The 72,089-nt window shown below is 40.0% G+C and overlaps 1 protein-coding gene across 6 annotated transcripts; it reads right to left on the minus strand.

Annotated features, from left to right (window-relative positions):
- Positions 1-1,841: 1,841 nt before the first annotated feature.
- On the minus strand, positions 1,842-56,719 carry Mysm1 (Myb like, SWIRM and MPN domains 1). 6 transcript variants are annotated; one of them, XM_045150344.1, is made up of 20 exons: positions 56,621-56,719; positions 50,791-50,863; positions 47,015-47,085; positions 44,861-44,935; positions 43,207-43,285; positions 39,581-39,679; positions 35,223-35,968; positions 33,389-33,519; positions 31,686-31,789; positions 28,964-29,041; positions 26,607-26,695; positions 23,801-23,855; positions 23,399-23,449; positions 22,718-22,792; positions 21,842-22,030; positions 20,941-21,073; positions 12,908-13,013; positions 12,683-12,737; positions 10,953-11,121; positions 1,842-3,147 (listed from the first exon to the last, which is right to left on the minus strand). In XM_045150344.1, the coding sequence occupies exons 1-19, from the start codon at positions 56,689-56,691 to the stop codon at positions 10,954-10,956; spliced, it is 2,448 nt and encodes an 815-aa protein (XP_045006279.1). In that variant the 5' UTR covers positions 56,692-56,719; the 3' UTR covers positions 1,842-3,147; position 10,953. The 6 variants fall into 6 exon arrangements, with proteins under 6 accessions (XP_045006279.1, XP_004663235.2, XP_045006280.1 ...); XM_004663178.2 differs by having other exon boundaries at positions 12,683-12,740; XM_045150345.1 differs by having other exon boundaries at positions 12,683-12,740; positions 47,015-47,113; positions 56,621-56,689.
- Between the last annotated feature and the right edge of the window lie 15,370 nt (positions 56,720-72,089).

The raw sequence follows: 72,089 nt of genomic DNA on the forward strand, positions 1-72,089 counted from the left end.
TATGAGACAAAACCAAGCATTTTGGGGCTGGAGAGATGGCTTAGTGGTTGAGGAGCTTGTGTGCAAAGTCAAAGGATCCAGGTTCAGTTCCCCAGTACCCATGTAAAGCCAGATGCACAAGGTGGCACATGTATTTGGAGTTCATTTGCAGTGGCTGGAGGCCCTGGTGTGTCCATTCTCTATTTGCCGTTTTCTCACTCAAATGAATAAAATACTCAAAGAAAAAAACCAAGCATTTTATTTCAATATATCTTTCTGAAAATGCAAGATACTGATGATATACACATAAAAAGACTAGCATTCTATGGGAAGCTAACTGGGAATCAGTGATGATAGGAAGTACAAAGTACAAAGAGGCTTGTGGGGCAATGCTGGCCTCCAAAGCCATGGCTAAGCATAATGCTGGCCAGTCAGAAAATTGAAGCACATGCTTAATTAGTAAACACCTGACAACTCCATGGAGAAATGAACCTCTAACAAAATGCAAGCTTTATGGAATTAAAATTCAAGATTTTATTATACTTGGTCCTTAGGTAATTGAATTCAATTTGTACTATGAAAAATACTGGCTGATAAGAATTAAAAGTTCTTCTCAATAGTAGTGAAATTTAAAGCATACAAAGCTCTTGATTATGCAGCTAATCTTCCAGGAACCTATTCTGGAAATATCCATAGCAGATAAAAAAAATTTATCAGAAAAATGGCCACATCAGCTAGGTGAAATGTGTAGTACAGAATGCAATGTGCCTACTAAAAGAAACTTCATTCTTCAAACAGTAAAATGGAAAGCTGACTCTTTTTTGGGTTATTTTGGGGATCAAACTCAGGGCCTTGTCCTTGCCTAACACTGGGCTACAAGCTCAAGCTGGCAAGGTCTTCCGAATGGGAAAAATATGCAAGTTAAAGATAGGATCTTTTCCCCTCCCAAATTTATAATTTCTTACATGCTAGGAAAAAGATTGGCAAGTTGAAGGTCAGTAAAAAAGTTAATACTGATGTAGGTGAGATTTTCACTTTATACTTTCTATAGCTTGACCTAGCTGGCTGGCTGTGTTGCTTTCATAACAACTCCACACACCCTACACACTCATTAGTTGTTCAGCATCTATTTCTCATGCCTTACTCTACAGTTAAAGTCACTTCTCTCTGCAACAACGTCCCTCAAATGTCATTTAACCAAACCCTACCTGATCTCACAGCTAGCACCCCAGAGAATTTTCTCTAATTACCCACTACCCTGTTTTCATAGGCATTTTATAATCAATTTCAGCTATCTTAGTGCCTGAGCTATTCCAGTTACTAGATAATGGGCTTCTTGTGGAAAGAAACTAAGATTCACTCAATTTTATATCCCTACCCATGCTTAACAGAACACATGTCCAACAAATGGAGGCTGCAATACCGTATCTTTTCACTTTGCAGTCTGTATATTGCTAGTAACTTTAAAGAGAGCAAATGATCATGTTTCATTTTCAAAATTTTATTTACATGGATTCAGCAGCATTTTTCTCTTAACTTTCATAAGATAAAATCCCTAATATTAAAATCCAGTATTTTATAATACCACAATTAAGTATGGAAAGAAGAGCTTAAGTGTATTTTTATAAAAATCTTTCATAATTCTATAAATACCAATATTTATAAGATTCTTTCATATGTGTCTGTGTGTATGTGTGTGTGTATACACACACACACACACACACACACATATATATACATACATATATATATGGCATGGGGTATACCTTTTAATATACAAAATAGTTTTAAATCATTATATTGTGCTATGGAACATTGCAAAATTCAAATTTAGGAAAAAAAAATCATAAACATTGATAACATTTGGGAAAAAGGCTTATTTATCAACAGTTGTGCATTGTCTAGTAAATATATAAACAATATACACTGTACACATCAAATCCTCAAGTTTAAAGATATACAATTGATCTATGTAAATCATGCTAAAATCCAAATACACTTTTTATGACTTATAGGCTACAACAAGCAGTTTTGTAATAACCTGTGAAACCACTTTTATTAACAGACTTCATAATCCCTAAGAAATTATACTAGGAAATCTCAAAGACAACAAATGAGGCATTTCCTCCCAAGCTTAAAGCTATGAATATGTTCACACACACAAAGGAAGAAACCAACCCAGGCTTCATGAGTTAATTTTACCTTCTCCAGTTTAACTGGGAGAGTCTTGCCATAATTGTCGCTTCTCTGGGCCCTGTTTATTTGTGCACGTGCTGATTTGCAAGCTCTGTGAGGAGGTGAGAGGAAGAGGTCGTGTGTTCTCCTCTAATTGCTTTTCTGGTTTATTTCACCCAGACTGTTTCTTCCTGAGTTCTGCAAGGCTGGCTGACCAGAGAGCCCCAGCAATCTTCCTGTTGTCTGCCCCCACAGCGCTGGGGTCTAAGCACATTTTCCACATGGGCACCGGGCTCTGAGTCCTCACCCCTGAACTTGTACAGCAAGCGCTCTTAACACTGAGCCATCTGCCCAGTCCCTGCTCAGCTATTCTTATTTGTTCCTGATTTAGTGGAGACAAGGTATTTATAAACTCCCCTGTTTCAGGAAAGAAGGTAAGGTAGCTGAGAGGAAATGCCACAAAGCACAAATGTATGAAACCAACATGAAACAAAAATAACAGACTGGTAGTGGGGGGATAGCACATATAAAACCTTTTAAGAAAAGGTCGGGAAATAATAAGCTAAAAGTGTATTACATTATTCTCCCAGTGATAGTTCTAGGCCATTACAGAGACATTCATTTGTAAGAACATTATGAAAGTAGTACTAAGCTGGACATATAGATCTGTTCTCTCAACCAATCTCTCAACCAAGAGAAAGCACACATCCATCTGAACTTGTGTTTTTCTCTGGGTTTTTGGGAAAGAAGTTTTTTTTCTGCCATTGTACAATGCTAGATTTCATCTCTAGCTATCATTGTTAGGGCACAGAGTGCGTGAGCAAAACATTTGGGTGCCCTCACTCAGTTCCCACTGAGAAACCAGTGCAAGGGCACATACCAACATCCCACAGATGTGAGGCTACCAATGTGGCAGTCAGGGTTACTGGTTCTTCTGCTGGCACAATGCAGAACCATGCCTTGGCATCCTGCTGCACCAGCTACCGGGTCACCCTGTCGGGACAACAGGCAGAGAGAACTACATTAGTTAGTGGCTCAGGCTCACGATATTTTGAAATGCTTATAAACATGTTAAGTTTTAAAGAAATGTTTTAATGTAAAATAATCTCAGCTTGCAGGGACTGGAGGGATGGCTTAGTGGTTCAGGCATTTGCCTGCAAAGCCAAAGGGACCTAGGTTTGATTCCCCAGGAGCCACATTAGCCAGATGCACAAGGGGGCACACACATTTGGAGTTCATTTGCAGTAGTTGGAGACCCTGGCACTCCTATTCTCTCTCCCTCTCTCCTCTTTCTCTGTCAAATGAATAAATAAAAAAAAATTTTAAAAATAACCTTAGCTTGTACAATGTAAATTTTAACTTTTATAAACGAAGACAGGATCTAAGAAGGAAAAAGTGCTTGAGGCCTAAGAAAGCTCATGAAGCTCTGAATACAAGAACCAACCAACTAGGAATAGAACCTGCAGGTCATTTAAAGGATTCAACAATGGTTCAAGGCTAGTAGTAGAAAGTGTCTCACCTTGCTGATCTTGTTTCACTGAGTTTTTTTCTGTGCATGTGTACAGATTAATGTGTATGTTGGCCAGAAGTTGACATTGTGTAATGTCCTCAATTGTTCTCTTTCTCTCTCTCTTTTTTTTTTTTTTGGTTTTTCGAGGTAGGGTCTCACTCTGGTTCAGGCTGACCTGGAATTAACTCTGTAGTCTCAGGGTGGCCTTGAACTCATGGTGATCCTCCTACCTCTGCCTCCCGAGTGCTGGGATTAAAGGCGTGCGCCACCACGCCTGGCTTTCTGTGTGTGTGTGTGTGTGTGTGTGTTCGAGTAGGGTTTCCTCTGGCATTCACTATGTAGTCCCAGGATAGCTTCAAACTCACAGTGATCTTCTTACCTCTGCCTCTTGAGTTCTGGGATTGAAAGCATGTACCAATCACACCCAGGATCTTTTTTAAAAAGTATTTTTATTTCAGAGAGAGAGAGAGGAAGGAGGAGAGAGAAGAGAGACAAATGGTCTGACTGAACAAATATAGGTGTGCCAGGGTCTCTGTTGCCACTGCAAGTCAACTCCAGACATGTCCTACTTTGCATATCTGGCTTTATTTAGGTCCTAGGGAATTGAACCTGGGTTGGTAGGCTTCACAAGCAAACATTTTTAACCTCTGAGCTATTTCCTTAGCGCCTGAGACACAGTCTCTGACTGAAGCAATCTGACCAGCCTACCCTGACCAGAAAGCCCCAGAGATCTCCCCATCTCTAGTCCCAGTACTGGGATTATGGGCACACACTACTATGCATGGGTGCTGTGAGTCCAAACGCAGCTTATCATGCTTGTGCTTGTCTCCCTAGCCCCTGATTTTTTGTTTTCTCAAGGTTGAGTCTTGCTCTAGCTCAGGCTGACTGGAATTCACTAGGTAGCCTCAGGTTAACCTCAAACTCACTGCAATCCTCCTACCGCAGCCTCCAGAGTGTTGGGATTAGAGGCGTGTGCCACCACTCCCTGATGATTTCTTTAAAATCTCATTTTTATTTATCTGAGGGAGAAGGTTGGGGGGGAACAGGCACCGATGGGTACACTAGGAACTCTTGCTACTGCAAATGAAATCCAGATGCATATGCCACTTTGTGCATCTGACTTCATGTGAATATTGGTGAGTCAAACCAGGGCCATCAGGCTTTGCAAGCGAGTGGCTTTAACAACTGACTCATCTCCCTAGCCTAGGCCCCTGATTTCTGTAATTTTATTTTTGGTGAAAGCTGTCAATATGGAAGGAATATTAGCCAAGCCAGAATTTAAAAAAAAAACAAAACCAAAATAATGTTCATTATTTTATGGTTGTGAGCAATAATAAAAAAATTACAAGACTCGTGAATTCCGAGTCCTTCCTCACGTATATAAACATTACTGGTGGTAGGCAGGCCTGTCTTTGGAAGACCATCTCCTGAAGGTGTGCGTTATTTGCCTTTTCAGTTCCACACTCCTCTGTGCTGCTCTAAGGCCTAGATCCCAACTATCCTCAAGAGGCCAAGGCTGGCAATGCCAAGACAGGAGGCGTCAGCAGTTGCCAATAGGTTTGATAAATATGACAAGAGAAAAAAGGGGTCATGGAAAATGAACAGAGGAGGAGGGGAGACAGACAGTATATCCGAATGTTCTAAAACTATGCTGAACTGTCATTTTCTGGAAGACAACCTCTTATGCTTCTCTCACCTTCCACCATGTTTGAGGCTGCCTGCCTACAAGCTTGGGCAAGGTGGAATTTCCCCACTTTGGCCACCATCGCTTGCTTTGCAGGCACGCTGGGATTATGGAAGCAAGCTAACACATGTGGCTTCATACAGGTCCTGGGGACTGGAACTCCTCATGCTTACAGAGGAGGCACTTTTACCCACTAAGCCATCTCTCTACCCCTGGTTGTATCCTTTATTTTTCTTGGAGAAAACATACAAACAAACAACAAAACAAACCTTGTTTTTGAATTCTGGGTAAGATGATAGACTAGAAACAGCCTCCGTGTGAACAGAAAATTAAAGTAAAAACTATAAGACTCTAGGTCTATCCCAAAGAAGGAAGACCCACCTCAAAAAACCACAAAGACACTACCAAAAATAAAACTTGAATAATAATTTTAAAAAGACACCAGGCAGGAATATGGAGATCTGGGTTTCCAGGCCTAGGATGCTACTCTAGCCTTGCAGAGTGCTACTGCAAACCAAAACGTGGAGTTGAAAGGTCTGCAGGAGAATGCAGGCAGCACTAGAAGTAGTGTTGAGAAACTGAAATTAAGAGACTTCCTACTTACATAATACTGACCCCCCCCCCTCCTGACACACATACTCTGAAGGAGAAGGGGACCATCAGGCAGGAAACAAGCCAAGATTCCCCATACTCCCAGCCAGACTCCACTGAAACCAACAGCTCATACTGCAACAAGAGAACTCTCTAGCAAGGAATAACCAGTAACTACCCACACCCAAGGACTGGTCTGACTTCAGAAGGAAGACGGAACAATCAGGACTGCCCATCCAAGGAGAAAGTCCCAATGGAGGAGTTGACATTCTAGGAACTGAGGAAGTACAGGCAAGAGCCAAATATAAGGCCTGTCAGTTTGCAAATCCCGTATCTCCCCAGGTCTCTCTCTACACTCATCCTGTATCCAATACCTTAGCAGGCCAGCTCAGTCCCTCTCTTGCTTCATTGGAGGGTGTATGTCTGAGTGTGTGTAGGTGGTATTTGTACTTTTTGTTTTGTGTGTGTTGTTAGCTTTTTTTCCTCCTAACTCTTTCCCTCTACATCATCCTCTACCACAGAACACAGTCTGTTCTGGTTTGCAGAAACTCTGAGCCTCAGCCTCCTGGGAGACAAAACTGTTCCACATCAGCTATTAGCACACCCTTGCCTGTATTTCTTCAGTGTACATTTACCCCAAATTCTCCCATCCTTCCCTAATTCCCTTTCTCTTTTGCTTCTATAGTACCACCTCTTGAAGACTCAAAACACATGGAGGACATTTCATCCAAACCACCACAAGGCTATATAAAGCCAACAATCATGCTAAATAAAGAAAACCTCTAAGTACCCCACTAAGATCTGGAACAACTTAGTGCATGAACGCTTAGCCAAAGCAATAAGATGAGAAGGAAATGTAAGTGATACAAACAGGATCAGATCAGATGATCTGATTCCACAAATTAGGGCCCCTAGAACCTCCACTAGAAAACCCCAGGAGCTCATCAAAATTAATATACAAAATTCAGTAGCCTTCTTATTAACTAATGACAAATGCACTAAGAAAGAAGTCAGGGAGCTGGGTGTGGTGGCACACGCCTTTAATCCCAGCACTTGGGAGGCAGAAATAGGAGGATTGCTGTGAGTTCAACATAGTGAAGTCCAGGTCAGCCTGGGCTAGAGTGAGACCCCACCTCAAAAAAATAAAAACAAACAAACAAACAAAAACTGACCATGAAGATTAATGGAGTGGTATAGAGAGCCCAGATATCAGTCCATGGAACTACAACTACCTGATTTATGCCAAAAATACTCAGTGGAGAAAGGATAGCACCTTCAACAAATAGTGCTGGGAAAACTGGATATCCACATAAAGAATGATGACTGATACTTCTCTCTCACCATGCACAAATATCAACTCCAAATGGGTCAAAGACCTCAATGTAAGACCTAAAACTCTGAAACTGCTAAAGGAAAAAGCAGGGAGCAAACTACGAGATATAGACAGAGGTAAGGATTTTTCTGAACAGGATTTCAATCATGCAAGAAATAAGATTAGCAACTGACAAGTGGGACCACATGAAATTAAATAGCTTTTGATAAAAAAATTTTTATTTATTTGAGAGAGAGAGAGAGAGAGAGAGAGAGAGGGGAACACAAGTGTACCAGGGTCTACAGCTACTGCAAATGAACTCCAGATGCATGCACCACCTTTGTTTATCTGGCTTACATGGGTACTGGGTCCTTGGGCTTCACAGGCAGGTTCCTTAACCGCTATATCATGTCTCCAGCTCTTAAACAGCTTTTGTACAGCATAGGAAATGGTCAATCCAGTGCAGAGGTAGCCTACAGACTGGGAGAAAGCCTTTGCCAGCTATGTATCTGATAGAGGATGCATATCTATGATATACAAAGAATTTAAAAAAAAAAATGATCAGGAAAACAAACAACCCAATCCAAAAATGGGCACTGGAACGAAAAGAGAACTCAAAAGAATACAAATGGCCAATAAATATTCTAGGAACTGTTCCACACCCCTGGCCACCAGAGAAATGCAAATTAAAACTATTACAACTACATTGGTATCTCTTTCCCTAGTTTTGGGAAATTTTCATAATATTTTGTTGCAAATACTTACAATGCCTTTAGACTGACAACTCTCTTTCTATACCCAGAGTTCTTAGATTTCATCTCCACAAGGTGTCCCAAATGTCTTGTACCTTACTATCTTTTTCCCTGCTGGGATGTTCCCATTGTTTGGTCTTTAAGCACAGACATTTTGTCCTCTCCCTGATCCATTTTGGTGAGGCTTTCTATCGAGTTTGTTTTCTTCTTTCAGTCCTCTGAACATAATTATTCCTTTGAGTTTGTCTAATTCACTCTCACTGGAGGCCATTATTATGGAACTCAAGTTTTGAGGTAGTCATGTAGCTTTTTGTATTTTGGGTTATTTTGCAGCTGGGATTTTCTATGTGTTTTATTAACTGTATTCTTAGGCATGTAGTTCAGAAGTTACAGCCTAAGTGTCAGAGCTCAGAGTGCCTGGTATGTTCTGTTACTCCCAGGGTAGAATACTGACAGGAGTGAGCAAAGCTGGGGAATGTGCCTGCCATGCAATGTCAGTAGCACAATAACAACAATGGTACAGCTGACTTCAATAACTGTTGGTAAGTGAGCGAGGCAGGTAGGTATGTAATATACCAAGATATGTCACATATTTAGAGGAGAGGGGGAATTAAGGTGGGCTTTGATGGGGACTAATGTTGACTTTGAATAAGATGGAGGTGGGAGAAGTATGTAGGAGAGGAGAGTTGGTATATTGTTAGGATCCACAGATTTTATAAGTTGTTCAGGCTATGGAAGGCTGTAGTTACAGAGTATAAAGAGAAGGAGATAAGAAGAGAATGTGGAAAAGTTATAAAGTATAGGATTGTATGTGGGAAGAGCAGTAGAAAAATAACACTAGCAGACTGGGTGGAGAAAAAGAAATCTAAAATCCAAGTGAGAAGTAGATAAACCACCATGTGAGTGTAGGTGTTTTTAAGAGGCACCGAAAGATACAAAAAATAGCAAAATGTAAGTCAGGTGTGGTGGCACATGCCTTTAATCCCAGCACTTGAGAGGCAGAGGTAGGAGGATTGCCTTGAGTTTGAGGCCACTCTGAGACTCCATAGTGAATTTCAAGTCAGCTTGGGCTAGAGTGAGCCCCTACCTTGGAAAAAAATAGCAAAAATGACAAAAGTTAACTCTAACACATGATTAAAATGACAGTGTACTCAAGGTACATCAAATCTAAAAATGCCAGAACTTCTGCCTTGGAGTGACAGGCTTTAATTTTTTTCCTCTTCCTTGGTATGGAAGGTATGATTAGCATGTCCAGTTTGAATTTATACACCCACACTTGGGGCATGTACTGCCCCAGTGGATGTCAGCTCAGTTAACTTTTGGAATGAGCTGCAATCTCACTGGCAACAAGTTGTGAAGATGGTTCCCTTCTTGGTGCATGCTTGGCTTGGCTTGGCTTGGCTCAGCTGATTTGGCTGAACAGGGCTTCAGCTCAGTTAAGCTCAGTGCTCTGTAGGGGAGGATGAGTGGAAACCTTTGGCTTCCTGTAGTCTCCTTGTTTCAGTGTTGGGGTAAGGGGAAGGAAAGTTGTCGAATGTTGCCTGGTGGTGTTTTCCTGTATCTTGACTTGTCCTTATCATTTCCCGCAGGCCTTCTGGTCTTGTAAGGCTGTGGAGTGTGGGGAGAACCCCTTCCCTGCAGTTCTTAGGGCTCTGCCTGCCATGAGCAGAGTAGGACTTTTTTTTGCAGGCAGGGTCATAATATGAAACTCAGGCCTTCAACTACAGATCCTTCCTGCCTCAGCCACCAGAGTTATGGTATTACTGGCATGTGCCATCACACCCTGTTTATGTGGTGCTGGTATTGGAACCCTGGGCTAAATGCATGCCAGGGAAGCACTATATCAATGGAACATATCTTTAGGTCTGTTTTTTACATTTGTAAAGACTTTAAAACAATATGAAGAAGACTGTCTGACTGAGACATATGGTAAAAATGCTGAAATTATTTACTAACTGATCCGTTACATTAATAACTTTGCTGATCTTCATTTTATATTTAGAAAGCATATGTGGCTGGATTAAAATGTAAAAAAACTAAAAGGCAAATTTTTGTTTCTGGAAATTGAATATCCAATTTATTTTAGTTTTTTTTTTCTTTTCTTTTCAAATTAGGGTCTCGTTCTACCCCAGGGTGACTTGGATTTCACTCTGTAGTCCCAGGCTGGCCTCGAGCTCACAGTAATCATTCTAACTGTGTGTGTCACCACACCCAGATTCATGTTGAAGTTTTATTGTAAATTTGTCTCTTTCTCCTGATAGCAAGGAAAAAAGATAAGTTTGAAGTTTACAATTAGTAGGTCCAGTGAGGTTTGTCACATACTACTGTATCTGGACTATGTTGGAGCTAATTTTATGGTGTAAAAGTCATAATAAAAAGATTTATATAATGGATAAAATGGTCTTTCTTCTAGTAGTGCTGCTATAAAATAAAATGGAAGCAAACATCTATGATTAAAACTTGTAATTTAATTCTCTCTTTCTGACTGTCTCCTCATACCTTTGCTGGCCCCTTATAGCAGATTTATAAGCCAGTAGTTCTCAACCATATTAATATCTTATTTGCAACCCCAAAGAACAAACATACAAATCTTACTGGCAAACAGAAAGGAAGTATTTCTAATGAGATACCAAAATGACTCTTCAGGGAAGAAGTAAAAACTAAGACACATCTATTACTAATCTGAAGACAGCACAGCAAACAATTTTCAGTCTACTATACTGCATAATAAATAGCAGGAATACTAGGCTAGGCAGACACTATTTTCACAGAACACTCTGATGACCACTATGTGAAAACAAGCTTGAATTTCTTCTTTTTCATATGATTTATGTGGGAAAGGTTGAATGTTTTAAATTAAGAGAAAAATACCATTGTAGTATCACTGTAAAATTATAATAATTTAAACTCTGAAAGAAGGATTATCAATTAAGATTTAAAATGTCTTACTTTAAAATAATTGCATACACAACTCCTTTGTACAATTCTCTTCAGCCACTCCATCCTCTTGCTTGCTTTTGTAATTGGAGAGGAACAAATTTTCTATCTGAGTTAAGAATTCCTCAGCAATGAAGCAATTGGTCACTTTGCTCAGTGTTTTCCTCAGACACTCCAAAAGCTAGTTGAAAAGAAAAGTGTTATATTTAAATACAAAGAAGCATTAAGAAAAGGTCATGCATAACTGTTACTATTGCTTTTCAAATCTCACATTAATTTTTTTTTTCCCCAGGTCTGGAGAGATGGCTTCGCTGTCAAGGTGCTTCCCTGCAAAGCCTAAGGATCCCGGGTTGACTCTCCAGAATTCATGTAAGCCAGATGTGCATGGTGAACTTGGAGTTCATCTGCAGTGGCTAGAGGCCCTGGAGCACCCATTCTCTCTCTCTCAAAATAATTTTTTTCAAACTATTTTGCTTATTTGTTTACATGCAGGGTGGGGGGCAGAGAATGGAGAACGGGCACACCAGTGTCTAGTGCCATTGCAAGGGAACTCCAGATGTAGGCATCACTTTGTGCATCTAGCTTTTCATGGGTCCTAGGGAACTGAATCCAGGCTGTCAGGCTTTGCAAAGAAGTGCCTTTAACCACTTAACCACCTCTGCCCACTTATCTCACATTTCTTAATGATCAAAAGAGAAACAATGTCATTAAACATGGGTATAGATTAATGGAGAGCTTAGTTCCCTTACAATTTCACATAACACAACAAAACTGAGACTACATTCTGCAATGTTCTCTACTTTGGACAAATCTGTGACTTCGCTATTTTTTTAAGCAGTTACATACACTACAGAGCCTAATAATTTTGGAAGATTTTAAGACAAGTTATGGATCTGGATTAAGAATGAGTACTGTGGCTGTTGGTTTACCATGTGCAAGGCCTCAGCTTACTCCCTAGCACCAAAGCCACGTAAAACACAACTGCAAAGACTCCTCTCCAGAGAAGATGGATGGAAGGATGCATTAGATATATTAAAACTTAATATAACTTAATATGCTTACATCTCCTATTCCCAAAGTACTAGAGGGGAAAAAAGTCTGCTTGTCTTAACTCATTACAGAAGCAAAACTAGAAGTGAAATGAATTCTAAATCCCTAATTCCACATAGATAACTTAACAAAATGACCATTTAAGCTTGCTTTTACTAACATTTCTAAAAAATGCAACTGTTGAGCTGGCTTAGTGGTTAAGGCACTTGCCTGTAAATTCTAAGAACCCAGGTTCAACTTCCCAGTACCCACGTAAGCCAGATGCACAAGGTGGTACGCGTGCCTGGAGCTCATATGCAGTGGCTAAAGGCTCTGTTATAACCATTCTCTCTCTCTCATAATAAGTAAATAAAATATTTAAATTAAAAAATGGAACTGCTTAAGGCCAAAAGGATACACAGTGCTATTGAATTTAATAAAATGGATAAAAAGTTACCCACTGTACACAATAATCTACTAAGAAATTTATCAGTCAACATTGACAAATTTATCATACTATTTCTATGTGCAAGCTGGGAAAACAAAAAGAAGCCCATTTCCAACTGTTCTTATTATCTTCCAGAAATTAATTTTAGAAAGGACAACCAGCAAAGGGCCATGCAGAAAAGGTATCTACAAGCATTAATGTAGTGCAAAAACACATGGAGTTTGCAGCTTTGGAATCAGTGGGAAGGGAAATGAAGGCAGCTTACTTTCTGCAAACAAGTCAGGTCAGAATCCCGGTGGAAGATTTTATCCATGGGGACACTGCTGCAGGAACAAAGGTGAAAACAAACTGATGAGACAAATACCACGAAGTAACAGGTTTTGTAACAAATCTCCACTGATGCCACCTGTCACAATTCATATTTAATGTGGGCTTCTTCTGAATCATATAAGACTGAAGACGTGCAGCCAGTGCAAGTCACAGCACCCACCTATAGGAGAGCTTGTACTTTTCTATTATCCATCTTGTCTTTTCAAACACTAGGCCCCACTGAGGTTCTTCTAACATCTGTTGTACTTCAAATTTGTAAGGTAAACCTAGAAAAGCAGAAAGAAGCCCATTTTCAATTATTTCTTAAATCTCTATTCTCCATTATTTAATTACTTAAAATTGCCTCCAGCATTTCTACAACCACAGCTTGGCAGACTAGTCAAAAAGCACTTTAAACACATCAAGGATATTAATACCCAGTTATTAATAATAATGAAGAAAAGTAAAAGTGCTCTTTTTCTTACAATTCTGTGCAAGGCAGGATATTACCTCCTTAAACCATCCAAACCAAGAGATTTGTGGAATGAAAAACTGCATGAATAACAATTATGTTGGAACCACAGGTTTTAAAAGAACTGTCCCAGGCAAGCAAGGTGGAGATGCTATCCTGGGATAAACACAACCATTAGCTTCACAGCAATGTCGTAGATGGACAGCAGCCAGCATTCCTACTTTACATGTGAGAAACCTGTGACTGAGACGTATGCAATGACATGCTTGGGCTGGCAAAGTAGGACAGTTTGAATGTTATACCCTTTCAGGTTTGCTCAACTGACAGGGCCACACTCATCCCACCTCTCCACAGGTGCAGCTGACTGAAAACTACATGGGGAATATGATCACCCTTGGGAGAAGGCAAGTGCCCTTGAGTCAAAGCTATCATGTTAAACTGCGGGAAAGGTGCCCAAGGAGAGGACAGATATACGTAGCTAGAAAGAGAAGTACCACAGTGAGTCAACTTGAAAAGTACTCAAAGAAGGGCTGGAGAGGTGGCTTAGCGGTTAAGCGCTTGCCTGTGAAGCCTAAGGACCCCGGTTCGAGGCTCAATTCCCCAGGTCCCACATTAGCCAGATGCACAAGGGGGCGCACGCATCTGGAGTTCGTTTGCAGAGGCTGGAAGCCCTGGCGCGCCCATTCTCTCTCTCTCCCTCTATCTGTCTTTCTGTCTGTGTCTGTCGTTCTCAAATAAATAAATAAAAATTAAAAAAAAAAAGTACTCAAAGAAAAACTTAACAGATATCCAAAGGCTGATGCCATCATAATAGTACTCATTAATGGTTACCATGCACCAGGCTTTTGGTGTGCTACACATGTGAAGTCATTAAAGGGAAATAGGTACATTATTGCCCTATTTAGGACACCGAGCCATGGAAAGGTTATAAATACAGTTGGTGGACATCTACACACAGCAGTATTTGAAGGCCCAGCAATCCTGCTCAAGAATGAATGTTCTCAATGTTTATATTACACTGCCTCGCTACTGAGCTACAATAAGGGTTTTCAAATAAATAAATGCCAGGAAAACAAAAGGCATGAAAAAAACGAGGGGACACAATCCCACGAATATACTTTTTTCTTTAACATTTGGAGTTTATTTAAAACTTTATTTAAAAGATTAATGGGAGCTGGAGAGATGGCTTAGTGGTTAAGCAAAGCCAAAGGACCCAGGTTTGATTCCCCAGAACCCAAGGAAGCCAGATAAATATGGTGGCACATGCATCTAGAGTTCATTTGCATGGCCAGAAGCCCTGGCAAATCCCCTCTTTATCTCTCTTATAAATAAATAAATGAATGAATATTAAAAGATTAATGGGAATAGAAATATAAACACAACTTCCAATGAAAAACAACTACGGTAATAATTTATATTCAAAATGTAATTTCCCCTAGCTGAATTGCTTCATGAATTGCTATCTCTCTCTCTGCAATGTCTCTGTATACCAAGCACAAAAATTCTGAGCTGAGGGTGATCAGAGGTAAAGGCATGAGAGGGTAATGGGAAGGGAACATGATAAAAAGATATAGTGGGGCTGAAGAGATGGCTCAGCAGTTAAGGCCCTTGCCCAAAAAGCCTAATGACCTGAGTTTGATTCCCCAGTACCCACGCAATGCCAGAAGCACAGGGGAGCATGCGTTTGAAGTTCATTTACGGAAGCTGGAGGTTCTGACAAGCCCTTTCTCTCTGCCAGGTGTAGAGGTGCACGCCTTTAATGCCGGAACTTGGGAGGCAGAGGTAGGAGGCTTGGTCTGAGTTTGAGGCCAGCCTGAGACTACGTAATGAATTCCAGGTCATCCTGAGCTAGATCAAGACCCTACCTAGGGGGAAAAAAAAAAGATATAGTAGGTACAGTAGTGCCTGCAAAGCCTAATGACCTGGGTTCAATTCCCCGGTACCTATGTAAGAAGCCAGATGCACAAAGTGGAGGTCTGGTGTGCCCATTCTTAATCTTTCTCTCTCTCTGCCCACAAAATACATACACACACACACAAACCAAAGATATAGTACACCCAAATCACTATATGCCAACTAAAAAAAAAGTACACATGCATGAAAATGCTATGATGAAGCCTATTATTATGCATAAATAACATATACTAATAACAGATTTTAAAACAAATAAACATTTAGTCATCATTATGAGCACATAGCCATTTGCCTCAGTTAGGAAAAGCTGGTGGCCTCACAATGCCTGGATTCATGACCTGACAGATCCCACGAAGCATTTACTATTAGGTACTGCGCGTGCCAGAGCAAAGATGGACAAGGACAAGGTAAGGTAGGAATTTCAGTGACTATAACAATATGGAATCCATCTGGACATGGTGGTGCATGCCTTTAATCCCAGCACTTGGGAGGCAGAGATAGGAGGACTGCTATGAATTTGAGGCCACCCTAAGACTACATAGTGAATTCCAGGTCAGCCTGGACTAGAGTAAGACCTTACCTAAAAAAAAAAAAAAAATTAAGGTTATGGAATCCAATCCCTGCTCTGCATAACTGAGGGTACACTAGCAGAGGAGTCAGAAACTTGGTGCTGGCAGTGCAGCCCTCTCACTTAGCAAACCCATGTCCAGAGACCAAGTTTTCTAGATAGTCCAACCACCTCTCATGGGTTAATGAATTCTTTGCAAACACCTATATCCCATTCTTTGCCCATTTTCACATCTACTTTCCAGCAATAGCAGCTGGTTTGGAAATGAACCGTGAGGAGCCCAGGATGCCCACTAAGGTGGAATCTATTGGCACATTCCTTCAGATCCAGGTTGTCAGACCAACTTGGACATTTCTCAGGTCATCATAAATGATGAGGTGGTTGCAGAGTGTGTCCACAGGCAAGGTCACCATCCACCTGGAACTTTATCCTGGATTTATTTGTAGAGCATCTCTCAGCTGGGGCTGTAGTTCTTTGACCTTGCAAACCAGTCAGTCTCCCCCACTGAAAAGCACACTCGATGGCTTTTTTCTCAGAGACCACAGAGCAATGGGGGACAACAGGCCCTCCACCTGGGGATTCTTTGGTAGTAGTGAGTACATGTGTTGGTGGCAGCAGACATATCCACTTTTTACATAAGGGGTTTTCAAAATAATTTAAACAAGACAGGCATTTACATCTTTAAAGTGTTTAGCCATGGCCCCTGTCTTTCTCTACTTGGCTCTCTTCTGGCCTCAATGTACTTGGTTTACAAGGGAAGAAAGCAGTTTAACTGTCAAAATACTCTAAAAGAGCTCCCCTCTCCCCTTCTCTTTTTTCAGAAATTTGGAAGGGGACAGCAAGCCAGATGATGACTGGTAGTTTTAACACTTCTCAGTTCTCCCTTCCATATTCTTTCTCCACCCTAGAAACTTATGAATGACAAATTTACCAAGTAAACTTCTTTTGGTAAAGACAGTAATTTGCCCAACATGCTTTGATTATCTACAACGTATAAATACCAGCTGCTATGATAACTAGCTACCAAAACCCCTTCACATACCTCACTCATAACCCTTACAACTGCCTGTCCTATAAGCAAGGTGACAATTTTCTCATTGTACAAAAGTGAAGGAGTGAGAGTCTAAATAACCTCCCCAAGAGAAAATAACCAGTTATCGTAAGAGAGGTAGGACCTCAACAGTTAACTTTAAAAAATATTATTTGAGGGCTGGAGAGATGGCTAAGCAGTTAAGGTGTTTGCTTGCAAAGCCAAAGGACCAAGGTTTGATTCTTCAGGACCCATGTTAGCCAGATGCAAGGGGGTGCACATGTCTGGAGTTTGTCTGCAGTGGCTGGAGGCCCTGGCAAGCCATTCTCTCATTCTCTGTCAAATAAATAAATATATAGGGCCGCATGCAGCCCAGACTGACTTCAAACTTGCTATGTAGACCTTGAACTTCAGATCCTCCTGCCTCTACCCCTAGTGTTGGCATTACAAGCATGCGCCATTATGCTAGGTTTTACTTTCTAATTTAAATGAAAGTTGGGAATAGAGCTAAGGCACAAACATTACATTTTTAGGCAGGGTCAATAGGAGAACACACACAAACACGTAGTTATATTTAGTATTAAGAAAAACTTCCAAGTTAAAAAAGGTACAGAAATAAAAAATTTCTTTCATACATTGTATTCTTATGCACTAAGATATCAGAAGAAAACCAATCCTGACTGATACAAATACAGATTAATATTACATTCGATGTTTTAAAGATAGAAACTTGAGGAGGAGGCTAGAGGTATGGCTTAGCAGTTAAAACATTTGCCTGTGAAGCTGAAGGAGCCAGCTTTGATTCCCCAGGATTTACATAAGTCAGATGCACAAAGGGACACATGTGTCTGGTGTTCATTTACAGCAGCTGAAGGCCCTGGAATGCTCATTCTCTCTCTCTCTCTATTTACCTCTTTTTGTCTCTCTCTCTCAAATGAATAAAATACATTTTTAAAAAAGAAGAAGCTTCAAGATAGCTAAGAAGATTGTTTAGTTACTAAAGTCCTCATGTGATAAGGCATGAGGGCATGAATGAAACTGTCAGCAGCCAGTAAAAGAGCCTAAGCAGTGGCACATGCCTGTAATCCCCCAGCAGAGGTGGGGGGTGGGGTGGGGGGATTGTTGGAACTTGAAGGCTAGCTAGTTTAGCCAAATTCATGAGCTCCAGGTTCACTGAGAGATCTTGTCTCAAAAATAAGATGGAAGACACCAGAGGTTGGCATCTATCCTCCACACACATACATACATATGTATAAACTTGCATGCACACCCACACACATATTAATGCATACAGGTATGCATAACACATATAAACACACCCAAAAAAGTATGGTAGCAAGAAGTTATTTTCTAGCTTCTAGACAACTCCAATTCCTGTATCAAAGGGTTTCAAAAAGCAGCAAAGCAAGAGACCCAAAGGCCTAAGGTTATGCTCCACCATGCCATGCTAACAATGGACATGTCACTTACAAGGCAGCTCTATCCAGACCTTTCTGCCATTGTAGGAAACTGAGTATATTGTGCACTATCCAATGGTAGCGTATCATTTCCTGTGGCTCTACCTCCTGCCGGGGCTAGTTTTGCCACACACATGTACTGTGTAATTTTGCTAACTATTGAGGGATTATCTCCCATGAATCTCCGCAGTTTACTTCCAACTTACTGGGCTGTCTGTTCTACCTTGCTTCCTCACCTCACTGTCACTCAAGCTGTCAGGCAGTGGTTGGGTTCTCTACCTTCTTAAGTCAGTAAAGGAGGATAATGTGGGCTCAAGTGATTTGTTTCTCAGTTATTTCAAAGTAAGTTTTTATTTAAGATTTATTTTTATTTATTTATTAGAGACAGAGAGAAAGGGAGAGAAAGAGAGGCAGGGAGAGAGAATGGGCATGCCAGGGCTTCTAGCCACTGCAAACAAACTCCAGACGCATGGGCCACCATGTGCATCTGGCTTACTTGGGACCTGGAGAATTGAACCTTAGGCTTTGTAGGCATGTGCCTTAATTGCTAAGCCATCTCTCCAGCCCTGTTTCTCATCTATTAGTAATCACTTTCCTGCCATGTCTGAAGTTATAACCTAAATAAAATACCATTTCTTAAACAAATATATTTTTGCATGCTGTTTTAGTTGGTTCAGAAAAGTACTTGTAATTTCATTCTGACCAGAACTGGAATTATATAAATGGAATCTTAAATTTCACTTACTTCTAGTGAATTTAAATTTGAACAGTCGGGCTGGAGAGATGGCTTAGCAGTTAAGCGCTTGCCTGTGAAGCCTAAGGACCCCGGTTCAAGGCTCGGTTCCCCAGGTCCCACGTTAGCCAGATGCACAAGGGGACGCACACGTCTGGAGTTCGTTTGCAGAGGCTGGAAGCCCTGGCGTGCCCATTCTCTCTCTCTCCCTCTATCTGTCTTTCTCTCTGTGTCTGTCGCTCTCAAATAAATAAATTAAAAAAAATTTGAACAGTCATATCTACCTACTATCAACTATAAAGCAACATAAAAATAGAGGCTCATGACCAAAATCTAACAGATGGTCAAGTAAGTGATAAAGTGAGAACAAGTTAACTGTGATTCTTCTTTGGGAACTTTTTACAAAATGACAAGTCAAAGAAATGTATATATCATGTGTGCATCATGTGCAGAGTGTTCTGGACCACTACTAATGCGTATTATTCATTAAATAAATACCAGTGTGGGTTGGCTGTCCTGGGCACAGACCCCGCTCTCTGGCACTTAGTTAATCAAGACTTACTACAGTAAGAGAAAAAAGTGACTATGGAGGAAGGAAAAGTGCTGCAGATATATAGGGAATTAACACCTACTAGAGTGTTAGGTTCTCATAAAATAGCAATTAAGAGTATACAATGAGCTAGGTGTGATGACACACGCCTTTAATCTCAGCACTAGGGAGGCTGAGGTAGGAAGATAACCACGAATTGGAGGCCAGTCTGGGACTACAGAGTGAGTTACAGGTAAGCCTGGGCTAGACCTTATTTCAAAAACTAAGAGTATACAGTATAGGAAGTCTTCATCAAGTGCAGGGTATTCAAGAAAGATGGTTGAAAATAGATAAAATATTTATAAAACAAACACTCATTTATTATTCATTTTCTTCCAGGCCCTGTGCTGGAAGCTGGATAGCAACGCGAGCACAGTATAGAACACGGTGGCAGAGTCCATGATTTAATGGGGAAGAATCCAGTGCTGTACCTACAGTTCCCACAGAACCACTGGGCCCAGAGGAAGTTGGTAAGACTAAGAAGAGAGGTCAAGAACCATCCTATGGCTGGAGAGATGGCTAGTGATTAAGAAGCATGCCTGTGAAGCCTAAGGACCCAGGTTTGATTCTCCAGGTCCCACATAAGCCAGATGCACATGGTGGCACATGCATCTGGAGTTCCTTTGCAGTGGCGAGAGGCCCTGGCGTGCCTGTGCCCGCTTTCACTCTCTCTTTCCCTTTCTCTGTCTCTAATAAATAAATAAAAATAAACTCTTAAAAAAAGAAAATCCTAGAATTGCCAAGTGTTCTCCCCACCTACTTCCTTTCCTTCCCTGCTCTCTGCCTTTCCTGGTTGCCATACTAATTCCCTATCTAGACAAAGCTGACTGGTCCAATAGACATACATCCCAGAGGCACCAAACTGATGAGTGGCCAAGCCAATCTTTTTTTTTCTTTTTTTGGTTTTTTGAGGTAGGATATCACTGTAGCCCAGGATAACCTGGAATTCACTTTGTATTCTCAGGGTGGCACTGAACTCATAGCAATCCTCCTATCTCTGCCTTCCAAGTGCTAGGATTAAAAGTGTGTGCCACCATGCCCAGCTGAAGCCAACCTTTCTTGAGACAGAAAGGAAATTAGGAGATGTGAAGAGAGCCAGTCCCTAGGAAGCCTTATACCCCTGGGGAGGTGATGGAAAGCTGGGTCACACTTCATTAGTATTTTTACTTGTATGCCATGGTGGAAAAAAACAATCTGCATTTATGAAAATATTTTCATGAGAATAAGGACTTTATTTTGTGGATTGCAGTGTTCCTGGTGACCAGCATATATACTGCCTGTCAAAACTTTCTCCATATTTTCATCCTTTTGATAAAAAAGAAACTGATTCAATGAGGCACTCACGATGATTCCTTGACAGACAAACTTTTACACCAAATAGCTTTGCACAGTTGTAAATTTTATGATTTGAGGAGTAGAGTAGTAAGAAGCTAGAACTGCTGAAAACTTACGATAGGAGCCATCCGGGCTAATTTCCTCACTTATAACTAAGCAGGTAATCTGGGAGTATGGTAGTGGATTGTTTCGATTATAAGGACTCACAATCATTCCAATGAATTTTGCTCCTCCTCTGGAGAAGTAACTCTACAATAGTAAGGAAAGTATAATCAATTCCTCCTATGAAAATTTAAGTCAGTATGTATGAGAAACAATGTTATACACACCTATGGAGAAAAAAGTAAACAAAAATGTACACTGGAAAATCCATATTCCAACAGCAGTAACTAAATGAAGTGCTTTCTGAATTCCTTGCACAAAGTGGAACTTTCAAGCCCAAATTGTTTAACCCCACTGGAAATGACCCTGAAAGATAAGATACATTAGCTGGGTGAAATAGTACCATGCCTATAATCCCAGCACTTGGAAGACTAAGGCAGGAAGATCATCTGAGTTACATAGTTAGTTCCATTCCAGGTCTTAAAACACACACACACAGTCACGAATGTATTTAGTAACTATACTGACAACCTTTTAACTGTAATCCTTATTAACACAGTAATAATTTACAAGTTAATGTCTATAGAAAAAAATACATATTAAACATAAAATTGCATAAGAAAAAACTTTTTCAAAGGTGCAAAATATATTAATATTTTAATATTTGCTCCTGTCAATTTTTAATTTCTCTACAAATACTTACCACTATTACTTTCAGTTTGTCTAAACAAAACTATTGACTTTACAAATGCATATGTAAACATGTATTACTTATGTAAACAGAAAAATGTTAGCTATTTCAAAGCCCTAGCAATAACAAGCATTAAAAATGTAAACCTACAAACACTGTAAGTATTTTTATTCAGTGGAGAGCAATAGGGGGAAAGGTGCCTAATAACTTACAGAAGCACATACCTGATATTTGGCTTGGGTGTCAATATCACGTAAAGAAGGATTGGGATCAAAGGCAGGATGAGAATGGTACCATCCGATAACACTATAGCCTCTGGCAGCCAAAGTTTCTGAGGCCTGCGTCTGTGACACGGGGTCCATTTCACACTGGAGCCCTGTACTCAGGCTGTTGCATGGCTCTGCTGCATAAACCTGTGGAGAAGTGAGCCTTGTATGCTTATAATGAAAGTTGCCAATTCTACTTCTTGTAAAAGTGTGATTGCACACTAGGAATTTAGCATGCATTTTTCTACTCTATAAGTTTATGATAATGGTTAATTTTCCAGGTTGTACTAAATAATGCCTATGTAAAGGTGTTTTTCATAATTATTATTTATGACAATAATTCCAGGAGAATTACATGTACCATCTTTCAGCTACAAGTATTAGCATACATAACTGGGCTCTTAGTGTAGCTCTGTATTGGTGAAAGTAGTGGGGAGTCCATGCCTGGCAGAATTCTCCCACTTTTGGTAAGGAAAGGAAATAGGTGTTAAGTCACTTCTGGGAATGTACGTCCTTCTTTATGTTTGCAAATTCTTACATATAAGTAAACACCAGTATTGCCTATTTATGGCATTCTAAGTAATTAAATCAACTTTAGATTTTTAAAATATATTTTATTTTTACTTATTTGATAGAGAAAGAGAGAGTGAGAAAAAAGGGACACCAGGGCCTCCAGCCATTGCAAACACCTCCAGACATGTGCGCCCCCTTGTGCATCTGGCTAACATGGGTCCTAGAGAATTGAACCTGGGTTCCTTGGCTTTGCAGGCAAATGTCTTAACCACTAAACCATCCATCCAGTCCAAAATCAACTTTTTATAAGACAGGACTTACTTCAACGATCTTATCAGCTTCTGAGTATCTTCCTCCTAATAAACCGATTACTTCTGCCATCGATATATGAGCATGCTAAAAAGAAACACAGGACAGACTTGGACCAAGTGCACAAACTCACTGAACAAAAACCAGTAAAACTCACTGTCATAAGTCACTATAAGTATGGTAAGTGTGTTTTGTTAAAATAAAGTAGCATGTGGGGGGGGGGGGAAGCTAAGAATATAAACTTAGGGAACAGGGACATAGATTACACTGCTGTTTGAGAATCTTTGTACCATACAAACACTTAAAAGACTTATAACTAAAGATATAATTTGCATTATAAGGACACAGGCCCTTTTGTAAAAACAGCCCCAGTCCAACTACTAGAGGCATGGGCAGCAACAATGCCAACAAGGAGCCTCCAAAGCTCTGGAGCCAGGCTGTTCCAGAAACCCAAAAGGTAGCAGACATAGTATGAGAAATGGTAAAAATGTCTGCCAAACTCACATTAATTTTCTTTCTCTAAAATATGGTAATAATGTCTTGCTTTTCTCCAAAAGAAAAGACTTATTGTTAAGATTCCTTGTAAAAGAAGATAGTGAAGATCCAAAATACTTGCCTTCCACTCTCTCTTACACCTGCAGTAAAATACGTAAGAAGGAAAAACACAGAGTGAACACAACAAAGCATCCTTACCAAATCCATTATTAAAAGTGCTTCTGAAGCTATTTTCACCTGAAATGGCTCCTGAAATACAGAAAAAGGACAAGCAAAAAACAGAGATATTTTGTTCTCTCCCAAATGGAGTATCTACACTCTTCTCCTTTACTCATCCCCCTAGCGCCCACCATCAACCAGGAGCTGGGCGAACTAAACCCTTCCATGCTGGAGCAGGAAACTGCGCAGCCCCCTCTCATTCCTCACTCAAGCCTTAGGATGTACTCCCTGCCATGTCCAAGCCTTTCTCAGACACACACACACACACACACACACACACACACACACACACACACACACAGAGGGGGGGGGGAGAGAATAAATAGTTCCTGTCAGAAGGAGGGGCAATGTTTATGATCAGTCATTGATAAAGCAGAATACCTGCTTTTCTTCATTGAAGAAATTACAAGGTATCAGTTGGAAGGGATCAAATGAGCTGAAAAAGAATTAAAAAATATAATCAACAAGAAGAAACTATCATAAATTTGAAAATATACATCAATATAAATCTCAAATTTTGCCTAAAATGAGAAAAATCTTCAACTAGGAGAATATCTTAGGACAATTTTTTTTTTCAAGGTAGTACCTCACTCTGGCCCAAACTGACCTGGAATTCACTATGTAATCTCAGGGTGGCCTCGAACTCATGGAGATCCTCCTACCTCTGCCTCCTGAGTGCTGGGATTAAAGGCAGGCATCACCATGCCTGGCCATAAAATTCTTTTAAAAGAAGGAATTTTAGATCTGACACAAGCAGGAGCTGTGGGAAATAATCATTTTATAAACAGTAACACATGTGTCCTATACTCAAAAAGTTTTACAACTTTCAATGAAACCTAACTATTTGCCAAACATGAGACCACATAGAAAGTTCAGGAAGAAGTTTCTCTGGTATAGTAATGGGTCCATTACAGAATAGTACTTCAAATATTTTCTATATAAACGAATAACAAACAATTATGCTAAAGAAATTAATATAAACAGAAAGTCCTATGATAAATTCTAATTTCAAAATGTGAAGAGGTGGAAAGAGGGGAATCCAAGCAGGATTAGATATATAAAGCTGAAAGAAATGTCAAGAAAAGTGTTGACCAGTAAAAAAAAAGAGGTTTGAGAAAAATGGTAGGAGCAATACAATTTTTTGAAAAGCTTTGATTACAGAACGAAAACTAACTAGAAATATGTTCATATTAAGACAACTGAAAAAGAATAGGCTGTTCAACCTGTCATGGTGGCGCACGCCTTTAATCCCAGCACTCAGGAGGCAGAGGCAGGAGGGTCGCTGTGAGTTCAAGGCCTAAGACTACAGAGTGAATTCCAGGTCAACCTGAGCTAAAGCAAGACCCTGCCTCAAAAAACCAAAAAGAATAAGATGTCCAAATTCTACTTGACCAAAAAGACTGACAGGATACTTTGTTTTACTTAAAATTCCATCTCAAGAGCCTAAAATATGGGAGAAATTAAAAATATTATCTTGAGGGCTGGAGATGGCTTAGTGGTTAAGGTGCTTGCCTGTGAAGCCTAAGCCCTCAGGTTCAATTCCCCAGTACCCACGTAAGCCAGGTATACATGGTGGTACATGCATCTGGCGTCTGCTTGCAGAGGCCTAAGGCCTTGGTGCACCCATCCTATCTGCCTCTTTCTCTCTCTCTCAAATAAATACTAATAGTTTTTGAATGCATAAGAAGCACCTACAAATCAATTCAGTAAGAAAGAAGGCTAAAGCCGGGCATGGTGGCGCATGCCTTTAATCCCAGCACTCGGGAGGTAGAGGTGGAAGGATCACCGTGAGTTCGAGGCCACCCTGAGACTCCATAGTGAATTCCAGGTCAGCCTGAGCTAGAGTGAAACCCTACCTCAAAACATAAAAAATAAAAATAAAAAAAAAAAAAGGCTAGCATGATAGTCCAGCTATGATTTCCCTTCTAAATATAGAAATATGGACTAGCTACGCTAGTGTGTATTAGCTGATTCAACAATGGTGTCAAGTATATTCCAGTTAAGCATTTCCTTTGGTCATTAACAAAAGGAAAGTAATTTACTAAAAACACTAAAATGAAGAAAGCATGTATGACAAGCCAGAATAATTTAAAAATCAGAATAAACACAGATTTCACATAGCAATTCAGAAAATCAAATGCCTGGGTACACAAGGGAGTCCAGGCTTATGGATGACTATTTTCTACACAGTCCATTCTGAAAACAAGAGTAGGTGAAATTTTTATTTTAGAGAGGCAACAGATAATGCAATGAGTTACATGTTGTCAAGAATAAGAATTCTTGGGCTGGAGAGATAGCTTAGTGGTTATGGCACATACCTGTGAAGCCTAAGGACCTATGTTTGACTCTCCAGATCCCATGTAAGCCAGATACACATGCATACAAGATGGCAAACATATCTGGAGTTCAACTACAGTAGCTTGAGGCCATGTCGTGTCAATTTTCTCTCTTCCTCTCTTGCTAAAATAAAGGCTGCCAAGCACAGTGGCACACACCTTTAATCCCAGCACTTGGGAGGTAGAGGAAGGATTACCATGAGTTCGAGGCCACCCTGAGACTACATAGTGAATTCCAGGTCAGCCTGAGCTAGAGAGAGAACCTACCTCAAAAACAAAACAAACAAACAAACAAACAAAAAAGCCAGTCTGTTAGGCTTGCCTCAAAAAAATAAAAAGAAAAGAATAAGGACTCTTGGAGTTGGAGAAATGGCTTACTTAGCAGTTAAAAAATTTCTAGAGCTGGCAAGATGGCTAAGTGGTTAAAGGTATGTCAGATGCCCTAGAGCCCATGTAAAGCCAGACACATGAAGGGTTACATGCCCCTGGAGCTGGTTTGCAATGACAAGGAGACCCTGGCACACCCATACTCACTCTCAATCTCCCAAATGAAATTATTTATAATGAGACTTTAAAATAAAAATTTAACTGGGCTGGAGGGATGGCTTAATGGTTAAGGCGATTGCCTGCAAAGCCAAAAGACCCTGATTCAATTTCCCAGGACCCAAGCTAGCCACATGCACAACGTGGCGCATGTGTCTGGAGTTCGTTTGCAGTGGCTGGAGGCCTTGGTGCACCCATTCTCTCTCTTTCCCTCTTTCTCTGTCAAATAAATAAATATAAGTATGTCCAATGAGGCTTTCTAACCATGTAGAAGTTAAAATTTATATTTATATAACATAACACTGTACCTTTTTGATTGTTTTGACACTTTGGAAGATTTACTTGGTTTGCATTTTTCCTCTTCTCTTCTTTTTGCTAACTCCTCAGCAGACAGATGCTAAAGTGAAACAATGGTTCAAAGGTTATCTGTTACTTGGAGGCAGAATGAACAAAAACAGTTTGTTAAAACTAAATTTAAAGGTATGTGAGAACAAGAGAGACTAAATTGATACTAGATATTATTTTTGTAAAAATGTCAAGATACATATCCATTTTAGAATGAAAAGTTGTGTCTTCTTTTTGCTTGCCCAATCCAGTCAATGGTTACAAGTCATTAAAGTTTAAACACCTCAGAATCACCAAAATCTTTTAGTTCTCATTTCTAGTTATCAAGACCTATTGTGCTGAATTTTCAATCAAAACCAAGTCATCAGAGTGTAGTGATCAAAAACACAGATTCTAGGGGTTGAGGGTATTGTTGAGGGGGAGAGCCCTTGCTTAACGTGCATGAGGCTGAGTCTGAACCCTAGTACCCGAGGAGATTGCACAACAGCAGTCTCTGGAGCTAGAATGCCTGGCTCTGCTCATTATCAGCCAAGCTACTATAGGCAAGCTCTGAAGCTTCCATGCTTCAGCTTCCTGTCTTGAAATGGCAACAGCAGAGCTGGAGATGGCTTAGTGGTTAAGGCACTTGCCTAAAAGCCAAAGGACTCAGGTTCAATTCCCCAGTACCCATATAAAGACAGATGCACTAGGTGGCACATGCATGTGGAGTTTGTTTGCAGTGCTGGAGGCCCTGGTGCACCCATTCTCTCTCTCTTAAATAAATTTTAAAAATATTTTAAAAATGGTAACAGTAGTAATGACAATGCCATGCTGCTATTGTGAAGCTCAAAAAGGCAATGTTTATAGTCTAGTCATTTTATCTCTACTATCAATTTTATACTCTTCCAGAATATCCTTATTTCCCACATCAGCACCTCTGGTGTGTTCAGCTACATCTGTGTGTGCCCCGCCCTCAGCTTGGAATGTGTTCAGCTACATCTTTAGACTAATTTTTGGATACTTCATCTTCTGTTAAACTTTTCCTCAAAATACTGTTTGGACCGGGCGTGATAGCACACGCCTGTAATCCTAGCACTGGGGAGGCAGAAGTAGGAGGATCACCATGAGTTCAAGGCCACCCTGAGACTCCATAGTGAATTCTAGGTCAGCCTGGGCCAGAGTGAGACCCTACCTTGAAAAGAAAAAAAAAAAAAAAAAAAAAAACCTCTTTGGGGAAACCTCAGATCAACGTTCTGGAACTTAAAGGTTTTATCTTTCCCTAGAAGCTCCAAGTTCCTGATGGGGACATTGCCTATAACTATAACAGTACTCAGGTGTGAGGTTGGAGGTAGGAATAAATGGACAAGAGACAGGTAACATTTGCTGTGCACCTTGTATAGGAGACTTTCTGAATGCCCAGTGCTAGACCTTTATGCCTTTGTATACTGCATCTCATTTGTAACCCAAGTTCTTCTAAGCGAGATATTATCCATACCTCATAAATTTAAAACTTGAAGTTTAGTGGGGTTAAGTAGTTACTCATGGCAACAAAGCTAATAAATATGCATTAATACCTTCTTTCCATTCTACTTTTCATTGCTTAGACTTCCTTTAGGATCCTAGTTTTTATTTGTAGAAATAAAACTTTCCTATTTACAATTCAGTATGTTTGGATCAGTATTAATTGGAGTATCAGAATATCACTTAATAGGTACTGAATGAAATTAGTTGGGCATAGCAACTAGTTTAGCACTCAACTTAGAGAGACTAGAGACAAAGAATCAAAACTCTGAACATGAGTCAGACTCCTAGAATATCCATCACCTTCTTGTTGCTGGGACAAAATACCTGACAAAATCAGTTGAAGGAAGAAAGGGTTTATTTCACTCTATAAGTCACAGACCAGAGGCAGGAAAAGCACAGCAACAGGAACTTGAAATCTCTGGCCACATTCTGTCCACAGTGAGGAAACCGTTAAGTGCTTTTGCTCAGCCAGTTCTCTCCTTTGTATCCAGTCCAGGACCCCACTCTGTACAATGGTGCCATTCACAGTTAAGGTGGGTCTTCCCACCTCTACCTAACAAAATAATCCCTCACAGGCATACCCAGAGGCTAAATTAATCTAGATGATCCCCATAAATCCTATCAAGCTGCTGATCACTTTAAACCAGGAGGCCCAGTACCTTCCACTTGTTGCTTACTAGTAACTTTAAGACAACCTGATTACCATAAGAACAAAGATATACATATGTATGTAACCATGTGAAGTAGGGGTCATATACATGAATTAAAATATGGAGAGAAGTTCTCATGAATAAGCCACCAGAAAGGTCCAAGTTACCTCAAACGTCTGCCCTTCTAAGTCCCTCGGGTCACACCAGTTTCCCCAGGGGTCTCGGACCCTACGTCTCCTTGTGCGCTGTGACAAGAATAAAATAAAAAATAAGGGTAACAAGACTGACATAGTGAAATCTGCAGAAAATTAACATATAAAACCAAAACAATACTTATCTAAAACCATTTCTGATCATCACTTGCTAAACTTTTAAGTATGCCTTATACTCTGCTATGGGACTGCACTGACAACAGGTGGACAGTAAAAGGCTAGTGATGAGCTCATGCATTTTACTTGCATTTCTTTTTTTTTTTTAAATTTAATTTTTAGAGAAAGAGGCAGAGAGAGAGAGTGTGTGTGCATGTGTGTGAATGGGGCCAGGCGTGGTAGCACATGCCTTTAATCCCAGGACTCAGGAGGCAGAGGTAAGGAGGATCACCATGAGTTTGAGGCACCCTGAGACTACATAGTTAAATTCAGTCAGCCTGGGCCAGAGTGAGACCCTACCTAAAAAACAAAAAACAAAACCAAAATGAAACTAAAAGAATGGGCACACCAGAGCCTCTAGCCATTGTAAACAAACTCCAGAGGCATGCACCACCTTGTAAATCTGGCTTTATGTGGGTACCAGGAAATTGAAACTGGGTCCTTTGGCTTTGCACACAACCATATCTCCAGCTATTTGCCTTTCTTCTGTAATTTTCCATTTCCCATTAAGAACTAAAGCCACAGGACAAAAATACTGTTAAGATGAAGAAAAAAAAAATGGCTTTGCAAGAACACAGAGCATAAGGTACAGCACAGAAATCAGAAGCAAAATAATTACATCTCAGCTTTGGGAAGGAGATTGTTAAGTTAATATAAACAATGATATATGTATATATATATATTTACAATTGTTGATTTACTAATTTCTAGTTCTGTAAACCTCAATATTGAGGAATTTAAAATGGACCAGCTACCAAAGAACAATGTATGATCTGTACAATCTCCTGTGTCATTTGAAAATAACTTTTAAGATAACAAATCCAGGGCTGGGAAGACTCAGTGGTTAAAAAGCATTTGCTTACAAAGTTTGCTTGCTGGCCTAGGTTCAATTCCCCAGTACCCAATTAAAGGAGATGGACAAAATGGTGCATGTGCCTGGAGTGTTTTTTTTGTTTTTTTGTTTTTTTTGCAGTAGCAAGTGATCCTGCTGTGCCCATTCTCTCTTTCTCTATCCCTGCTTCCCTCTCTGTGTTTGCAATTAAGTGAAAATGTTCTTTAAAAGCAAATTCAAGCATGGCGGTGCATGCCTTTAATCCCAGCACTTGGGAGGCAGAGGCAGGAGGATCACCATGAGTTCAAGGCCACCCTGAGACTACCTAGTGAATTTCAGGTCAGCCAGGGCAAGAGTGAGACTCTACCATGAAAAACCAAATTAACTGACTAAATAAATAAAATAGCAAATTCAGGTAAAAATTGTTCACAATCTACTCTAAGTTACTATATTATGCATTCTTCTTTTTCCTACTTACCAGTTTGCACAATGTGTGAAACTAATAATCCTTATTTTATAGGAAACTTGATGAATAACTGGCTTTAAAATAAGTCACATATTTTAAAATGTCATAAAAACTCAATTATAAGAATTAAAAAAATGAGTAATTCCAAATAGCTACTTAAAACTTTTCTTATTTATTTGTTTTGTGTGTTTTTTAAAATTTTATTTATTTGACAGAGCAAGAGAGAAAGGACGTGCCAGGGCCTCCAGCCACTGCAAACAAACTCAAGACGCATGTGCCACCATGTTCATCTGGCTTATGTGGATCCTAGGGAATCAGACCGAGGTCCTTTGGTTTTACAGGCAAATGCCTTAACCACTTTGCCATCACTCCAGCCTTTAATTTTTATTTTTATTTGAGAGAGAGAGAGGAAGATGGAGAATGGGCATGTCAGGCCACCAGCTGCTGCAAATGAACTCCAGATGCACGCACCACCTTGTGCATCTGGTTTACATGGGTCCCAGGGAACTGGACCTAGGTCCTTTAGCTTTGAGGGCAAGCACTTTAACCACTCAGCCATCTCTACAGCCCCCAAAAGCTACTTATTAAGAGAAGTATACTTATAATACCAAAACAAAAATGAGAGTTAAAAAGGACTAACATGTAGCATTTAAGATTTTTATTTCTCTGTGTGTGTGTGTGTGTGTACACATATATGCATGCATGCAGAGGTCAGAAAGCAACCTCAAGATGTCTGTGCTCCACCTTCTTTGGACAGGATCTCTTACTGCAAACAAACTACTAGACTGCAAACATGCCAGACTAACTGGCATTCACCTGGCTCCACCTTCCACTGACTAGATAGGTTGGGATTACAAATGTATGCACCACTTCACTATCAGCTTTACACGCATGCTGGGGAATTGAACCTGGACCAGCAGGCTTTGCAAGCAAGAGTCTTTAACCGTTAAGCCATCTCCCCAGCCCCAAACTGTGTTTTAACAGATATACTGGTTTATAAATCAACTCCTAGCAACATGAGACCATTCTAGTAGAACACTTTCTGCATAATCTGTTGCTGTTGTTTTCTGTTTGTCTTGCACACCAGCATGAAAGAGAACACCAACAGAAAAGCATGTTCTTCTACTCAATGGCTACTAGTTAGGTGCTGAAGAGAAAATGGAAACTTACTACAGAGTCATAGCAATGTGGAGAGGTCAGTCAGCAGAAAGACTGCAGCTTACCATGGACAGCAGGCGCTGGGCAAGCTGGTACGCTTCTACTGCATCTTTTCTGTCTCTAATCCGCACTTTATCAACTGGTTGTGGTCTGTTATACACGGCCTGTTCTATTAAAATAAAGACAATCTATTATGTTGTACAACTTGTTTGTTAAGTAGGAAGACTCAAGAACAGCTAACTCCTGAGTCTTAGCCCACAATCACCCATTTCATGTTACTCAGTAGTTCTCAAAGCAATGCTATTATTAAAAATGGTACTTCAATCAATTGCAGTTATTTAAGAAATGGATAATTTGTACAGTTTCTGATTAAGTAAGTGCTGAGCACACTATTCACATGCAGTCTAGTAAAGAAAACATGTCTTATTAGTTTCCAAAAGAGCCATTTCTTACACAGAGATTTGGGCAAACCAAGCTGCTGAAATGAAGGTGCAACCCCATGGTAGACTGTACATTCTCTCAACACACAAAAATAAAATCATCTATTAGGAAGTTTTCTGGCTAGCTATCTCACTTTCAGGGGTAAAGAAACCATATTTAGTTCTTAAGCCATGGGTAGTAATACTGTTTATCTTATTATTACCCTACACCTATGGCTATTTGCTTTCTCTGAAAGTTTCTGTCATATTACTCAGTGAAAGGACAGAATTCATTTTGACATATGCATATCTGTCAACTTTTAAGTAGAAAAATCTAGAGTGAAAAAAAACTTCCACTAAATAGTTTGTGCTTGTATTATATTTAAGTATAGAAGCTCCCAAGTTATTTCCTTTATGTCTCTGTGCTAGGCAGCATTTCTAGCAGGAATATGGACAAGGTGAGTAACCCTTACTCAAAATGCTTGGGATCAGAAGCATTTTGAGTTTCAGACTTTTTATGAGGGGGTAAGGGTTTTCAGAATACGGAAGTAGAAATGCTACCAGTATCTGAACCTTTTTAAGTGTTATGCTGGCTTCAGTCTGTATTTGTAAAGTACTTGGGTTATCCTTAAACTTTTCATAAAAGTATTTACTTTGGACAGAGATGGTTCAGTGCTTAAGATGCTTGTCTGCAAAACTTAATGACCCGGGTTCGATTCTCTAGTTCCTACATAAAGCCAGATACCCAAAGTGGTGCATGAGTATGGAGTTTGTTTGCTGTGGCCAGAGACCCTAGCATGACCATTCTCTTCTCCCTCCCTTTTTATTTCTGTCTCAGCTTGCAAATAAAAAAATATTAAAATTTTTACAAAATTATGTCCTTTTACTTAACAAAGACCTGTTCTTAAATTATCTTTATTAATTACATGAAATATTTTCCTTTAAACTATACCTTCAAAGGGAAAAATTATTTTTATTGGCTTATTTGAGAGAAAGAAGCAAATACAATAGACACGCCAGGGTCTCCAGCCACTGCAAACAAACTGCAGATGCATACGCCACCTTGCATATTGGGCTTATGTGGGTCCTGAGGAATTGAACCTAGGTCTTTTGACTTTGCAGGCAAGTGCTTTAACCACTAAGCTATCTCTCCAGCCCCAAAAGGTAAGTTTAATTAGCAGAAATCTGTTTTATAACAAATTTTAATACTATGTTTATTCCATAATATTACAATGATCTCTCTAAATCCTATATACTTAAATCTACTTGAATTCTAGCTACCATAGAAATTAGTGAGTGCTATAAGCATAAAAAATACCAAGTAAAAGACATTGGCCTTTTATTTTTACCACATCCAAAATTGATTGCTCCTATCAACTCGAGGTATGTATGAATCCGTCCAATACAATTAACATCTCCACAGTTCTTCAGGCCAGGACGTACTGAGGTCTTATTTAAGTATTTTGGTTTGTACAGCTTCCTAATTAAGAGATCAAAGTACAATTATTTTGGATGAATAAAAACATTTTTAAGATTCTTGGGGAAACTTTCAATATACAAAGTATTTTAAAGTTGTAATCCCTCTCAATGTCTGGCAAACACCAGTATCCTTTGTTTCTCAAGTAAAATTTAGTTAACTGATACAACTTGTAATTATCTGAAATAGTATTATTCTCACAAGTATTTTCTTCAACATTAAATATAATAGATTCCAGTAATTTGAAGAGCTTGAAGTTAGAAGCTCATTTCTATAGAATTCAAGTCTGTATCTTGAAATAGAGAATTTTAGTAATTATACGGATTTAGTATTGGACTTTTCCCAGTTTTTTTTTCTTATGGTGCTGGAAAATGAACAGAAGGCCTCATATATGCTAGGCCAAGTGTTCTATCATTAAGTGACCCTCCATCCCTAGATTTCAACTCTGTCAATTGTGAGCTATCTCAAAAATGTTTCACCACAATTTTTGATTTTAAACATTTACTTTCTGTGATAAACAGACATAGATATTATGAAGGATTGCAAAGGAATCAAGAAATTGAACAAAAATGGGCTGGAGAGATGGCTTAGCGGTTAAGCGCTTGCCTGTGAAGCCTAAGGACCCCGGTTCGAGGCTCGGTTCCCCAGGTCCCACGTTAGCCAGATGCGCAAGGGGGTGCTCGCATCTGGAGTTCGTTTGCAGAGGCTGGAAGCCCTGGCGCGCCCATTCTCTCTCTCTCTCCCTTTATCTGTCTTTCTCTCTGTGTCTGTCGCTCTCAAATAAATAAATTAATTTATTAAAAAAAAAGAAATTGAACAAAAAATAACCCTCCCCAAAGCTATGAAAGAAATAAAAGGTTCATATAATAAATATGCCATGCTGTAAAACGCAATATAAAATTTAACAATAGAAAACTTAATAATAATAGTCTGACTTAAGTAACTGAAAGAAAATGTACTAGCAATTTAGAGAGAATTTCATGTTATCAGAAAACTATTACATTCTGAAGAAGTTGGATGAAGAAAGCATTAGCACCATACACCCCAAGTTCAGACTGAAGGCATGTAAGAGCTATTAGAAAAGTGTTTGTAATCTAGCCACCATTTTCCTTTCTTATACTCAAGGTACACAATAAACCTGGAAGGAAGTTCTTTGTCTCGGTATAATCTCGTGTTCTGTACTTATAAAAACACTGCCCAAGAAATTGTTTCCCAAAGCAATGATCAGGCCTTTTCCTGAAACCAGATTCACATACTCTGTAAAGAACCTATGCTATGATAACCACCTGGCACAAAAATTAGTAATAGATTAAACAAAACTTTTTAAAAACAATTCACTAGAGATTTTAAATCTTGACTACTGATAGGATATGTGAAAGCTCTCTGGATCACTAGCAAAATTCTCAATTTAGCACAAGCCTGATCAAGATATTTCATGTACGGGCTGGAGAGATGGCTTAGCAGTTAAGCACTTGCCTGTAAAGCATAAGGACCCTGGTTCAAGGCTCGATTCCCCAGGACCCCCAGATGCACAAGAGGGCACACGCATCTGGAGTTCGTTTGCAGTGGCTGGAAGCCCTGGCGCGCCCATTCTCTCTCTTTCTCTCTCTGTATCTGTCTTTCTCTGTGTCTGTCACTCTCATATAAATAAATAAATAATGAAAAAATATTTTAAAAAGATATTTCATGTAAAATATAATTCTTACCACTGATCCAAAATGTAGTTCCTAATTTTCAAATAGCGTTCTGGTGTTTTAGCTTGGCGCCCCTCAAAGAACTCAGGAATTGCTTGCTTTTCTTCCTCCTGAATGGTATTTCTATCTATTTCCACTTCTTGTTCAGGTGGCTGGAGCTCTTCTTCCTCATAGCTTTCCTCCACCATTTGGCAAGAAGACTGCACATGTGTTGCATTCCTGCTCAAATCTTGCTTAACCTTACAAGGCTCTGGAGAAGGCTGCCATATGTTATCACCTGTTTGTCCATTTCTACTGTGCCCCTGCCCCTCACAGTTCCCAGTAGGTCTACTGTATTTCTGATCATTTAATTCAGCTGGGCTTCTGTCACTGTTGCTGTGCTTTTCAGTCCACACAGTAGCATCTAAGCTTGAAAGTGCTTCTGTTTCCTCTTGCTTTCTGTTCTGAGGACAATCCCCAGAAGATTTAGGAATGGGCCCTTCCAGGCATATGATTCCTCTTTCACTGCTTTCATGTATTTTGCTAACAGGAAAGTCTACAGTGAGACCACTGCGAGAAGAGGTCACCTCGTCCACCTCATCTGTGATGTCTACTTCCTCATCGTCAGATAATGTTTCAATTCTTACAGCATTCAGGTTAGGATCGGCACGCCCCTTCAAATGTGATGTCCACGCCTTTGTCATTTTATCTTCATTTTGAATCTGAAGCTCACAGCTGCTCTTCTGAGTCACTGTTTCCTTCTCCAGACTGCACTTTACCTTATTAATAATCACAGTTAAAATCACAGATTTTGCAGTTAAATCACTTGGCACTAAAATTAGGTAAATTATTAAACACCTTAGATGTTAATGGTCATCAGACCTTTCCTGTACTTTTGTTGTTGTTGTTTTGTGTGTGTGTGAGAGAGAGAGGGGGGGGGGGGAGGGAAAAATGGAGCGCCAGGGCCTTGGCCACTGCAAACGAACTCCAGACACATGCACCACCTTATACATCTGGCTTATGTGGATTCTGGGGTGTCAAACCTGGGTCCTCAGACTTCACAGGTGAGTGCTTTAACCGCCAAGCCACGTCTTCAGACCCTACTGTGCTTTTAAAAAAAATGGGCTTATAGGAGCTAGAGATGGCTCAGCAGTTAAGATGCTTGCTTGCAAAAGCCTAATGACCAGGGTTTGATTCTATAGTACCCATGTAAAGATAGAGTTTGCAGTGGCTAGAGGCCCTGGTGCGCCCATACTCGTGTGTATGTGTATGTGTGTGTGTAACTCTCTCCTTGCAAGTAAATAAAATAGATGAAAGCAAAAATGGGCTCAGAACTTCTTTTAATTAGAAAAGATCACTGTTTTAAATTTGCACAGATAGGATTCACTCATGACTTAGTAACTTTAATTCATCTAATATTAATGACATATAGAGAAGTACCATTTATTTGCTTTTCAATATTGTTTAACTGAAGCCCTTATGTTTGCAAGGCAAGCACTTTACTGAGTGAGCTTTCTCCCCAGCACAACTAACACTCCCTCCCTCCCCTCCCTCCCCCCCCTCCCTCCCTCCCCCCCCCCTCTCTCTCTGTGTGTGTGTGTGTGTGTGTGTGTGTGTGTGTGTGTGTGTGTGTGATTCTTCTGCCTGCTTTCCTTCTCATCCTAGGAATGTGCTGGGATAACAGATATGAGCACTACAGTATTCTGGGGATCCAAACTCAGGGACTCATGCTTATACTCAGCCACTGAGCCATCTCCCCAGCACCCCTTTTTAGCAGTTTTTTTTTTGTTAAAATATAACTATACTTCGTAAGGTTTTACCACTTTAGATGAGTAATCTATTTATTTTTAGCATTTATAGAGTTGCACAACGATCAATATAAGTTTAATATAGGGGTCTGGCTCACACCCACCATAGAGAATAGAGAAGCAACGTTCAAACTTGTAGTAATTCTAGAAAATACTGAAGTAATAATAAACAGGCCTACCTTACAGAATGTCAGATAACCTTAGCTACTTCTAAATCCTTCATTTAAAGGAATCAATCTCCAAGTTTCAGTAATTAAAACTACCTTTCATTTAAATATAGAAAAAAAAACTTTATAACCCTATTCAATGCCTTGAAATGCAAATCTTTACATATGAAGTTTTTTATTTTGTTTATTTTTATTTATCTATTTGAGAGACAGAGAATGGGTATGCCATGGCCACCAGCCACTGCAAACAAACTCCAGACGCATGCTCCACCTTGTGCATCTGGCTTATGTGGGTACTAGGGAATCAATCCTTGGCCCTTAGACTTTGCAGGCAAGCATCTTAGCCACTAAGCCATTTCCAGCCCACATACCAAGTTTTTGAAAAATCTTGTAAACAGCTGATGTATCCAAGCAATATGAATACTCTCAGTAAAAGATTATAAATCTCTATTCATAATCATGTCTCAGGATCATAGATTTGAGGGGAACAGGCTTATCACGCAGGTAACAAACAGCAAAAGGAAAAAGAAAAGAAGGGCACATGGAATGGGATAGCCTTTAACAATCTCCCTTTAATATCAGCCAGGGATATAGAGACCCTGTTTCAAAAATATCAAAGGATAGAATGAAAGAAAATATCAAAGGACAGAATGAAAGAAAGCAGACAAAACTTTGCATTGTGTTTCATACAATGATAGTGTTTACTGTAACAGTAAAGTGCATCCCTTCACCTCAGGTCTGAGTATAGGCGATGCTCACACACAGGCCTGTGGTTCTGTCTCAGAAGCACACTAGTTAAGAAGTAGCACATTGGGCTGGAGAGACGGCTTAGCGGTTAAGCGCTTGCCTGTGAAGCCTAAGGACCCCGGTTCGAGGCTCGGTTCCCCAGGTCCCACGTTAGCCAGATGCACAAGGGGGCGCACGCGTCTGGAGTTCGTTTGCAGAGGCTGGAAGCCCTGGCGAGCCCATTCTCTCTCCCTCCCTCTGTCTGTCTTTCTCTCTGTGTCTGTCGCTCTCAAATAAGTAAACAAACAAAAAAAAAAAGAAGTAGCACACTGGCTGCTCTTGTTTCTTTAGGCCTCACACAGCCTTGGTGATTGAACTTGGAAATGCTTTTGTTCAGCAAAAGAAGGCAGATGTTTGATGTTATTTATATTAGAAGAAAATATCACATTTCATTTAAGTAACTTTTAACTTCATATAAGTTTTTATATAGAGCTTGAGCAAAATGTTTACAGATTCTAATATAAAAAATTATGTAGATGAATGCAGCATATATTATTTGAAAGATCAAGAAATTGGGTCATAATTACTTTCAAATAATGAAATTTATTAAAGTTGTCAGACAACTGTTTCTAACAACTTTAAGTACTCCACTGCCTTCACACAGACTTCACAGGCATGGTAACATTATAGCCCCTCGATGCAAATAGTTCTTAAGTTCCTAGAGTGGAAGTATTTACAAAGGAAAAGACATTTTATTTTTATTTATTTATTTATTTATTTGGAGCGACAGACACAGAGAGAAAGACAGATAGAGGGAGAAAGAGAGAATGGGGGCGCCAGGGCTTCCAGCCTCTGCAAACGAACTCCAGACGTGTGCGTCCCCTTGTGCATCTGGCTAACGTGGGACCTGGGGAACCGAGCCTCGAACCGGGGTCCTTAGGTTTCACAGGCAAGCGCTTAACTGCTAAGCCATCTCTCCAGCCCAGAAAAGACATTTTATAGAGGAAACAAAAGGATAAAACTGCTGAGGTTTTCTCTTAGGAATACTATTTGTTGTACCAAACGCTACTGAGAAACGAATATTTTGTTCTATTTAATTATATGACATTAAGTAAGGTAACATGGCATCCATTCAATAGCAACACTCAAAATATTGAAGATATGCTCCAAATCTAAGGAGTTTAAAGATAAAACACTTATATAGCTAAATTACTTTAAAAACTCTTTAATAATAAAACCATATTTAGCTTGGTGTGGTGGCGTACACCTGCAATCCTAGCACTTAGAAGGTTAAAGCAAGGGGACCAATGTATGTTCAAGGCCAGCCCGAGCTATTATATAAGATTCTGCCTCAACACCCCCACTTGAACAAACAAACCACACTTAAAAGTCTGCATTAAAAAAGTAATGGAGGGCTAGAGGGATAGCTTAGCAGTTAAGGCGTTTGCCTGCAAAGCCAAAGGACCCAGGTTTGATTCCCCAGGACCCATGTTAGCCAGAGGCACAAGGGGACGCACATGTCTGGAGTTCATTTGCAATGGCTGGAGGCCCTGGCACGCCCATTCTTTTTCTCTCTCCCTCTTTCCCTGTCAAATAAATAAATAAATATTTTTTTAAAAAGTAATGGAGTATTTGTGTTTACTAATTTGGTCCTAAATGTTAATATTTAGGATATACATATTCTGCTTACCTTATTTTTAAAGTATTGTCTGGCATAACTCTTCACTTGTAAAACAGTGCGACTTTTAACTAGCTTTGCAATTTTCGTCCACCTTCGGCCAAATTTAGCCTGTTATCAAAATACAAAAATATACTTTAATTTCAAACAGCTATCATATTACAAAAAACAAGTAAAGAAAAACTCATGTGTGGTGTATGTATGTACAGTGTGTATGCGGATGCACATGCTTCATGTGTGTGTGGAGGCCAGAGGGGAATACTGAGTGTCTTCCTCTATCACTTCTTCTGTGTGTTATTGAGATGGGAGTTTCTCACTGTATCCAGAGCTGTCATTTTTGGTCAGACTGGCTGACCAGTGAGCCCTAGTGATACTCTAGTCTCTCCCCGCTACTCCAAGGACTAGGGTTACAGGAATGCATAGCCACACCCACTGAACCATTTCCCCAGCCCCCATCTTTATTTTCTAAAGAACATACATACATCTATGGACTAAGCACTTAAAATCAAAGTCCACATTCTTTTTTGAACGAGAAACACTGAAACTAACCAAAAGGACTTTTAACAGCCCCAAGTAAAGGTTACTTTTTTATTCATAGGACCAACAGAACATATTATGCACTCATTTTAACTTTGTTATTCAGATTCATATTTCAAAATTAAGTATCACATCAGATACTCTACACTGGTACCAAAGTGAAATGACTTGACTAAATTAGTTAAGACTGAATCACAAATAAAGCAGACCTCCCACCAATGCCTCCCTATTGGGATCAAAGGCTGTGCTCATCTGAGATAGACTACCAAAGAGTTCTGAAGTACAGAAAAAAAAATATACAATTCAATGGGCTGGAGAGAGCTCAGGGTTAAAAGCACTTCTTTGCAAAGCCTGATGACCTGGGTTCAATTACCAGTACCCATGTAAAGCCAGGTACATAATGTGGCACATACATCTGGAGTTCATCTGCAGTTGTAGGAGGCCCTGGTATACTCATACTATCTCTTTTTTTTTTTTTTTAATTTTTTATTTATTTGAGAGAGACAGACACACAGAGAGAAAGACAGATAGAGGGAGAGAGAGAGAATGGGCGCGCCAGGGCTTCCAGCCTCTGCAAACGAACTCCAGACGCGTGCGCCCCCTTGTGCATCTGGCTAACGTGGGACCTGGGGAACCGAGCCTCGAACCGGGGTCCTTAGGCTTCACAGGCAAGCGCTTAACCGCTAAGCCACCTCTCCGGCCCCTCATACTATCTCTTTGTGCATAGGCCTTTACCCCCTCAAATAAATAAATTAATTAATTAAAAATATATATGCAATTTGAGAAGCAAGTGGACTTTAGTCATCAAGTCTAATTCTCACTTAATATAATAAGCCCCTTTACAATATAACCAATACCAGATATTTTCTATTTCTGAAGGTAGCTCAACAACTCTAACTACCATTTTCAGACTTCTTCAAAACATGAAAACAAAACACTAGCCAAAACTGAGGGATGTTAACCCCAGTGTCAGATCCACAGGTCAGGTGGCCATGTCCATGGCAGCAAATCATCTTCAAAGATCTGACCCATGTGCTAAACCTTAATTTATACACTTTTTTAAGATTCATCAGAAGTCTGATGTAAGGGCAATTTCTTAAGCACTCTGGGAAAATTAGCTAAGTTATAAATTTCATAAGATTAATACATAGCTAAGATCAACTTACTAAACAGTCACTCTCTTTACTATGGAGTGAAGACAAGCAGTGTCATATGATGAGAGCCTTGGAAGACAGCAGAGATCTGGACAAGTGCTCCCACTTGGGATAATAAAGGCTGAGACCAAAACATGGGAGGAGGCACTACCAAAAGGAGTAAAGAAAAAATATCCACCAACTTCAGGGCAGAGTGAAAGGACAGTCCTCTGCCAATGAAATGGAAGGAAACACATCACCCCCTTCTTCCAAGTTTGAGATAATTCAGCCTACAAGGCAACTACAGCAATGGGTAAAAAGGTGGGAAATGTAATCAGTAGTTCAGGGCATTCTCTCTCTCTCTCTCTCTGTATAAAAACATGCTACACTTAAAATATTTGAGTGTACACAGACTTCTATGCAGTCCTATATAAACAAACATCTGGACAAAACACCTCTGGAAGGGTACACAAAGAAGAGATGACTTGGATTATCTCAAAGGTGAGAGGGAGACTAACCACTCAGTAACTTGAGAGAAGTTTGAGTTCTGAGCATGCAAACACTATCCCATAACTATACTGATGGTAACAGTAACCAAAAAAACAAATTAATCTTAAGTTCATAAGCCATCTGCATATATATGTAGGTGTGTGTGTGCGTGTGTGTATACTCTTTGAGAAGCAGTAAGATAATGAAGTTGTCAGCAATTTAAGTAAATGACTTTTAATGAGATCATTATGCAAAATATCATGTGAAATAACAGTATAAACAAACCATCAAAATAGGGAAAAATTCTCAAAGCATGTGAAAACCTTAAGAAAGCTTACATATTTATATAAGAATACCACAGAACATAGAGATGCCATGCTATTAACTAAAAAATACACATTTCACTTATTGTAGAAATGTGAATTTGACTTATATTCACAAAATTTACCTAAATATTATATATTATGTAGCAAATACAAATAACCTCAAAATTAAGTTGTATAAGCCTGAGTTATATGTACATTAAAGGATGCCATAACCTATTCTTTGTAGTTGAAAAATTTTCCTAAACATTTTGTCAAGGATTTCTCCATATTAGGCATATTATGAAACCATATATATATACTTTTTTCATTTCATAACATGTCATATTTAAATAGATCTCAGTGAAGTACTCACACAAATGAAATGTTTCTGATCTTCAAATATATCCACTAAAGTATGTAGATTATGCCAGAGTTGGGAAAAAGAAAAGAATTGATCCAATCTTAGCATGGAATATACAATTTTATTTTGTTTTAATAGGGAAACATCAGCCAAGCATGATAGTGCAGGCCTTTAATCCAAGCAGAGGTAGGATACCTGTGTGTTAAACACCAGAATAGAACTAGACTGTGTTCCAGGTCAGCCTGAGCTACAGTGAGACCCTACCTCAAAAAACGAAAAAAAAAAAAAAAAAAAAAAAGAGGAAAACACTAAACTATTTTATTTTGCCTTTAATCCAGTTATAGTATGTTATGCACACAGAGAGCTCAATTTCTCAGATTTTACCAGTAGCAAAAAGTATAAATATTTGGGCTAGAGAAATGGCTCAGTGGTTAAAAGCACTTGACCGCACAGAGGAGTGACTCTTGTTCAAGTCCCAAGCTGCCCAAGTCAACAGACACAAAAATTGGTACGTGTATGGTTGTTTGTTTGTCATGGCAAGAGGCCCTGGCACTCCCCTCCTCCTAAATAAATAAATAAATAAAACTTTTAAAGAGTATAAATATCAAAATACTGACCCAAATTTTCTTTAAAATTTGAGATCCTTATTAAATGCGAGTTAAATTCTGTTGTACTACACTATAAACATCATTACAGTTATACTAAACATAATATAAAAGTAATTAAAAACTCTAGTCTTTAAAATTAATTTAACCTTGATCAATATTTGCTTCTAAAATAATTTTACTATGTATTAAAAATTCTTCTATTTACCAGCCCTTGTTCAAACAGTTCTTTTTCTTCTGCTGTCCACTTTACTGAATAACTGGCTGGTTTTGAAGGAGATTGTACCCTAAAAGGAAAAATAATAATTGTTAAAAAGAAAAATCAACAAACCTGAAATGGAACACTACATATTTATGCAGTTAAATGTTATAAACAGTCATGGGATAAGGTTACTAGTTTTAGTCTAAGAACAGAAAAAAAAAAAAAAAAAGGAATAGTGCAGCTCTCCTGAGAGGAGAGATTTATTGCTGTGTATGTCTACTCAGAATGACTGTAGCCCCAAGACGGGCATTGCATCTGAATGAGGATCACACTAAAAGACATCCAAGAATGGCAGCTTAGTAGGCTCCTTAGACTAAATACTATACAGCAGGCATGAATACATTCCCCAAGTCTAATGGGTAAGTAAGGGTTAAATGGTTCCAGAAATATTTCTTTGGTTCTTTCATATATATCCATTTTAAACTGGGCAGAAAAGAGTCAAAAAACTGGCATTAAATGCACCACTTTAAAATTCAGTATATCAATAAATTCAAGTTAATATAGTGATGATAATGCTTTCCAAGTGCATCGAGCCACTGTTCTTTCTGGGAATATCACTCTTGTTTTACTCCATAAAATAAAAAAGCCAAAGGCTGCTCAGTGCTCAAGTTCCTGGCAACTGCAAATAGGTACATTATATTTTCACTGTACAAATGCCAAGTAATATCACATTTTTTCCAATTTAAATATTTGTAAAGCTATCATTTTTTTGAAAATCACAAATCCAAATCAAATTGTTGCAAAATAATCAAGTTATTTTATATAATGGTAGATACTAAATAAAGTCATAATACATTGCCTAGCAGCTTCTGAAGATCTCATTAATCTCCAGGAGCCATCTTTTTATAATGTGACTAAGTGCCTACATAAAGTCTCTGAAAGAAATTCTTGTAAACAAATGATAGCATAAAATTATGCATACCTGTATCCAAATTACCTGTTTTTATTTACTTTCTTTTGAATCAAAAGGCCTTTATCGGGCTGAAGAGATGGCTTAGTGGTTAAGCGCTTGCCTGTGAAGCCTAAGGACCCCGGTTCAAGGCTCAATTCTCCAGGACCCACGTTAGCCAGATGCACAAGGGGGCACGTGTGTCTGGAGTTCGTTTGCAGTGGCTGGAGGCCCTGGTGTGCCCATTCTCTCTGTCTCTCTATCTGCCTCTTTCTCTCTCTGTCACTCTCAAATAAATAAATAAAAATGAACAACAACAAAAAAATTTTTTAAAGGCCTTTTTCTTAGGTCAAGTGTAATTTTTATAAATTCTCCCATAATTTCCACTTAGTCAAGAAAATGTTAAAAATATGAAATAACTACATACAAGAATACTGCAGCTATCTAAAAACAATACCACATGAAAAAAGCAAGCTGTAAAGAAGCTTCTAAAACATAATTCAGGACCAGAGAGAGGGCTTAGCAGTTAAGGTGCTTGCCTGCAAAACCTATGGACCGGAGTTTGATTCCCCAGTACCTATGTAAGCCAAATGCACATGGTGACACATACATCTGGAGTTAGTTTGCAGCTATGGAAGGCTATGGAGTACCCATTCTCTCAAAAATAAACCACAAAAAAAGCAATTCAGATTCTTAATACATTAATTTTACCTATTTACGTATTTATCATCTTCCTTTTGATCACGCCAGAATTTTCCTGAAAATGGTTTGTTAGATAAGTAATACCTGTGTGATTGTTAAGGAAACTTTTAGAATATTGAAAGTCAGAGTTTTTATGGCATATAAAATACACACTGACTTGTAAAATCCACTTAAATTTAAGCAAGACCAACTCTTCTCAAAGCCCTTTCTAGGTCTGTAGAACCCACACAGAACATGTTTGGACCTCACATGGTTACTGTATGGAATAGTTCACGTAAAACCACATAGTACAATGTTACACCAAATACATGCACCCTAATGTTAGTTTCCCTTGTCTGCCCTATCAGAAGTAACTAAGAAAAAAAAATCTCAGTATTTAAATTTTCTTTTTTACAATATGAGAAGTAGAAGAGATGAACCTGGGTGTGTAACGTAATTTAGAGTGCTGTTTCCATACTTTTAAAAGCAATAGAATAGAGGATTTTTCACTACAATAGTAAAAATAGGGGCTGGAGAGATGGCTTAGCAGTTAAGGTGCTTGTCTGCAAAGCCGAAGAACACAGGTTTGATTCCCTAGTACCCATGTAAAGCCAAATGCACCAGGTGGTTCATGTGTCTGGACTTTAAGGCCCTGGCATGTCCACATTCTCTCTCTCTTAAATAAATGACATATTTAAATAAAAATAACACTTAGATCAACTTTACCAAAAACGATCTTTCAAACAGTTGCTTAAACTAGTTTGCTACAAAAAACTGTTCCTTTACTCTAAGATCCCCTCATTTGAAAAATATTGACTATATGAGATATTATGCTATAGACAACATTTTTAAAAGTTATCCCTATCCTGTTTACTTGTAACTCTCATTTTCACTATTTAAGTGTTCAGTAACCCAGAACTGCACTGTTGACCACCAGCTATGTGTGTGACTCTTGAGCTCTTGAAAGATGGCAACATGGTCTGAGAGCCACTGTTAGGAACAAAGAACTGTGTCTTCCAAAGACTTAGTATGAAACAATGAATGTAACACATCCCATTACTATCTTCATACAATTAAAATCTTAAAGTATAATAAGGGCTGGAGAGATGGCTTAGCGGTTAAGCGCTGGCCTATGAAGCCCAAGGACCCTGGTTCGAGGCTCGGTTCCCCAGGTCCCACGTTAGCCAGATGTACAAGGGGGCGCACGCGTCTGGAGTTCGTTTGCAGTGGCTGGAGCCCCTGGCGCGCCCATTCTCTCTCTCTCCCTCTATCTGTCTTTCTATGTCTGTCGTTCTCAAATAAAAAAAAAAAATGAACAAAAAAAGGTATAATAAAAATTAAATTATGCATAAGGACTACTATAAAATTAGTTTCATTTGTTTTAGTTTTAAATGAGGCTTCTAGGAAATTTGAAGTCTATGTGCCTTTCACTGAAAAGCAATAATCTTGGCTAAAGTTGCCATGTTAGGGGAGAGTTACAGAATAAGTAAGTCTAAAAGGGATTAACCAATGGCATTTCAAAGTATAGAAACACCTGAAATTAAAAATAACAGAAATTATGACTTAACCAGGGGACAGAAATCCTTGAAATGAAGATGTAACCACTACTTATTGTTATAAGCCAGAAAATCAGAATTGGTTTTGTTAATCCTCTCATTTTATATATTGAGGAGGGAGTCTCAGAGAAATTAAATTATGAACAAGTACGGATGAAAGAATCGGGTAAGCAGCCAGTTGCTGAAACATGGATAAGGATCCAAACTTTTACGGGAAAAAAATGTTCACTCTTTTGTGTTTTTACTTGAGTCCTACCATATAGGACAGATAAATTGTAGAACGTGAGATTTGCACATATTTTAATTCTGTGCTTTTAGACAAATTTTAGACAAATGAACACTGCTGAGTTTTAGCTTATATGCCTTTGAAAATGGAAGCTTGAGGTTAAGTTTCTGACTCAGATATTCTATCATCTGTATGAAACATTTACATATCATAAAGGAGTTGGATGACAACATACTCAAACACGTTGAGTCAGATTCAGGAGTGAACAGAACCTGAAGGATACAATATTGCTTTGTGCATAGAGGTGACATGAAATGATGTAATAGCAGTCTGTAGCCAAATACCCACTAGTTAATTTTTAATGTTCAAGCCTTCACTTTCTCCACAACCATTAAAGGATACTCTTCTTCCAACAGCATTTTCTCAATGGCAGCTCTATTCTCTTCACTAATGGTGTTATCCAGAGTCCATGGCTATTTAAAATTAAAAAGAAAAAGGGGGCTGGGGAGATGGGAGATGGCTCTGTTGGTAAAAATGCTTGCTGTGCAGGTATGCTGACCTGAGTTCAGATCCTCAGAACCCATGCGAAGCCAGACATGGTGGCATGTGCACCTATAATCCCGTGTTTCCACTGTGCAATAGCACAGAAGAATCCCTGGAAGTTCCCGGGCTGCTAGCCTGGCATTCACAGTACCAACTACAGGAGATCCTGCCTCAAACAAGGTGCAAGGCAAAAACTGATACCCAAAGTTGCCCTCATCTCAACACATATACCATGGCATGTGTGTGCCCCCCATATCACTTCGACAACCAAACTGTAATTCAAATTTGTTCTCTTCTGCCTCTTTTGTCACAACCAAGAGCCAAGCAACTGGTACTTTTTTTCCCCACTCTTGCTTCCTTCCAATTTAATTTTCTTTGGTTTGTGTGTTTAGTAGTTTAATTATAACATGGCAAGGAAAGGTTCTTGACAGGTTTTGTCTGCTTGGTGTCCTAAAAGCTTCCTGTGTCTGAATTGGCATTTCTTTCCCAATTTGGGGAAATTTTTCTTCTATGATTTTGTTGAAAATGCCCACTATGCCTTTGGACTGAAATTCTTCTACTATATTCCAAATTCTTATATTTGATCTTTTCATAATGTCCCAAATACCTTGAAATTCCCATTCATACCTTCCTATTAGCTTATCTTTCTCTTTGTTGGACTGTATTACATCTGCCACCTGGTCTTGTAGTTTAGATAGTCTGTTCCCTGCTTCATCCATTTTACTGGTGAGACTTTCCAGAGTTTATGTGACTAAGTGTTTTTCAGTGCTAGAACTTCTGCCTGGTTTTTCTTCAGTATTTCTATTTCCCTATTTATGACCTCCTTTTTTCATTAAGCTGGTTCCCTGTGTTCTCTTGGAATTCCTTCAGGAGTTTGTTTTCTTCTTTGATCTCTTTGAGTATAGATAAAATCACTTTTTTTGAAATCTTTATCAGGCATTTCATCTAAAACAGTTTCATTGGGGTCATTTCTGATGGATTTATAATTTTTGGTGGGGTCGTATTGTCTTGATTCTTTGTGTTTCTTGTATTATAATGTAGCAATTTCTGCATCCTGAGTTGATTTGATGCTTGGGTTTTCTTATAATCTACGGTGCTCTGAGAATTGGAAATCCAACTTTAAGTACCTTCAGAGTAGGAGTTTACAGTGCAGCTCTTGTACTCCAATCAAACCGCAGAAGTAATCCTAGGTGTTGAGTTTGCCTGTTATTCAAGTATTCTAGTGGGCTGGGTGGAGCAATTTACCAGCAAAATTCTAAAACTCAACTGAGCAATATACAAATTCAATAAAAACCAGCAGAGTATGCAAATATAGGGATTGAAACAAACAGATAACCTTATAAAGCCCAAATCCCTAAGAATGTGTGTTGCTCTACATCCTTAATCCTGTCTGCTGGGAAGTTAAGATTTCTGTTCTGAAATGGGTTACAGGTTAGCCTGGGTGTGAATCAGACCCTGCCCCCAATAATTACAGAAGAAAAAGACAAAGGACCTATGAATCTGAAAGCATCAAAGGCAGTAATAGTCAACCCCCAAATACAGCTTGACTGAAAGTGGTAAAGCCAAACACGAATATGTAACCCACAACCTACCCTGACATGAAAAGAGATTAGCACTTCCAATGCAGACCTGTGTACTAGCTTTTGTCAGTTGGCCTCGTTACCTTTTGGGGTGGCCTCCAATCTCACCAATGCTGAGTGCCCACCTCTATCCCTCTGCGGTGTGCTGTGCAGCTGGTGTTCTGATCAGCTTTGCTGGATACCCTACCCCCAGGGGCTGAATGTGTTCTCTGGAGGTTTGTGGTTCTGACTGTTGGGGGGATGGGAGAGTACAGGAAGTCTGGAGTTGTACTGGAACTGCTCAGCTGGTCCCACTGTACCCCTTTCAGCAGTTCCTTAGCTGATTTCCGCTGTCTCTCCTTCAGGTTTGATGAGGCTGGAAAATCCCCTTCTTTGCTCCAGCAGCTGGGCGCCAGGCCGGGCAGGCTTGCGACTCAGGATTCTGGCTGGTTTCCTCCTTTCGGCTAGATCCTGGTCTCTTCTGCTTCTCTGCTGTGGCCAATAAAAAAACCTATACCCCTTCACTTTACAGAAGAAAAGTGTATTTTGCTGTAGTTTTGCTTAAATCCCTCCCTAGGCTGGTTTGGTGTGCCTCTTATGTGGCCATCTTACCCAGAAGTCCCCTCTGACTTCTCTATTTCTATAGGAGTAGTCTCCAATTTAATTTTCATCATAGCACTAGAAACAAATAAAAATGAACCTATATGAGATACTCAATGCCTTGGTTCACTTACAAAATTTAAACTCCCCAACATCAACTACAGCTTTTGTACTCACTGTTTCTTCTATTGGTATTTTTTCCCCCTTAACTCATTCTTCTCATGACATTTCAGCTTATATGTCTTTTCCCTCGGTTTCTTTCATGACAACGCCATCTGAAGTACCCCCCACACTAGTAATTCCAGTCAGCATCTTGCTAATTTTCCTCCAGTGTCCACACACAGCTTGTTCACTTGTGTGTCAGCTGATCCTGTTCAGTCAGTCAGCTCTTTGGGAGCAAAGCAGCACCTGTCTACATCACAGCTATGGTCTTTAATGACTCTGTGATCATTCCCATTTTTTTTTTCTTTCCCTGAGGCAGGTTTTCACTCTAGGCCAGGCTGTCCTCAAACTCTGCCAATCCTGCTACTTCAGCCTCCCAAGAGCTGGACTAAAGGTGTGCACCACCATGCCCAGCTAGCTCTTTTTCTTGTTTTTTCAAGGTTGGGTCTCACTATAGCCAAAGATAACCTGAATTTCACTATGTAGTCTTAGGCTGTCCTCAAACCAACAGTGATCCTCCTACCCTGGCCTCCTGAATGCTGGGATTAAAGTCATGTACCACCATGCTCAGCTCATTTTTTATTTGAAGAAATCAAATTCACAAATTTGAGAAGTGTAAATATTTGAACCTAAACCAAGCTGGATACAAAGCTATTCCTCAATAAGCTACTTTTCACAGTAAAAAAAAAAGGGGGGGGAGTCTTAATTTTTTTTTTAAAGGAAAAAATGTTTCTATGTATTACCTCAGTGATTGCTCAGAACATTCATTTAAAAAAAGAGAGGGGCTTTGCCTGTGAAGCCTAAGGACCCAGGTTCAATTCCCTAGTACCCATGAAAGCCAGATGCACAAGAGGCTACATGCATATGGAGTTCATTTACAGTGGCTTGAAGCCCTGGCATGCCCATTCTATCTGCCTTTCTTCCTCTTTCAAAATAAAAAATATAATTAAAAAAAAAAAAACAGTAAAGAAACAGCTGAAGAGATTGTGCAGTGCAAGCATGAGGACCTGAGTCTGGACCCATGTAAAATGCTGGGTATGCCTACAATGCCAGCACTGGGGAGGCAAAGACAGATGGATCCCAGGGGCTGCCTGGCTTGTCTAGCCCCATCAATAGGCTGTGGGATAAGTGGGAGACCCTGTCTCAAAAAAAGTAATGTGGAGACCAATTGTGTAAGACACTTGATGTCATCTCTTCCTTCCCAACCACACACACATGAACAATTATACACACCCGCACATGCATTCACAGAGCAAAAAGACACATTTAGGCAATGAAGAAAAGTATAAGCATACAGTTTCATAACATACTTACAATAAGGCCATTTTCATTTTTCCATGATGAATCAAGATAGTGATCTTGCAAAACTGATGTATTTTCATCATTTCTATGATAATTAAGAAAATAAATATGAGCAATATTACATCAGTTAATGGCTATAACTCACATAGTACCAGGATAGGCCAGATTTTGTTTTCTTGAGGGAGGGTCTCACTCTAGACCAAGCTGATCTAGAACTCACTTTATAATCTCAGGCTGGCCTCGAGCTCATAGCGTTCTTCCTACCTCTGCCTCCCAAGTGCTGGGATTAAAGCTTGTGAACCAATGCCCAGCTAGGCCAGCTTTTGATGTCATGTAAATAATTCCCTTCTCCCCTTAAAAAAAAAATAGGCTTAATATTGCAGAAATGCTGTTCAACCTCTTAAGCCTGTGAAAGGGAAAAACAATGCAACACAGAAACCACAGTAAGCTCTGACGCCATGAACCAACACGTGTGCACACATACTTACTCAACCCTGTAATTAAATGTTTTGGCTGCATGTAAGTGGTCAAAACCATACCCAAATACCACCCTCAAAAAAGAAGAAAACAAAGCTTCATGGAAGAACCAACCCCCAAAAGCTCAAAAGGAAGTTTAGTAACAATTCAGTTATAAAATTAACTTGGGTTATTTTATTTGGAGATTTCTATGTCCATGGGAGAACAAAGTTTGTAAATTCTCTCATTTCCTTTATTGAAATAATCAGCCACAACAATGTACCTCATTTAAAAGGCCAAATAGCTAGATTTGGGGGGGGGTTGACATGATTTAACTAAATTTAATGTTTTCTTGTTGTATGTTTGAAGTTATAAGGTTTACTAGTTAAATTATTGACTTTTCCCTGATACAAGCTAGTAACAAGAATCCTGTAGTTCTGTGGCAGCACAGACTTACCACAGGCTTTTACTTTTGAATCTTTAATTGGCCCTCCAGTTGTTGTAACAGCTAACAGGTTACCTCTATATAAAATGAAAACAATACTTTCAATTGTTCATAGCAAACAGGTTTAAACAAGTGTCAGTAAAAGATTCTGAGACTTGGATCAGCAGACACACAGGAGGTGGGACTACTGTCACTTGTAGTTCACTGAAGAAACCTTTGCACAGTCTTCATGACACTAAATCTCCACACCACTGCTACCACAAGTTAACATGGTTAAGTCTATTAAATTGCCCTTTCTTCTTTTTTTTTTTAAATTTTTTTTGTTCATTTTTTTATTTATTTATCTGAGAGTGACAGACACAGAGAGAAAGACAGGTAGAGGGAGAGAGAGAGAATGGGCGCGCCAGGGCTTCCAGCCTCTGCAAACGAACTCCAGACGCGTGCGCCCCCTTGTGCATCTGGCTAACGTGGGACCTGGGGAACCGAGCCTCGAACCGGGGTCCTTAGGCTTCACAGGCAAGCGTTTAACCGCTAAGCCATCTCTCCAGCCCTGCCCTTTCTTCTTAAATCTGCTACTCTCCCACTGTTCTCTATCTTAGCTAATGTAACCTCCATCTCCCTAGCAGCCAGAGCCAGTCCTTTTTTCTTTACGACCCATATTCAGTCTTTTGCCAATTCTGTTTCTTGTCTTATCTTTTGGACCCCTTTGTTTATTTTATCCATTCTTTGCTTTGAGGTAGTGTTGCCTTGGGTCAGTCAGGGTAGAAGAGAAACCTGACAAGCCAGCCATCTTCATTCATATTTGTCCACTCACCTCCAGCTAACACATGCATAAGGGCTACTGTCTATTGCATTCAAGAATATTCGTTCTGGGAGAGCAGGAACTTGGTTGGCATATAGAACATGCACAACCAGCAGTTGAATGACTGAATAAACAAGATGTGTGCAGAATGGATCACACAGGTCTCTAGTAGTTAAAAAATGAATATTTATCACAAACCCAGCCAGGAATGGTATAACACAGCCACAATCTCAGCATTTGTGAGGGAAAGCAGGAGGATCAAGAATTAGCCAGGCGTGATGGTGCACACCTTTAATACCAGCACTTGGGAGGCAGAGGTAGGAGGATCACTGTGAGTTTGAGGCCAACATGAGGCTACATAGTGAATTCCAGGTCAGCCTGGAGTACAGGGAGACCTTACCTTAAAAAATAAAAATTTTAAAAAAAAAAAAAGGCTGAAGAGATGGCTTAGTGGTTAAGGAGCATACCTGTGAAACCTAAGGACCCAGGTTCAAATTTCCAGGTCCCATGTAAGCCAGATGCACATGGTAGCACATGCATCTGGAGTTCATTTGTAGTGGCTAGAGGCCCTGGTGTGCCCATTCTCTCTTTCTCTTTCTTTCTCCCTCCCTCCCTCCCCTCTCTCTCTCTGTGTCTCTAGTAAATAAATAAAAATAAAATTTTTTTTAAAGTTTTTTATTTATTTATTTATTTATTTATTTATTTATTTGACAGCGACAGACACAGAGAGAAAGACAGATAGAGGGAGAGAGGGAATGGGCACGCTAGGGCTTCCAGCCTTTGCAAACGAACTCCAGACGCGTGCGCCCCCTTGTGCATCTGGCTAACGTGGGTCCTGGGGAACCGAGCCTCGAACCGGGGTCCTTAGGCTTCACAGGCAAGCACTTAACCGCTAAGCCATCTCTCCAGCCCTTTTTTTTTTTTTATTTGAGAGGGACAGACACAGAGAGAAAGACAGATAGAGGGAGAGAGAGAGAATGGGCGCGCCAGGGCTTCCAGCCTCTGCAAATGAACTCCAGACGCGTGCATCTGGCTAACGTGGGACCTGGGGAACTGAGCCTCGAACTGGGGTCCTTAGGCTTCACAGGCAAGCGCTTAACCGCCAAGCCATCTCTCCAGCCCATAAAAATAAAATATTTTTAAAAAAACCTACCAAGTGGTCCCCACCCCATTTTGTTTCTTGGCTTTTCAAGGTAGGGTCTCACTCTGGCCCAGGCTGACCTGGAATTCACTATGGAGTCTCAGGGTGGCCTCAAACTCACAGCGGTCCTCCTACCTCTGCCTCCCAGTGCTGGGATTAAAGGCGTGTGCCACCACACCTGGATCCCCCCATTTTTTTTTTTTGAGGCAGGGCCTCATTCTAGCTCAGGGTGACCTGCAACTCACTCTGTATCCCCAGGCTGGCCTCAAACTCACAGTAATCCTCCTACCTCTGCCTCCCAAGAGCTGGGATTAAAGATTATTGATTTATTTATTTGAGACAGAGAAGGGGAGGCAGATAGAATGGGTGTGCCAAGACCATTGCAAACTCCAGAAGCATGTACCACCTGTGTATCTGATTTTCTGTGGGTACTAGGGAATTGAACCTGTGTCCTTAGGCTTTATAAAACAAGTGCCTTAACCACTAAGCCACCTCTCCAGCCTCAAAGATTTGTTTTTTAATCAAAAAATCAACTGGGGGCTAGAGAGATGGTTTAGCGGTTAAGTGCTTGCCTGTGAAGCCTAAGAACCTGGGTTCAAGGCTCAATTCCCCAAGACCCACATAAGCCAGATGCACAAGGTGGCGCATGCATTTGGAGTTGGTTTGCAGTGGCTGGAGGCCCTGGTGCACCCATTCTCTATCTATCTGCCTCTTTCTCTGTCTGTTGCTCTGAAATAAATAAATAAAAATAAACAAAATAAAAAAATCAACTAGGGATTGAACTGAAAGTATGACATGATCAGCTTTAGATGTAACAAAGATTAAATTGAGGATACAACAGAGAGAAACAAGGAGACAAACATTAGCAAAGAGGAAATGATAAAAAAATAAAACCCAAGAAATAAGCAGTGTGATCATAAAGAATAAACACAGGATAGTTATAAAGAGGCCTTAAACAACATATTGTGGAGAATGGAAGGAGCCTAGAAAAGAAAAAGGACAAAATCCAGGTTTGTGCCTTGAGTGACTGGGTGTTGGTGTCATTTACTGAACTACAAAATACCTAAGAGACAGGTCTTTTGGGGGGGCAGGGGGAAGAGTTTATACTCAAGTGATGATGGATTCAGATTTTATTCTCATCTGAAGCTCAAGAGAAACTTAGGTTTTTTGTGTCAGAGTAGGAAAATGCCAGCAATAGGTTGAACTTAGAGATTGCATTTTGTAAGTCAAAAATGGCAGGAGATGGGCGAAACTTCCTATGAACCAACCTAACAAAATATTAAAACATCAGGGCCACCATCACCTGATCAACACCAGTTGGCCACGAGTAGAAGTCCTATGACAAAAGCCACTTTTACCATTAGGATTTTACACACATACCAAAAAGGAAGATACGCAGACATAGCAGGAGTTGAAGGGAAACCAAGATGCCATTGTGAGATAAGTGCTTCCAAGCGGTACATTTTAAGTACTCCCCAGAGGTTCCTCAAATGTTGTCAGCTTTTAACTACATTCCTCAGGAACAGCATCCATACTAAATTCCTTGACTGTATCCCTAACACCATGGGGCACCATGCATCAGCACATATTGTTAGTGATGCGCCTGGGAGTTGTATAAAGCAGTGTTTCTGACACAAGAATCAACAACCTTTCTAATAGTACTTGTTGAGATAAACATCACTTGTGCCACCAACATATCTAAGGCTCAAGAAATAAGACAAAAACAAAAGAAAAAGGCAAGAAAGCTAAGATACAATCGGAAAAATTTAAATGAACCTATAGAATAGTCCTAGAAAGAGCCCTACAGGCAATGTTCAGTGTTTCCAAAGTGTCCACATTCCTTCATGAATTACAAACAGCTATCCCTGCCTGCTCACTTCACTCACTTGTGAAAGTTAATATTTACAGGCACTTATCAAGACTTTAAGCCTACATCAATGTGAAGAATTATTGTTACTTGAGGCTTCCAACTATCTGCATAGCTTTGGCTTGCTCTGCCTAAAGATTTGAGGGAGAATAACTATAAATTGAGTTGCCTTTCGCATTTTTACAGAACTTTAGAGTTCACCAGGCACTTTCCTATTCTGGTAATTTATGGGGGTAGGGTTGGTATTATTTATTTTCAATTCACAGGCTCTGACATTAGCATGAATTATAGGAAATTGCCACTATAAGAGTAAAACATAGCCTGATATTAGTAACCACACATGGGTTAATTAACAAAGTTGTTGACAAGTTGTAACTTCTACTTCCTACCCAGACAAGGCTCTGTCATTACTAAAAAGAAAGGATATTTCTTACTCCTAAAGCAGAGAGTCAATGGAGGTTCTGTTTAAAACCACACTGGCCTACTCAGCAAGAGTGCGTGCCTCACTGGGATCTCACTTAATCATCCCTATGAATAGAAAAAAACACATTAACAGAGCACTTTACATGAACGCTAAAGCATCCTCCACAATTCCTTTTGATGCTCACAATCTTATGAAGAACACACACAATGTATGAGTGATTTGAGGCTCAGTTAAGTGTCCTGATCAAGGTCATACTGACAGGCCACAAGACCAGCCACTGCAGAAGTAAAACCAGACCTGTTCACCTTTAAAAGATGGCCTTCTTGCTTTAAGTCAAGCTGCCTCGCGGGAAGCTTCCACAACTGTCCCTACGTAGAAAGATGCAAACGACTCGCCCAAGGTCTTGCAAGCTGTGGGCCGAGTGTGTCTGCACTCGGATCCCGCGCACTAGGAGACCTTGCTCTAAGTCACTGTGGGAAAGGCTGCTGGAGGGAAGCACCCGGATGAAGGAAACTAGTAATACACCAGTCAAAACCAGGCTCACTCAGCACACCGGTCCGCCGGCTCGCTCCGGAAGGCCGTCGGCAGAACCCGCACGACTTCCGGGCCGGGCTCCGCTCTCGGCCCGGCGGCACCGCGGCCTCTCCGCGCCCCGCCCTGCCTGCCGTACTCCGCCCCGAGCTCCCGGACTCGGTGTCTAGTCTCACCCGGGGTGTGCCGCCACCACGTCCCCTTCCACATCCACATCCACATCCACATCCGCTCCTTCCGCCTCCATGATGGGACCAGACCTTCGGGACTCTCCTGAGATCCCGCGAGAAGCGCGGGGCTGGGGAGGAGCCGGGCGGTCACGTGGTGCGGATGGCCCGCCCCTCCCCTCCAGGAAGTCGGGGTTTCCGGGCTTAGAAGTCGCTGTCTGGGAAAGCTAAGCAAGCGGGTCATCCTGAGCACCTAAGAGCTAGTGTTCTAGTCCAAATTCTCTGGTGTCTCAGTTCTCTCGTGACATGGGGATAGCTAAGAGCAGGTGTCTTTCTACACTCCTGAGAAAGTCAAGCCACACCCTGCTTGGTGAATTGTTCAGGAGGCAATGATAAAGGTCCCTTGTCTGTCAATATATTAAGTCTTTCTGTCTTCCCCCTCTCTTCTCTCTTGTGCAAATGCCTGGCTGTCCTTATAGTGCCAACATTCAACATGGCATCTGACAAATTGAACCCTTAGGATGACTGAGCCAAGAAAATAAAAGAACAGGAACGTCCTGGGGCCTGCCCTTGTAGTCTCTACTTTGCTAGTGATCAGAGAGATCTCTCCTTATCTCTTCATTAAAGGAGTTACTAGATCTGTTTTTCCATAAACAACGTGAGGCCCCTACCTGAGAAGGAGTTCTACTTTCCTAAAATTAAGGTTTAAACCTGATTGTGGCATTCTGGTTGATTAAAGCTCGACCCTAAAAACTTAGCATCATGGCTGGCTTCTTCTGAGCCAAGCCCTAGCCCAGACCAAGGATAGGGCCCACCACAATATGATTATAAATAGATAATTACCAGGTAGGCAGGCCTCTTGGCTGTTCATCTCTCCTGCACCTCCAGGCGCCTGCTCTGGTAAGCCCCATTTGACTCAGCTCAGATTTGGAAGGGAACTCTACTCCCAGGTGGGCTCCCCACCCCTTCCTGCCTTGCACATGGGAGGAGCTCTCTACACATTCATTTCTTTCCTTCTTTTAGTCTAATACAGTCTGTCTAAACTTTACCCTCTGGTAATTCCTAAGACAATGATCTGGGGATATACCCTTGAAATGTGACTTGCTTTGGGGGGCTCAAACGCAAACCCAAGCTTGCATCTGCTTTACTTAAAGATTTGAAATAAGTCACCCTGGGCTAGACTTGACCCTACCTCAGAAAACAACAACAACAACAAAGAATTGAAAACCCATCTTTCTACAAAGGATGGACACTATCTGAGAGTTGAAGGTTGGAAAATGGTGTTTTAAGCAACTGGGGCTAGAAAACAAGCAGGGGTTGATAACCTAATATCTGACAAAGTACACTTCAGTCCAACATTACTTAGGAAAGATAAAGAAGGTCACTTTATATTGATTAAAGGCACAATCCAACAGGAGGACATTATAATCTTAAACATATATGCACCTAACATGGGAGCTCCCAACTTTATCAAATAAATGCTATTAGAACTAAGGTCACAGATAACACCAAACACAGTTGAAGTGGGTGATCTTAATACCTCACTCTCATCAATTGGCAGCGCATCCTTGAAAAAAATAAACAGAGATGCATCTGGATTAAATGAGGTCATATAAGAAATGGACCTAACAGATATATGCAGGACATTTCATCAAAATGCTGCAGAGTACACATTCTTTTCAGCAGCACATGGAATATTCTCTAAAACAGTTCATATATTACAACACAAAACAAAACTTAATAATGCAGGAAAATTGAAATAATTCTTTGATCACAGTGGGATCAAACTAAAAATCAATAGCAAGAAAAGCTACAGATAAAGCATACACAAAATCATGGAAACTAAACACTACACTACTAAATGATGAATGGGTCAATGGAGAAATCAAGAAGGAAATCAAAAAATTCATAGAGTCAAATGATAATGAGAACACAAAATATCAAAACCTTTGGGACACAATGAAGACAGTCTTAAGAGGGAAATGTATAGCTTTAAGTGCCTATATTAAGAAGTTAGGTCACAAGTAAACAACTTAATGCTTTACCATAAAGCCTTAGATAAAGAAGAACAAGGCAAGCTGAAAATCAGGATACACAAAGAAATAATAAAGATTGGGGCATAAATTAAGGAAATAGAACCCCCCCAAAAATCCAAAGAATCAATGAAACAAAGAGTTGGTTCTTTGAAAGGACAAACAAGATTGATCAACCTGTAGCAAATCTGACAAAAAAGAAAGAGAGACAAGACACAAATTAATAAGATTAGAGATGAAAAAAGCACCATCACAACAGATACAAGAGAAACTCAAAAAAATCATAGGGATATGTTATAAGAACACATACTCCACTAAGTTTGAAAAGCTGAAAGAAATGGATGATTTCCTTGGTTTAGATGGCCTATCTAAACTAAATCAAGATGAGATTAACCATTTAAATAGACCTATAACAAAATTGGAGATCTAAGCAGTTATAAAAAAATCTCTGGGCTGGAGAGATGGCTTAGCGGTTAACCGCTTCCTGTGAAGCCTAAGGACCCCGGTTCGAGGCTTGGTTCCCCAGGTCCCACATTGGCCAGATGCACAAGGGGGTGCTCGCATCTGGAGTTTGTTTATAGTAGCTGGAAGCCCTGGTGTGCCCATTCTCTCTCTCTCCCTCTATCTGTCTTTCTCTCTGTGTCTGTCACTCTCAAATAAATAAATAAATAAATAAATAACAAAAAATATTAAAAAAAAATCTCCCAACTAAAAATGTCCAGGCCTAGATGGATTCACTGGCAAATTTTACCAGACCTTCATGGAAGAATTAACACCAATACTTCTTAAGCTTTTCCATAAATAGATCAAGTTATCATTATTTGCAGAGGACATGATTTTATTTATTTATTTATTTTATTAATTAGTTTTGTATTCAGCAAATATAGTCATTTTGGTACCATTATTAGGCTCATCTGTGACTGACCCCTCCCCTTGGCCCCTCCTTGTTGAGGTATATGGGTTATGCACTGTGGAGTTAGCCCACAGTTATTGGTACAATAAATGTCTCTGCATGTCATGATCCAACATGTGACTCTGACATTCTTTCCGCCCCCTCTTCCGCAAAATTTCCCTGAGCCATGTTGGGTTCATTTTTGGTCTGCTTCAGTGATGAGGTGTTGGGGGCCTCTGAGGCTCTGGCTCTCTGATTTGGTAGGAGTTGATTTTTCTGTGTTGATCTCCTTCCCCCTTGTGCTGGTATCCAGTTCAACAGGAAAACAGCACCCTTGCTTGTGTAGCCAATTTTTCTTAGTTTCAGCTGGGACCCTTTTGAGGTATGATGAGGTGGCTTTCTCCTTAGGATCCACATCTATCTGAAAAAGAGAAGCAGAATCTCCAATGGGGAGTAAGTTAGCACCAGGACAAATGAGATAACCCTTACTTTTTTTTTATAGAGCATTTAATAGGTGTAGGCCCACTTGTAGCCCACGATTGATGGTAGCTTGATAATGGAGAGTGGACTTATGTTTGGATATGTTTCTGACTTGTTTCCCAGCTCCAGCTATGGGTCCTGTACCACTGAGGGGATCAGTTAGCCAAATCAAGAGTAGTTGGTTACCCACCATGGCTGTGTGCCACTATTGCACTTGTGTAGGCATCACAACAGATTATTTGCTGCTAAGAAGGTTAGACCATGAGTTGCTTGGACAGATATTGGTCATTTTCCCCCAGTTGCCCATGTAGCACCTTCTGGCACTAGATGTGCTGACTGAGATGATATGATTTTATACATTAAGGACCCTAAAGATCCTGCCAGCAAACTGTTAGAGCTGATAAACACCTATAGCCAGGATACAAAATAAACATGCAGAAATCAGTAGCGTTCCTATATGCTAACAATAAACACACAAGGGATAAAATCAGAGACTCACTCCCATTCACACTTGCATCAAAAAAAAATAAAGTAACTTGGAATAAACCTAACCAAGGAAGTGAAGGTTCTGTACAATGAGAACTTTAAAACACTAAAGTGAGAAATTGCAGAAAGCACTAGGAAATGGGAAGATATCCCTTCTTGGATTGGAAGAATCAGTATTGCAAAAATGACAATCTTACTGAAAGCAATCTGCACATTTAATTCAATCCCCCTCAAAACTATAATGGCATTCTTCACAGAAATAGAAAAATAATCCAAAAATTCATTTGGAAGCACAAAAATAGCTCGAATATCTAAAACAATTTTGGGCAACAAAAATAAGACTGGTGGTATCACCATACCTAATTTTAACCTATACTACAGAGCCATAGTAACAAAAACAGCATGGTACTGGCACAAAAACATATATGTAGATCAATGAGACAGAAGAGAAGACCCAGATGTAAGTCTAGGTAGCTGTAGCCACCTGATATTCAATAAAAATGCCAAAAATATTCATTGGAGAAAAGAGAGCCTCTTCAGCAAATGGTGCTGGGAAAACACTCTCTCCATGCACAAGAATGAAGTCCAAATGGATCAAAGACCTTACCAACAGACCTATAACTCTGAAACTGCTAGAGGAAAAAATAAGGGATTCCCTTCAACATACTGGTCTTGGCAAAGATTTTCTGAATATAACCCCAGTTGCTCAGGCAATAAAACCACAGATTAACTTCTGAGACCTTACGAAATTACAAAGCTTTTGGATGGCAAAAGACACTGTGAATAGAACAAAGAAGCACCCTACAGAATGGTAGAAAATCTTTGCCAGCTATACATCTGATAGAGGATTAATATCTAGGATATACAAAGAACTCAAATAATAAGAAATCACACAATCTAATTAAAAAATGGGCTATGGAACTAAATAGAAAGTTCTCAAAAGAAGAAATACAGATGGCATGTAAACATCTAAAAATATGTTGTACATTCCTAGTCATTAGGGAAATTCAGATTAAAACTACACTGAGATTCCATCTCACTACTGTCAGATTGGCTACCATCATGAAAACAAATGACCATGAATGCTTTTGAGGCTGTGGAAAAAGAGGAACCCTTCTACAGTGTTGGTGGGAATGTAATCTGGTCCAGCCATTGTGGAAATCAGTGTGGAGGTTCCTGAGACAGCTAAAAATAGATCTACCATATGACCCAGCTGTAGCACTCCTAGGCATATATCCTAAGGACTGATCTCACTATCTTAGAGATACTTTCTCAACCATGTTTATTGCCTCTCTATTCACGATAGCTAGGAAATGGAACCAGCTTAGATGTCCCTCAACTGATGAATGGATAATGAAGATGTGGTACATTACACAATGGAATTCTACTCAGTGATAAAGAAAAATTAATTATGAAATTTTCAGGAAAATGAATAGATCTGGAAAGGATTACACTAAGTCAGGTAACCCAGGCCCAGAAAGCCAAATTTTGCATGTTGTCTCTCATATTGGATCTTAGCTACAAATGATTGGACTTCTGTGTGAGTAGGAAGAAAACTCAGTTGCAGAAGCCAGTAAGCTAGAAAGGAGACATAAAGGGGATAGAAAGGGAGGGATGGATTACTTAATAGAATGGTATTGTATATATGTAAGTAGAAGAACAGATTAATGGGGGTTAAAAGGACTAAGTGAGGTCAGGGGAAGGGACTGAGTAAAGGAAAGATGGAAGGAGGATTAATCAAAATCTAAGATGATATTAATAAGTCATATGGAAACCTACTTTTTTTGGACACTGGAACACTCAGGAGCCATAGATTGTTACTAGAAAATTTTCAGTACCAGGGATGGAATGCCTTCCAGTGAGCTGTTGTCCAGGAAGGTCCCTGATGCCCCCAAAACATTACAGACCATTGCTGAAGACCTTGGTTTCCCACCCGGAATAGATGGTAAGACCCTATTGCTGAAGACTCCACATACTTGGGCTGCAAGGTCACTGAGAAATTCTGTTGGAGCTGAGCAGAAACTTTCCTCCATGTAGACCAGCTGACAGCTGGAAAAAGCCACACTGCATGCAGTTCAATGGGAGAGGGAGAAATCACCAGTGAAGATACCCAACAGTGGACAATGAAAGCCTTGTGTTTGGCCAGCCAGGCTAAATGAGCCAATGGGTGCAAAGTGGCATATCTGTTATTGAGGAAACCAGCCGCCCTCTAATTTGACTCAAGGCCCACTCCATGCGAGGGAATGTGTCCCTGATACTGAAAACCTACAACAGGGGCAGTCATGAGCCTTAGGGGTGTAATGTCTGGTGCTGTCTGGCTAAATGTTTATCGCATGCTTACCAAACTGCCCAGTAAACACTTCTCTACTCTCATTTTTGGTTAGAGAAGCTTTTCTTTTCAGATGGCAGTGACCTTGGCATGACTCAGAAGGCACCATGGTGCAGAAAAGAAGTGACAGACAAGTGCTCAGCAAGCACTGAAATATCTCTATCACACCTTTGATCTCTCAGGGTCCATTGTGGAAGTGGTGGCAGAAAGAACGTAAGAGCCAAAGGACGGGGAGGACTCCTTACAAGGTGCTCCTCCAGACTCAACATGGCATCATAGCTCCTGACACTATCTACATGAGACCATCATAATAGGAGGGAAATATCATGACATCAAAATAAAAGAGACTGATTTAGAGGGGGAGAGGATATGATGGAGAATGGAGTTTCAAAGAGGAGGGAGGGTATTACCATGAGATATTGTTCACAATTATGGAAGTTGTCAATTAAAAAATAGCAGCGGTACCTGAAAAACAAACAAACAAACAAAAAACCCAAAACCAAAACCTAACAAACAAAAAAAGAATTGAAATAATAGTAGAGGTAGGAGGATTACTGTGAGTTCAAGGCTAGCCTGAGTGAATTCCAGGTCAGCCTGGGTTAGAGTGATACCCTACCTTGAAGAAACAGCATCAAATAATCATTGAAATAAAACAAGACTGAGAAGGATTATTTGTGTGAATTAGTATGTTTATTCAGAAGTCAGGAAGGGTGAAGGAGAGTCTGTAGGCCAAAGAAGGGGAATGGCAGGGGAGGTTGGCCTGAGAAACAAAGGGTGAGGAGTGGGTACATCAACATGGTCTAAGTGCCCATGTATATCCTTTCCCACACCAGCAGCAGATAAGCTGCCAGGGTGGCAAAACCAAAGCCTCAGATTGTGAGAGATGAACAGACTGGGAGCTGGAAAAGAGGAAAAAGCCCACTACAAGCCTTATGAGCAGCCAGGCTTTTTATTTTGTGTCCAGTGCTGAATCTACAAGAAGTCAGCACACCTGGGTGCAGCATATGCAAGGAGCTGGGTTTGAACACATGCACCTGAGTAATTCTGACTGTGCAGCAGCTGCTGCAGGTAGCAGGGTGCATATGAAACGGAGTAATTTCCCTCTCACACTAAATTGGTTGGCATATTGTTAAAGAACCACAAAACTCCCATTACAAAATACATTTCATAAATGTTGAACAGGTAAATGAATGAATCAATAAAATGTTCTTCCTACATATTCCGCAATTTGTCCTGGCTCACCTTTGTTCACAGGGCAAAAGATGAGCAGTTATGTAAGTATGATGACAAATGATGGAGAGAAAGATATGAAAGAAGAGAGGGATCCAGTGCCCAGGAACTGGACAGTGTTAGGATTGCACTTTTAGGCTAAAACCCAAGTGACTCACAGTACTAAAAGGCAGGCAAAACTGATGTAGCCACCAGTCTGCCCAAGTGTTCCTTGCATTGAGAATGGTGACTGTCTTAAAGCTCATGTATTATCTGTCCATAAATTAAAATACCCCAAAGTTAATTAATTTCTGAGTATAAACTTAGAACAAGGAGAGTCAGGAATGTTTCCTGTGTAATGGCTTCATGTCATTAGTCATAACCTCATTCAACATGTATTTATTAAGAATCTGGAAGGTGGGCTGGATGCTCGGTGGTTAAGGTGCTTATCTACAAAGCCTAATGACTGAAGTTCGATTCCCAGTACCTATGTAAGGCTGGATGCACAAGTGGCACATGCACCTGGAGTCTGTTTGCAATGGCTGGAGGCCCTGATGTGCCAATTCTGTCTCTCTCCTATTTCTCTCTGCTTGCAAATAGGTTAAAAAACATTTTAAAAAACAACTGAGGGCTGGAGGGATGGCTTAACAGTTAAGGCATTTGCCTGCAAAGCCAAAGGATCCAGGTTCGATTCCCCAAGACCGATGAAAGCCAGCTGCATAAGGTGGTGCATATATCTGTAGTTTGTTTGCAATGGCTGGAGGCCCTGGCACATCCATTCTTTCTCTCCCTCTTTCTCTGTCAAACCAATAAATAAAAATAAAAAAATATATTTAAAAAATAACCCAGAAGGTGGGCTGGAGAGATGTCTCAGCAGTTAAAGTACTTGCCTACAAAACCTAACAACCCTGGCTTGATTCCCCAGTATCCACATAAAGCCAGATGTACTAAGTGGCACATACATAGGGAGTTTGCAGAGGCTGAAAGCCCTGGTGTGCCCATACTCTCTGTCTGTCTGTCTCTCTCCAGTGACCATCCCAACAGTAAATGATACCATGCCTGGCACAGAATAGGTATTTAAAGATGTTTGTTGAATTTAATTCAGAGCAGTGATTTATTGTACATGGATTAAATAGTCAAAAGAAACATAGGATGAATATGCCCCTCACTGATTTTTGCACAGCAGGCTGGACTATCTAGATGACATTATATCAAAGGCACATGGGATTGCCTAGAGAATCACACAGAATACTCTGAACAGTGTCTCTGATGACAGTGAAGCAGTGAAGGCTTTTCTGGTCCAGGGGCTAGATATTTGTCATTGAAGTACATGTGAGGAAGGAAAGGCCTATAGAAAATTCAGATATGCCACAAGCCATCTCCAGGCCTCTCTCAATAGGCCTTAATTAGAAGTCTCCCCGTATGTGGTGTATGTACATTTTGTTCTGGTGCAGTTGACTTTAGGGAAAACTGGTTCCAAAGGATAGTCACGTAACCCCCACAAGCCAGGATGATGCTATAACCTCACATGCAGGTGAAAAGTCCTTGTTCTAGGGCTTGAGAGATGGTTTAGCAGTTAAGACACTGTTTGCAAAGCCAAAGGACCCAGGTTCAATTCCCCAGGACCCTCTTAAGACAGATGCAGAAGGGGATGCATGCATCTGGAGTTTGTTATGCAGTAGCTGAAGTCCCTGGCATGTCCATTCTTTCTCTCTCTCTCTCTCAAGTAAACAAATAAATAAAAATAAAATATATTTTTAAAAAGTCCTTGTTCTAAAGGTCAGAAACCCTAGGACTTACATAAAGACCCATTTTCTCATCAAGTAATTTTCAAAGTGAGTTTAAGAACTCAGAATTAGAATTTTACAAGTACCTGCCATGTTTCTGTTATGATTTGGTATTGATGGAATGGCACTGGATAATACTGAACTGCTCTGTCTCATAACACTGATCAAATATGAAATTTTGAGACAATGTGATGTGCTCCATGTTAGAGAACTTAAGTGTGCCTTAGTTGGTTTTCTTCTGCTATAACAGAATACAATCAACTGGGCAAGTTATAAATGGTATAAGTTAATTCAACTTTTGATTCTAGGGATTAAGAAATACATGGTGTCAAGGAGCTGGTTATAACATGGCAAATCATAAGAGCATATGTGAGACAGAAACCAAGTCACTTTGCTTTTATAACAAATCTGCTTTCCCAGTAAATAACCCACTCCTGGGATGAAAACCTGAGAGTGGAACCCTTGTAATTGGATTGTCTCTTTTTCACCTCTTAACATTGTTACAAGGTCACTTAATTACTAACATGAATTTTGAAAAGGATTAGCCTAAACAGTTTTCATAGTTTGTCAGTAAAATGTCCTCCCACAACCATGTGTACTGAACATTTGGTTCCCCAGTTGATGCTGCTGTTTTGGGAGGTTGGGGAACCTTTCGGAGATGGGGTCTACCTGGAGGAAGTGGGCCACTGGGGGATTAAAGTTTTATGTCTGGCTCAGCTTCTTGGCCGCTTCTCTGTTCTCCTAGGATGTGAGCAGGCATCTGATACATGTTCCCACCAACACAGAGCCACCTACTGTTGTTTCTTCCCTGCCATGATGAACTGTTCTCTTAAACCATGAACCTAATAAAGCTCTCCCTACTTAATTAGCTTCTTGCCAGGTATTGCTTACAGTTTTGAGAAAAGTATGTGATACCAAAAAGGGTAACTGTTGTGAGGCCAAGAGGAGGGGTACCTGGCCTAGAATGAACCCCTCCAGTGTAACACTGCAGAGGAGGCTGTTGATCCTCAAAATGTGAAAGCAACACTGAAGACTCTAGAAGTACAAAGTAAGACCCTAGTCCCTAATTCAAGTCAAAAAGAACCAATGGAGAAAAGAACCAATGGAAAAATATCAGAGGGAATTCTGCAGTACCTGCTGGGAAGGGAGGGCCAGCAATGGCACCTCTGTCCACTGCATGGACTGGAAATGTTCATCACTTGTGGAACACTGGGTAGACAACAGCACAGACTGCCTAAGTAGTGGAGGCCATTGTTCCAGAACTGCCTAGACAAGACCTAAAAGGATCACACTCTTTCCAGGTAACAACTGCATCAAATCCAGCCCCATGAATATGTATAGCAATAAAAATATATTCAGTTCTCAACAAGGTAAAATTTGCATTGTCTGGCATGCAATGACGAGCATCTCAAAGAGGAAAATTAATAAGCAATACTGAGGAAAAGTGAGCCATTGAAATCCATTCAGCACTGGCACAGACCTTATAAGTATATTCTGTGTGCTTAAAAAGTCAAGCAGAGGCCTAGAAAATGTAAAAATGATGAAATTGAACTTCTGGAAGTGGAAAAGTACAATTCCTGAGATGAAAAATTCATTGGGTAAGACTAATAGCAGATTAGACATTGTATAAGAAAGGATTAGTGAACTTGACCAAAATAAGCTATCCAAAGTGAAACACACATGGAAACCTCACTGAACAGAGACTCATTAGCTGCTTCCTGAGAAACTTCAAGCATATCAGTGACACAGGAATTCCGAGTGTCTTTGAGAGCTATGGAGCCTTTCTGGGCTCTTTGGTGGGCAGTAACTCAGGAGCCAGAATTCTGAAAGTTCAATGGTCAGGCAGAGTTTGCAACTGAGTCAGTAGCTTCCAGAAGCCCCCCCCCCCGCCCTCTTTTTTAAAATGATTTTTGACAAATGAAACCCATAGACCAGAGGGTACAGTTTAGAGAGATTTTTATTATAGCTCAGGATAGTGACAGCTTAGAGCTAAAGAAAAGAAATGCAGGGTTCCTGCCCTGCGGGGCAGTTGTGGGGTTCCTGAAAAATGAGACCCAGGTTGGAAACTTTTAAGGGAGCCCCTGTAATGGGGGACTGAATTGGTCAGTTCAGTTTTCTGGGAAAGGACAATCTCCCCAGGCATCTTAATCCTCTAGGACATTCTCAGAGGGAAGATAATTATCTTTCCTAGGAAAGTAGAACTTCTCTAGGGGAGAAAAGATGAAAAAGGTGCAGACCCTTTTGACATTTCTGACCTCTGTCAAAGTAAAATGTCCTAGATTCTACCCCTATAAGTTCAGACATTCCTTCATTCTTTTTGAAGATCTTGCTACCCCTAAACGCTTCACCAGTATATGTGTAGTTGTAACTTCTAGAGAGCAGGGGTCAGGAAAATATTTAAAGAAATGAGAACTTAAGAAATTTCCAACTTTGAGGAAAACTATGAATTTACAGATTGAAGAAATTCAAGGAAGCCAGGCGTGGTGGTGCACGCCTTTAATCCCAGCACTCGGGAGGCAGAGGTAGGAGGATTGCTGTGAGTTTGAGGACAGCCTGAGACTACATAGTGAATCCCAGGTCAGCCTGGGCCAGAGTAAGATTCTACCTCGAAAAACAAGAAAGAACAAAAAAACAACAACAAAAAAAAAAAGAAATTCAAGGAAACAAAAGAAATAACTATAATTAAATTACTGAAAACAACTGATAAAGAGGAGACCTCACCAGCAAAAGCCAGCATCACGGTGAGGAAGGCACAGTAGGCTAGAGTGGAAAGCTTGCATGCCAGCCCACCAGAATCAGGAAGCAGAGAGTAAGACTCTACCTCCTAAAAGTTCTACAGCCTTACCTTTGGTAGTGTTCTTTAAAGAAATAATAATATTTTTATATATATATATTTTTGCCATCAGTAAGAGGAGAGACAGGCAGACAGAGAATATGGGCACACCAGGGCTTTCAGCCTCTGCAAACTCCATATGTATGTGCCACTTAGTGTGTCTGGCTTTATGTGGATACTGAGGAATCATCTCAGGGTGGTTAGGTTTTGTAGGCAAGTACTTTAACCACTGAGACATCTCTCCAGCTCACCTTCTGGGTTATTTATTTTAATTTTTCATTAATTATTTATTTATTTGAAAGAGCAAGCGAGGGAAAAAGGGAGAGGGAGAAGGAGACGGAGAGAGGGAGGGTGGACACATCAGGACCTTCAACCACTGCAAATGAACTCCAGATGCATGCACCACCTTGTGCATCTGGCTTACGTGGGTCCTAGGGAATCAAACAGAGGTCCTTTGGCTTTGCAGGCAAATACCTTAACCACTGAGATAGCTCTCCAGCCCACCTTCTGGGTTGTTTTTTTAAAAAATGTTTTTATGTATCTATTTGCAAGCAGAGGAGACAGAATGGGTACGTCAGGGCCTCCAGGCATTGCAAATGGACTCCAGATACATGTGCCACTTGTGCATCAGGGTTTACATAAGTACTAGAGAATTGAACTCCAGTGTTAGGCTTTGTAAATAAGAGCCATAACCACCGATCCATCTCTCCAGCCCACCTGCCAGATTCTTTCTATTTTTTGCTTTGTAATTTTTTTTTTAATTTTTATTACCATTTTCCATGATTATAAAAAAAAATCCCATGGTAATTCCCTCCCTCCCCCCCCGACACTTGCCCCTTTGAAATTCCATTCTCCATCATATTACCTACCCATCTCAATGATTGTACTTACATATACACAATATCAACCTATTAAATACCCTCCTCCCTTCCTTTTTCTTCCCTTTATATCTCCTTTTTTACTTACTGGCCTCTGCTACTAAGTATTTTCATTCTCACGCAGAAGCCCAATCATCTGTAGCTAGGATCCACATATGAGAGAGAACATGTGTCGCTTGGCTTTCTGGGCCTGGGTTACCTCACTTAGTATAATCTTTTCCAGGTCCATCCATTTTTCTGCAAATTCCATAACTTCATTTTTCTTTACCGCTGAGTAGAACTCCATTGTATAAATATGCCACATCTTCATTATCCACTCATCAGTTCACGGACATCTAGGCTGGTTCCATTTCCCAGCTATTATAAATTGAGCAGCAATAAACATGGTTGAGCACGTACTTCTAAGGAAATGAGATGAGTCCTGTGGATATATGCCTAGAAGTGCTATAGCTGGGTCATATGGTAGATCAATCTTTAGCTGTTTTAGGAGCCTCCACACTGATTTCCACAATGGCTGGACCGGATTGCATTCCCACCAAAAATGTAGAAGGGTTCCTCTTTTTTCCACATCCCTGCCAACATTTATGATCATTTGTTTTCATGATGGTGGCAAATCTGACAAGAGTAAGATGGAATCTCAATGTAGTTTTAATCTGCATTTCCCTGATGACTAGTGACATATAACATCTTTTTAGATGCTTATATGCCATTCGTATTTCTTCCTTTGAGAATGCTCTATTTAGCTCAATAACCCATTGTTTTGATTGGCTTGTTTGATTCTTTATTATTTAACTTTTTGAGTTCTTTGTATATCCTAGATATTAATCCTTTATCAGATATATACCTGGCGAAGATTTTTTCCCATTCTGTAGGTTGCCTCTTTGCTTTTTTCATTGTGTCCTGTGCAGTGCAAAATCTTGCCTGAGCAATTGGGGTTGTATTCAGAAAGTCTTTGCCAAGACCAATATGTTGCAGGGTTTCCCCTACTTTTTCCTCTAGCAGTTTCAGAGTTTCAGGTCTGATGTTAAGGTCTTTAATCCATTTGGACTTAATTCTTGTGCATGGTGAGAGAGAAGAATCTATTTTCATCCTTTTGCAGATATATATCCAGTTTTCCCAACACCATTTGCTGAAGAGGCTGTCTTTTCTCCAATGAGTATTTTTGGTATTTTTATCGAATATCAGGTGGCTATAGCTGCTTGGACTTACATCTGGGTCCTCTATTCTGTTCCACTGATCTACATGTCTGTTTTTGTGCCAGTACATGCTGTTTTTGTTACTATGGCTCTGTAGCATAGGTTAAAGTCAGGTATGGTGATACCACCAGCCTTATTTTTGTTGCTCAGTATTATTTTAGATATTCGAGGTTTTTTGTGATTCCAAATGAATTTTTGTATTGTTTTTTCTATTTCCACGAAGAATCCCTTTGGAATTTTGATAGGGATTGCATTAAATGTATAGATTGCTTTAGGTAAGATTGCCATTTTTACATTATTGATTCTTCCAATCCAGGAACAAGGGAAGTTTCTCCACTTTCTAGTGTCTTCTGCAATTTCTCACTTGAATGTTTTAAAGTTCTCATTGTAAAGACTCTTTACTTCCGTGGTTAGGTTTATTCCAAGGTACTTTATTTATTTATTTTTTTGATGCAATTGTGAATGGGAGTGATTCTCTGATTGCATCCTCTGTGTGTTTGTTGTTAGCATATATGAAAGCTACTGATTTCTGTGTATTTATTTTGTATCCTGCTACACGGCTGTAGGATTTTATGAGCTATACCAGTTTTCTAGTAGAGTCTTTAGGGTCCTTTATGTATAGAATCATGTCATCTGCAAGTAATGATAACTTGATCTCTTCCTTTCCAATTTGTATTCCTTTTATGTGTGTCTCTTGCCTTATTGCTATGGCTAAGACTTCCAAAACTATATTAAATAAAAGTGGGGATAGTGGACACCCTTGTCTTATTCCTGATTTTAGTGGAAAAGCTTCCAGTGTTTCCCCATTTAGTAATATGTTGGCTGTAGGCTTGTCAGAAATAGCCTTTATTATATTGAGATATGTTCCTTCTATTTCCAGTTTCCGTAGGACTTTTATCATGAAGGGATGTTGGATTTTTGTCAAATGCTTTCTCTGTGTCTAATGAGATGATCACGTGAGTTTTGTCCTTCAACCCATTTATATAATGTATTACATTTACAGATTTGCGTATGTTGAACCATCCCTGCATCTCTGGGATAAAGCCTACTTGGTCAGGGTGAATGATCTTTTTGATATACTCTTGTATTCTGTTTGCCAATATTTTGTTGAGAATTTTTGCATCTATGTTCATGAGGGCGATTGGTCGGTAATTTTCTTTTTTTGTTCTATCTTTGCCTGGTTTTGGTATCAGGGTGATGCTAGCCTCATAGAAGGAGTTTGATAGAATTCCTTCTTTTTCTATTTCCTGGAAAAGCTTGAGAAGCAATGGTGTTAGCTCTTCCTTAAAAGTCTGGTAAAATTCAGCAGTGAATCCATCTGGGCCTGGGCTTTTTTTAGTTGGGAGATTATTGAT

This window comes from Jaculus jaculus, chromosome 5, assembly GCF_020740685.1.
Source record: "Jaculus jaculus isolate mJacJac1 chromosome 5, mJacJac1.mat.Y.cur, whole genome shotgun sequence".
In the NCBI taxonomy this organism is placed as follows: Eukaryota; Metazoa; Chordata; class Mammalia; order Rodentia; family Dipodidae; genus Jaculus; species Jaculus jaculus.

What these genes read in the sequence shown, in the direction of transcription:
- Mysm1 (XM_004663178.2), bottom strand. Translation starts at nt 56,691, where the DNA reads ATGGAGGCGGAAGGAGCGGATGTGGATGTGGATGTGGATGTGGAAGGG. An exon ending in TCTTCAATGAAGAAAAGCAG is followed by an intron (nt 23,450 to 23,800) that starts GTATTCTGCTTT and finishes TCTGTATTTCAG; the next exon opens with GAGCCATTTCAGGTGAAAAT. An exon ending in AAGTACAAGCTCTCCTATAG is followed by an intron (nt 12,741 to 12,907) that starts GTGGGTGCTGTG and finishes TTGTTCCTGCAG; the next exon opens with CAGTGTCCCCATGGATAAAA.